Here is a 72,089-nt window from a genome sequence, read left to right on the forward strand (position 1 = left end):
GTATTTGATCATGCCTAATGATTCATTGAGTGTTCCTGTTTATGTGTCTACACCGGTGGGTGATTCTATTGTGGTCAATCGAGTCCATCATTCTTGTGTTGTGGTGATTAGGGGTCTTGAGACTCGTGTAGATTTGTTGCTTTTAGACATGGTCGATTTCAATGTTATATTGGGGATGGACTGGTTATCTTCTTACCACGCTATATTGGACTGTCATGCCAAGACTGTGACCTTAGCTTTATCGGGTATGCCTCGTTTAGAGTGGAGAGGGACTCCTAGTCATTCTACCCGTAGTGTTATCTCGTATGTGAATGCTCGACGTATAGTCGAGAAGGGGTGTTTGCCTATTTGGCATATGTTTGCGATTCTAGTGTTGAGATTTCATCTATTGATTCGGTTCCCGTCGTTTGTGAGTTCCCTGAGATATTCCCTTCAGACCTGCCAGGTATGCCACCTGATAGGGATATTGATTTCTGCATTGATTTGGCTTCGGGCACTCAGCCCATTTCTATCCTGCCGTATCGTATGGCCCCGCCTGAGTTGAAAGAGTTGAAGGAACAGTTGCAAGACTCGCTTGAGAAGGGTTTCATTAGACCTAGTGTTTCGCCTTGGGGTGCGCCGGTGTTGTTTGTTAAGAAGAAGGATGGGTCGATGAGGATGTATATTGATTACCGGCAGTTGAACAAGGTTACGATCAAGAATACGTATCCATTGACGAGGATCGATGATTTGTTTGATCAGCTTTAAGGTGCCAAGGTATTTTCAAAGATTGACTTGAGATCTGGCTACCATCAGTTGAGGATTAGGGCATTCGATGTCCCTAAGACAGCTTTCCGCTTTCGGTACGGGCATTATGAGTTCTTGGTTATGTCATTTGGGTTGACAAATGTCCCAGCAACTTTTATGGATTTGATGAACCGAGTGTTCAGGCCTTATTTGGATTCGTTCGTGATAGTCTTCATTGATGATATTTTGATATATTCCCGCAGCCGGGAGGAACACGAGCAGCATCCTAGAGTGGTTCTTCAGAATTTGAGGGATAGTCAGTTATATGCTAAGTTCTCGAAGTGTGAGTTTTGGTTGAGTTCAGTTGCATTTCTGGGTCATGTTGTATTAGCAGAGGGTATTCAGGTTGATCTGAAGAAGATTGAGGCAGTTAAGAACTGGCCTAAACCAGCATCAGCTACAGAGATTCGGAGTTTGTTGGGATTGGCAGGCTACTATCGTCGGTTTGTAGAGGGGTTTTCATCTATCGCAACCCCGATGACCAGGTTGACCCAAAAGGGTGCCCAGTTCAGATGGTCGGACGAGTGTGAGGCGAGCTTTCAGAAGCTCAAGACAGCTCTGACTACGGCACCGGTGTTGGTTTTGCCCACAGGTTCAGGGCCTTATACAGTCTATTGTGATGCATCTCGTATTGGACTCGGTGTAGTGTTGATGCAGGATGGTAAGGTCATTACCTATGCTTCGCGGCAGTTGAAGATTTACGAGAAGAACTATCCGGTTCATGATTTGGAGTTGGCACCCATTGTTCACGCATTCATGAGGTGTTCATGGATCACAAGAGTCTTCAGTATTTGTTCAAGCAAAAGGAGTTGAATTTGAGGCAGAGGAGGTGGTTGGAGTTGTTGAAGGATTATGATATCACTATATTATATCACCCGGGAAAGGCCAATGTGGTGGCCGATGCCTTGAGTAGGAAGTCAGCCAGCATGGGAAGTCTTGCTTATATTCCGGTCGGTGAGAGACCACTTGCATTGGATGTTTAGACTTTGGCCAATCAGTTCGTGACGTTGGATGTTTCTGAGCCCAGTCGGGTGTTAGCTTGCACGATTACTCGTTCTTCTTTATTGGAGTGTATCCGTGATCGGCAGTACGATGATCCCCATTTGGGTATCCTTAGAGACACGGTGCAATACGGAGGTGCCAAGCAGGTTACCTTAGGTGATGATGGAGTTTTGAGATTGTAGGGTCGAGTGTGTGCCTAATGTAGATGGGCTCCGAGAGTTGATTTTAGAGAAGGCCCATAGCTCCCGGTACTCTATTCATTCGGGCGCCGCAAAGATGTATCAGGATTTGCGACAGCATTATTGGTGGTGTAGAATGAAAAAGGATATCGTTGCATATGTGGCTCGGTGTATGAATTGTCAGCAGGTTAAGTATGAACATCAGAGGCCTAGTGGATTATTTCAGAGGATTGAGCTTCCTGAGTGGAAGTGGGAGCGGATCACTATGGATTTCGTTGTTGGACTCCCGCGGACTCGGAGGAAGTTCGACGTTGTATGGGTCATTGTTGATAGGCTGACCAAGTCAGCGCATTTTATTCCTGTGGCAGTCTCCTATTCATCTGAGAGGCTAGCTGAGATCTATATCCGGGAGATTGTTCGTCTTCATGGTGTGCATGTGTCTATTATTTCGGTCCGAGGTACGCAATTTACCTCATGTTTCTAGAGAGCAGTTCAGCGAGAGTTAGGCACGCGGGTTGAGTTGAGCACAGCATTTCATCCTCAGACGGATGGGCAGTCCGAGCGGACTATTCAGATTTTGGAGGATATGCTCCGAGCTTGTGTCATTGACTTTGGAGGCTCGTGGGATCAGTTCTTGCCTTTAGCAGAGTTTGCCTACAACAACAGCTACCAGTCGAGTATCCAAATGGCTCCTTATGAGGCTTTATATGGTAGGCGGTGCCGATCTCCGGTTGGATGGTTTGAGCCTGGAGAGGCTCAGTTGTTCGGTACGGATCTGGTTCAGGAGGCCTTGAACAAGGTCAGGATTATTCAGGATAGGCTTCATACAGCTCAGTCCAGGAAATAGAGTTATGCAGACCGCAAGGTTCGAGATTTGGCATTCATGGTAGGTGAGTGGGTATTGCTTCGAGTGTCGCCTATCAAGGGCGTGATGAGATTTGGGAAGAAGGGCAAGCTTAGCCCTAGGTTCATTGGCCCGTTTGAGATTCTTGATCTAGTGGGAGAGGTGGCTTATAGACTTGCTTTGCCGACGAGCTTATCAGTCGTGCATCCAGTATTTCATATGTCCATGCTTTGGAAGTATCACGGCGATCCATCCCACGTGTTAGATTTCAGCACTGTCCAGTTGGACAAGGACTTATCTTATGAGGAGGAGTCGGTGGCTATTCTAGACCGGCAGGTTCGTCAATTAAGATCGAAGAGTTTTCCTTTTGTTCGTGTTCAGTGGAGAGGTCAACCTCCTAAGACATTGACCTGGGAGTCCGAGTCCGATATGCGGAGCCGTTATCCCCATCTTTTCCCCGACTCAGGTACTTTCATCTTCTGTCCGTTCGAGGACGAACAGTTGTTTTAGAAGTAGAGAATGTGATGATCCAAAAGGTCATCACTTGTGTTGCAATAAAATTCTACGTTCCGAGGCCTTAAAAACCTCCTTTAGCACCACCTCAATTTGCGTGCGCAGTCCGGCGCGTAGCCGGAAAGCTTAAATGTGAAAATCTGTGAAAAATGATAAGTATTGACTAAAATGAATAAATTTGACTTCGGTCAACGTTTTGGGTAAACGGACCCGGACCTATAGGAAAGTATGGGACTTGGGCGTATGCCCAGAATCGAATTCCGAGGTCCCCATGCCCGAGAAATAAATTTTTAAAGGAAATTATTTTCTGAAATTGTTTAAAGAAATTTGAAATAAAATTTGCTTAGAACATGATGGTATCGGGCCCGTATTTTTAGTTCCATCGCCCGGTACAGGCCTTATATATGATTTAAGATGTTTCTGTGGAATTTGGTGAAAAACGGATGTCATTTGACGTGATTCGGACTTAAATTGCAAAATTAATGTTTAAAGAAGTTTTGAGAAATTTCATTGATCTGGAGGGTTAATTTGATGTTCATGATATTATTTTGGTGATTTGATTACACGAATAAGTCTGAAGGATTTATATCCACAGTATTTATTACCCATTTCAAATCATTTTATCAAATCAAATAAAATATGCATCAATTAATATGAGTAATAGTAAATTATGCACTTCATTTATTATTTTTTAAGGGGCGTGAAAAGTCGAAACGTGCCAAATAAAAATAAACGGAGGGAGTAATATATTTTATCTATATTTGATCTTCTCATGCTTTGTATAAAAGATAGTGGAAATAACTTCCTTGCGAAACAAAGGAACCAAAAAAAAAGTACGCAAAAGCACTTTTCTCTTTGCAAAAAAAAAAAAAAAAAAACCCTTTTTATTCTTCTATAAAAGCTTTTTTTTAAAAAAAAAACTAACAAAACAAAGAAGCCATACACTATGCAAAGTTTGTCGAGACCTATTTTAAAAACCCATTTAAGAGAAAATACTTGACTCGAAGACACATTGATCGGGTTTTCTAGTCCAAGTAGGACCAACCCAATTGAACTTAGCTTTTTTCTCTCGGCGCGCATTAGGTGACCTAGCTAACCTGCGCCCTCGCCGGTAATGGGAGGAAGAGGAAGAGGAAGAGCGAAGGAAAACACCAGCAAAACACTAGTGGTAGAAAGGAAATTTACAGACATTATCATGCGAGAACAAGGAAAACAAAATTGTAAAAGCTAAAGAGAAAATGCAAGAGTAAGATCACGATTCAGAAAGTGACAGTGACCTAAATTTCCAGATCTGGGTAGTGCTCGAGCTAAATTGGCAACACCGGTGAGCTCAGGCACTCTTCTGACACCTGTGGCGAGTTCTGGAGCTAAAGGACTAGCTGTACCGCCGATCACAAATAGTGATGCGAGTACGAGCAGGTCAAAGAGCAATAGAACAGTACATGCAAGCTTGCCAAAGGAACAGAGAAATGCTGAGATCGACAATGAAAAGAACATTCACGAGAAAAAAGTAGAGCAAACTGGAGATGGCGGATGATCATGGGCATGTTTTGTGATGACCCAAAAGGTCATCACTTGTGTTGCAATGAAATTTTACGTTTCGAGGCCTTAAAAACCTCCCTTAGCACCACCTTAATTTGCGTGCCCAGTCCAGGCGCGTAGCTGGAAAGCTTAAATGTGAAAATCTGTGAAAAATGATAAGTTTTGACTGTAAAATGAATAAATTTGACTTCGGTCAACATTTCATGTAAACGGACCCGGACCCGTGATTTGATGGTCCCGGAGGGTCCGTAGGAAAATATGGGACTTGAGTGTATGCCCAAAATCGAATTCCGAGGTCCCAAGCCCGAGAAATGAATTTTTAAAGGAAATTGTTTTCTGAAATTGTATAAAGAAATTTGAAATGAAATTTGCTTAGAACATGATGGTATCGGGCCCGTATTTTTAGTTCTGGCGCACGGTACAGGTCTTATATATGATTTAAGACGTTTTTATGGAATTTGGTGAAAAACGGATGTCATTTGACGTGATTCGGACTTAAATTGCAAAATTGATGTTTAAAAAAGTTTTTAGAAATTTCATTGATCTCGAGGTTTAATTTGATGTTCATGATGTTATTTTGGTGATTTGAGTACACGAATAAGTCTGAAGGATGTTCTTGAGGTTTTGTGTGCACTTGGTTTGGAGTTCCGAGGGCTCGGGTGAGTTTCGGGTAGGTTCGGGATGTTTTAGACTTAAAACCAGAAGTTGCAGGTCTCTGAACCCGCCAGTGCGGTCTGCACAAAAATGTGTGTGACCGCGGAAGGGGGCCAGTGCAGTCCGCGGTCGGTTTCGTGCGGTGCACGGTGGAGGCCTGTGTGGCCGCAGTCCATTTCGTGCGGTCCGCACAGGGCACTGGACCTACCCTCAAGAAGGCCTGTGCGGCCGCAGTCCATTTTGTGCGGTCCGCACAGGGTGTCTGAGAGGGGTATAAATAGATAAGATTTTCAGTTATTTTGCATTTTTCAAAAACTCCAAAAACATAAGAGGCAATTTTTCAAACAACCTTTCTTCTCCAAATCAATTGTAAATCATTTTTTAACTAGTTTTCTTCAATCATTAATATCTTTTAACATGATTTCAACTTCAAATCAATGATTTTCATGGGGAAAATTGGGTGTTTTGGGTAGAACTTAGGTTTTTCAAAAATTGGGGATTTGGACCTCGATTTGACGTCCGATTTCAAAATAAATTACATATTTGAGCTCATAGGGGAATGGGTAATCGGGTTTTGGTTCGAACCTCGGGTTTTGACCACGTGACTCGGGGGCGATTTTGACTTTTTTGGTAAAACTTTGGAAAACTCATTTTCATGCATTCAAATTGATTCATTTAGCGTTTATTGATGTAATTAAGTAACTTGTGGCTAGAGACGAGCGAATTGGCAGAGGAATCAAGGGGTAAAGCTATAATTGAAACTTGAGTTGCATTCGAGGCATCGAGGTAAGTGTTTGGTCTAACCTTAGCTTGAGGTATTAGGAGTTGTGTCTTATTTGCTACATGTTAATTATGGAGTACGACGTATAGGCATGGTGACGAGTATCTATACGTTGGTGTCAAGCATGCCCGTGAGTCTTGTATTATAATTCTTATGACTCTGTTGTGGTTTATTGCGCTTCATATGTTATTATCACCATTGTTCCCTTGCCGGGATGTTTGTTTGATATTAATGATCCCTTGCCGGGATGTTTGTTTTGATAGTATTGTTCCCTTGCCGGGATGTTGTTGAAATATCATTGTTCTCTTGCCGGGAAGTTGTTATATTGCTCTTGTACCCTTGTCGGTATTCCTTGTGATTATTGTTGGCTTGTAATGGGAGCGGGTGGTAAGCCTACCACAAGATATAATAAAATGGGAGCGGATGGTACGCCTACCGCAAGATATAATGAAATGGGAGCGGGTGGTACGCCTACCACAAGATATAATAAAATGGGAGCGGGTGGTACGCCTACCACGAGATAAATGAAATGGAAGCAGGTGGCACGCCTGCCACGAGATACAGGACATGAGATCGGGTTGCACTTGTTATATTCCATTTCAACACGGGTCAAACTAGAGTATAACATATTGGTAATTCTGAAGGTTTAATTCATAAAAAGAGTCGCCACCTGATTATTTTAACGGTGAATTAGGACACCAATTTTAGCTAAATAATGCTTAAAATTAACTTTGTTTTATGGCCTACTTAACCTTTAAGACTATGAGTAAGGGTTCTAATTAATCTTATAGAGAAAGTATTAAGCACTCTATATGATCCATTAAATATGGTTAACCGGCCAAACTTAGGTTAATTAATACCAAGTATGAAATATAGCAAATTAATTATGTTATGTATATACTTAAAATAAACATATCCCTTAGCTAATATATGTGCAAATTTATTAAGGTAATCGTAAAAAATTACTTTAGTTATAGTGTAGACTTAAAAATTGATTCTCACTTTTTGAATTACTAAACTATTAGATGGGCAGGATAATAAAAGTTGAATAACTAGTATCAGTTTAAAAAGTATCTTTTGTAAATAAATATTTTCTTGGTTAAAAAATAGGTCTAGACTTGGTGTCAATTTGTCTTGGCAAAATGCGGCTTGAAAGACACAAATAAATTTGAAGGCTTACTTGCAAAGATGAATAAAAGAGATTCCGAAAAACTCACTGCATTCTACCCATACGCATTCCCAGTAACAATTAACTAATTCCTTTGAAATCTGTTTGACTTTTTATATAAAAAGAAGTGTCTGAAGTATAATATTAAGCTTACTAAAAATTGAATACACTAGTGGCAAATAAAAAAAGTTATTAGATTACCGATTTTAGACCTTATTCTAATTACCATATCCTCTGTGATATAGCAAAAAGCCTAAATAATTAAATTTAAACTTGAGATAAACCCCAAATGCACAGGCAAATTAACAATCACAAAAGTTAGATAAAACGAATGGGAAAAGAATTAAAAGAAGAAGAACGCCATAGGCGCCCCCAAGCGTTTCGCTTGTTTTCTTGCTATTTGGTGCATCTAAGGAATATGGTATGTGATGACTCCGTGCTCGGATAGTGGCGTCAAGTCTCATTTTGAGACTCCATTGCAAGGGTCTCGAATTAAGACTCCATGTGCTCCAAAGTGTACATATAAAGAAAGAGAAAAATAAACCGTTAGCAAAATAACTTAAGAGTTTAATTAATATATGCAAGGATAAGAAGGATTACTAAGTGGAACTTGATTTTTAACAATGTATCAAGATCAAGATATGAAAAGAGGTCATAGTGTCATATTATTTTATGAAATTTCAGCCATATTTGTTTCCTAAAGAAAAGAATTTTGGATAACTAATAGCAATAAGTTCATAACTTTGGCTAAAGCATATCAAGTCCTAGCTTAACAGTATGCATTTAGATAAATCTATTCTTAAACAAGTTGTTCGGAATCCTAAGCATGATGTTTAGGCGCAAAGGTGCTAAATCACAATAGCAAATTAATCTTTTGCAAGGCGACTAGCTCATGGAAAAAATCCTTCTTAAAATCATGGCATCTAATAGAAAAGTATTCAAAAGGAGATAGGTATTTTCATGTGAGCATTTCATCAAATATCAGTCAAGCATACTTCTAACACTACATACCAGAACATGATCTCCTTAAAGGATTATTGCTAACAACTTTAGTCATAGATCATTACCTTAAACAAACATTTATTAGAGCTATTTTTATAGCACCAAATATAAAAGCTTAATAGAAACTAACAGTCCTCCAGCAAATACACACCAGGCATCAAACGTACCCTAATCAAAATCAAAATGAGAGCGAGAGGGGAAGATACAAACCTTTTGCAGGGCAGCGAACTGAGGCGGGTCTTAGATGTGCTATCGAACTTCGATCTCGACCTTACTCCTTCCTCTCGGACAAAAGAAGACTCAACTAAAATAAATAAAGGATAACCAAAATTTCTGCTATGTAAATACCAAATAGAAATAGTAGAGGTGTTAAAGTTAAAGCTTTTACTTAAGGAGATAGCTAATAGGAAAGAGTGAATTTTAGTGAGGAGAAGATAGCATCCAGAAGTCCCCCCAATATTTCCCTATTGCAAGTATTTATAAAAGAAACATATGGCTCTTTGGGCGGGATTTTACCTCTAACCCTTTTGAAATTTGAACGTTGGTAGAGGCAAAAGAAAAGAGGAAGAATCAGAGAGGCAAGATTCAAAAAAGATTTGCCTTGTATTCTTCCCGAAAACAGCGAGATCTTTGCCTAATTTTGTGAGAGTCATTGTGCCATTATGCTCGGAAGAGGAAAGATGGCAGGGAAGCCATGTGAACTGTAACAGATACGAAGAGAGAGAGGGGTGGGGTAAGAGGCGTTAGATTTGAGGAGAAAATTCATTAACAATTAAATGGAATTTTTGAAATCCAAAAGAGAGATATTTTTGTGGAAGAATCTAGAAAAGAATTGAGACATGGGCTAATATTTGTAGGCTGATTTAAAGATTTACTTGGGCTGTCCTGTTTGGAATGATTTGGGCAGCTAGAATTAGTAGAAAAATATTGGGCTAGTAACTAGGCCACATTTCCTTTCTTCTTACCAAATTCTTAGGGCTTCTAATAATAACAATATTAATGCTAAAAAAAGGCAAGTAACTAACCTATTTATTATACATAATCATAATTGCTAATATTTAAATAAAATACTAATCGTAAAATACCGCAAGATTTATTGAATATAATTTCGTAATATTTAAAAGTGATTGCAAAAAATATTCTCGCTTAGTGAGATAAAAGAAATAAAATATAATTTTCGTGAAAGGTAAGAATAAATACGATTAAGGTATGAATGATAAATACGATAGCTATAGAATTATTATTATTATTAATAATAATAATAATAATAATAATAATAATAGATTTAATAATAATAACAAATAGGCATAGTTTGTGTAAATAATATAGTAGAATAACTACCTCATATTATTAGTGATATTAGAAACTTAAAGAAATAGTTTGGAAGAAAGGAGGGACAAAATTGGATGTCAACAGCACGCCTGCAACAAGACGTGAAAAGAAAGTGAAATCTGCCTTTGTTTTTCTTATTCTTGTTAGTGGTTGGATTTTGATTACTTTATAGTTTTCTTGATACTTTGTTTTACCTGCTATTCCCCGAAGCATGTTTCCCTCTGTCACGACCCAATCTCCAAACCCGGTCGTGATGGCGCCTCTCGTGAAGACAAGGTCAGCCAGACCAAAACGGAACACCTCTTTTAAACAGTTAATCATCATAAACAGTAATAACATATAATATAATACTCATAAATTGCGGAATTTTAACGTTAACAACAGTAGGGACCATCCCGATACATCCCAAACCGAGGTGTCACCATTCATGAGCTACTACAGAATCTGCTATAGGTCTACAAAGTACAGAATCCGATACAACAGTCTGAAGAAAACATAAATGATGGAGGATAAGAGAGACAAGGGGTTGCAGACGTCAACAGCTACCTCGTAACTCCAAATCACTACCTAGCCTGGACGGAATCAGCGCTCAGGTGCGGACTCTGCTATGCCTGAATCTGCACACATGGTGCAGGGAGTAATGTGAGTACTCCGACTCAGTGAGTAACAATTATAAATAATGGCTGAAAGTATGAAAATACGTAAAGACACAAATCAATTCCACATTAAGCAGTAAAATCACTTAAAGCAGTAAATCAGTGAAGAATCAAATGATATTCCTTTTTAAAACAAGTAAAACAGGTAATTTAATAGGTAAATAACAAGTAGAAATCCGCCCCTCGGGCACAGTATCAATCGCTCAGCATAGTATCAGCCCCTCGGGCTCATTCTCAGTACAGTATCAGCCCTTCGGGCTCAGTATCAATCACTCAGAACAGTATCAGCCCCTCAGGCTCACTCTCAGAATAGTATCAGCCCCTTGGGCTACCTCACAATCACTCATATCAGCCCCTCGAGCATAGTATCGATCACTCAGAACAATGGGTACCCGCGCTCACTGTGGGTGTGCAGACGTCGGAGGGCCCCCTTACGGCCCAAGCGTTATATCAAGCCACCTCGTGGCATCATCACTCGGCACTCGGCCTCACTTCACCCAAGCCACCTCGTGGCATATAAAGTATCTCAGGCCCTCGGCCTCATATCACTCAGCATATCCTCACATATGGCCCTCGACCTCACTCAGTCCAAAATCATCACAAGCCCCTTGGGCATTAGTAAAACAGTAGTTCTCAACCCAAAACATGATGTAGAAATATCATTTAAGTTTCAAATCTGAGTAAAAGTGGTTGAGTTTGTAAAACAGTAGATATCAATAGGACTGAGTTCAAATAATAAGTCAAGCAGTGAGGAAACAATGATAAAAATCCCTGAAGGGTTCAAATAGTTGGCACGAAGCCCAAATATGGCAATCAGCCCAAATCATGCTGATAACAAATGAATTTCAGTCAAATATTCGGTAAAATCATCAATCGGGATGGACCAAGTCACAATCCCCAGTAGTGAAAGACCTCACGCTCATCATCCAGCGCGTATCTTGCCTCAATATAGCACTACGATGTGCAATCCAGGGTTTCAAACACTCAGGACATCATTTACAATCATTACTCACCTCGAATTGGCTAATTCTTTAGCTCGCGACGCCTTTGCCCCTCGAATTGGCCTCCACGAGCGTCGAATCTATCTAAAATCAGAACGAATACGTCACAATATGCTAAGGGAACAAATCCCAAGCGAAAACATTCAAAAAATATCAAAAAATCTCGAAATTAGCAAAACCCGAGCCCCGGGCCCACGTCTCGAAATCAGGTAAAATTTATATTTTCAGAATCCTCATACCCTCACGAGTCTAACCATGCCAAAATTATCCAATTCCGATACCATTTGGTCCTTCAAATCATCATTTTACATTTTTGAAAGGTTTCACAATTTTCTTCCCAAATTCCATCTCAAATCACGAATTAAATGATGAATTCAGTGATAGATTCATGTATTCTAGCCACATCTGATTTAAAATCCCTTACCCCGATGAATTTCTTGAAAAACCTTTGAAAATTTGCCAAAATCCGAGCTCTCTAGGTTAAAATATTAAATAAAACCCAAGACCTCGTATTTATAGGTACCCCTCAGGTTTCAGCTACCACGGGCCGCAACAAAACGACTACGGCCACGCCCACTTTTAGGCGGTCCGTGCGACGCCTACCGCGGCCGCGCCCACTTTTGTGCGGTCCGCGCGACGCCTACTGCGGCCGCGCCCGCTTTTGTGCGGTCCGCACAGCACTCAACGCGGGCACACTTATTTTTGTGCGAACCGCGTGAGTGAGTTCCGGGGCCTGCAACCCCTGTAGACCTGCTACAACTATGATTTTTGCACTAAAACATCCCGGAACTCCGAGAACTTCAAAGCAATTGCACCAACACATCCCATGACATCGTTCAAACTTGCTCAAAACTTCGGAACGCTCACAACAACATCAAATCCCCAATTTAACATAGGAATCAAGCCTAAGAACTCCAAGAACTCTTAAATTATGCTTTCGATCAAAAGGTCTATCAAATCTCGTCCGAATGGCCTGAAATTTTGCACACACATCCCAAATGACACAATGAAGCTACTGCAACTCTCGGAATTCTATTCTGACCCCTATATCAAAATCTCGCCTATCAACCGGAATTTACCGAAATATCAATTTCGCCAATTCAAGCCTAAATCTTCTCTATAACTCCAAAACCCATTCCGATCGTGCTCCTAGGTCACAAATCACCTCCCGAAGCTAACCGAACCATCGGAACTCACTTCCGAGCCTTCTAACACATAAGTAAAAACCCGGTTGACTTTTCCAACTTAAGCCTTCTTAAAAGAGACTAAGTGTCTCATTTCTTACCAAATCCTCTCCGAACTCGAACTAATCAACTCGATCACATAAAACACGGATAACGAAGCATAAAGAAGCTGAAATGGAGGAAACGGAGCGGTAACTCATGAGACGACTGGCCGGGTTGTCACACCCCCTCTCATCCTTACTTGTTTATTCCTGCTTTACTTTCTGTTGTATATCATATAACTGCATAGGTTTAATTGGACTCTGGTCCTAGCCTTGTCACTACCTCGACGGGGTTAGGCCAGGCACTTACCAGCACATGGGGTCGGTTGTGCTGATGTTACACTCTGCACTTATGTGCAGATACCGAAGTAGTATTGGGTCAGCAGCAGTAGCTTGGGAGCCAGCCTTCAGTCCATCGAGATTCCGAGGTAGTCCTGCAGGCGTTCGCATGCCCGACGTCTCTTCTATCAGTTATTTTGTTCTGTTATCATTGTATCCGAGACAGACATCGTTCCTTCTTTCAAACGTTTGTATGTAGTAATCATATATAGTCCGTGAATGTTGTGACACCAGTTTCTGGGTAGAGGCATATGTTGATTTCCGTATTATTTTGGTTTATTTTGTTTAAGTCTTCCGCTTAATCTCATATTCCGCTATTATTTACATGTTTATCACCTGGTAATGCAAGTTGTTAAAAGGATTAAAACAAAGGAGTAAAGAATTTTCTAAATTTCATGGCTTGCCTAGCTTCTATGAGTAGGCATCATCACGACTCCCGAGGGTGGAAAATCCGGGTCGTGACATGTTTGTTCCAGGAGGACAAATTTGCAGCTAAGGGTATGAATTTAACCTACATCCCTCCAGTAATGCAGGATGGGGAAGTTGTAGTGCAACTTTTGGAAGAGGATATTGTTAGAAGAAAACCAGAAGTAGAGTTGAGCAACAATCTTGTATGTGGTGGGAAATACTCCAACTATTGGGGCAATTGAACGCTTCATAGCTAGTCAGTGGAGTAATGTCAAAAAAACCTAAGGTACTCTTCCATAACAATTGTTATTTCATAATTTTGATGAATAGTAGTGAAGAGAGGGATGAAGTGTTGTTGAATGGTCCGTATACTAAGAATAGCAGGCTAATCATAATTAGACCATGGACGGAAAGCTTTGATTCCAATGAGGAAGTGCTTAAAATCATTCCTCTATGGATCAAGTTCCTAAACTACCACTTAACTATTGGAGCAAATAGGCCCTAAGCAAAATTGGGAGTGGTTTGGGTAAGCCCTTGTATACTGATGCATGTACCACAGTGGCTGATAGAGTCTCATATGCTAGGGTGTTGATTGATAAGCAAAAAGAACAAAAAAATTGTAGGAAGAATAAAGTGGTACTTATGGCTGTTATAGAGAATATAGTTAAGGCAACCAATGCTGGTTCAATAATAAACCAGGTGGTAGAATATGGATAGTATGGGATCAAACACAGGTGGATTTTAATGTGATCCGAGTACATGAACAATATTTAATAGGGCATGTGACCATGAATCAGCACAGTATCAATTTCAACTTTTGTGTAGTCTATGGAATGCACACTGTACAAGACAAGAAGAGCCTATGGAAGAACCTAAAGATAACTATGAATGGAGTCAGTGGCCCTAGCTTAATAATGAGTGATTTTAATACTATACTATCTAGTGAAGATAGAGTGCAGGGAAATCCAGTACATGAGATAGAGGTGAGGGACTTCAAAAACTTCATACTGAACATATGACTAGATAAACTCAAAATAGTGGGGAGGAAATTCACCTGGACAAACAACCATATCCATAGTAGAATTGATAGAATACTGGTAACGCAGAATGGATGCAGAAATGGCCTTCCATGGAGGGGGTCATTATGAATCCTGATTTCTCAGATTACTGCCCTTTGAGTGTAGCTATTGATGGTACTAATCAAGACCTTTCAAGTTTCTCAACTGTTTGGCAAGTCACCATGACTTTGATGAAACAGTTAAGCAATGCTGGAAGAACAGACACAGGGGAACTGCAATGTTAAATGTGTGAAATAGCTCAAAGTGCTAAAAGGAGCTCTAAAACAGCTAAACTACCAAGAGTTCGGTGGTATTGGGTACAAGATTCAAGTAGAAAGGAACAAATTAGAATGTATTATAGCTGTCTAATGGGAGGGGACGGACCGTCCCGTCCCGCGTCCCGTCCCGGTCCAGTCCAGTCCCATCCCTTCCTGCCCCAAGTTAAACGAGATGGGCCAATGTTAAACGAGACACGGGATGGGACGGGACGACCATTTTATCCCGTTTGTCCCGTCCCATTTCGTCCCGTTTGGTCTCGTCCCGTCCCGTCCCGCTTGTCCCGCATATCCCGTCCCATCATGTCCCGGCCCGGCTGTCCCACGAGTTTTTATGGTATATTTGTAAAAGTTCTGTTGTATTTGGTTAGTATAAAATAAATCCAACTTATGCACCGGCCATTAATGAAATGATTGCAAAATTTAAAAAGTATTTTTTCTCTATTCCCCAAGTTTATTTAATTTCTACAATACTTAACCCATATTTAAAATTAAGAGGTGCAAAGGGACTTGTTTTTAAAATTTATCAAAATTTAGCAATTCAAGAATATGAACATCTCCCGAAGACTTCCAAGCTAACATAATTCTTATGCTAGAATCTAGATCAATGTTTGATAAATATAAATCTATAGAAACAATAAGTGGTGAAACTGCTCCTTCTACTTCTAAGTTTAGAGTAGAAATTCTTATGGGAAGATATGGATGATATAACATATTTTGATTCCTCTATTGATGATGAACTTGATTCTTAGCACCAGAGAATGCTTTTAGCGCAACAATATTTCAAATCGGAGATCATAGACATTCATTAGCAGAGGACAACCTAGAGATTTCCGTATTATTCAGAATTGGATTAATGCAGAAAGAAGAAATCTTGGTTTTGAAAAATTAAACACTAGTGAAGAAGAAAAATACAATGAGATACTTAACACTGGGACCGATGACGGCATGGAACTCATAGAACATCAATCAACACTGCCAATTCCAGAATAATGTCCGAGAGATATTATTGATAAGTTACAAAGAAACTATATAGGAGCTACAAATATTAGTATGATAATTTATAATTGGCTACGAAGAGGCCTAGTTCAAACAGAACCCTTCCTAGAAGGTGGCTGCGTAGATTAGGTGCTCTTCAAAAGAATTATATTTGTATTTGAGATTTGAAAGTTCCATTAATAAAATAAAAGGATCTAAGCATTGAATTTTTTTTATGAATTGTCTTAGTTACTTAATAGTTAATACTTTGAAATTATATTAAATAAATTATAACTCTATTATAAATTTACAATTACTAGAATATTTCATTACAAGTCTTTTGTTTTAATATTTTATAATTCTTTACTTAATTTTCTAATTTTCGTTTTAACATAATAACATTTAAGTTTATTAAATAAGTCAAAAATCTAGCCGTTGCAAACTTTAAAAACATAGTAATTTTCCAAAAAACTAGACGTTTTTTTAAAAAAAATACACTTAAGGCCCACGAACCCATCCCGTCCCGTCCCGTGCCATCCCATTCTGTCCCGTCCCGTCCCGTTTGTTAGCGGGACGGGATGGGACGACCGTTTCGTCCCGTCCCGCCACCGTCCCGCTTAAATGCCGTCCCGTCCTGTCTCGTCCCGTTAATTTCGTCCCGTCCCGTCCGGTTGGACAGTCATAGAAGGTCTCCAAACTCAGATGCCCCTCCTAGGAAATGACACTGAGGCAATACTACAAGAAAAGGCTGCAAAACTAGAACTGAAAAAGTGGTTGGAGGTTGAAAAGAGTGTGTTGAAGCAGAAGTCAAGAATTCAGTGGCTCAAACTAGGTGATTCTAACACAACATACTTCCATGCTTGTATGAAAAACAGGCCAGCAAATCATTTAGCAAACTAATAGCCTATTTGGCCAAGTTGGAGAAATCAGCTTATTTTGATAAGTGCTTTTAAAAAAAAGTACTTTTGGAGAGAATCAGTTTGTGTTTGGCTAATCAGTCTAAAAAGCACTTTTGAGAAATAATTTGTGTTTGGCCAAACTTTTTAGAAAGTGCTTTTAAGTGTCAAATTACGAATAAGAACATGAATAGATTTACTTAATAATTAATATTATAAGTAAATAAATAATATCAAAATTTTGTTATTACATGCAATAATTAAAAAAATCATTTTATTTAAGTAAAATATGAAAATAAAATTAAAAAGTACTTAATTCTTTTAATATAAGTTAAATATATTAAAATTCTTTCAACAAATATAAAAGCATTCACCCCTAAAGACACTATATATTAGAAAGTTTCCTAAAAATAAGAAGAAATATTTATAAATTAATATCCTAAGTATTAGGTTTAAGGGTTATTTTGGTATATACTATATTTTGTTAAGGGTATTTTAGGTAAGAAGAAAAGCCAAAACTGCTTCTGCTTCTGCTTTTGGGAAAGAAGCTACTTTTTTCTGCTTCTTTAAAACTGCTTCTGCTTCTTCCCAAAAGCACTTTTTTCCCCAAATAACCTTGGCCAAACACCTAAAATTAGGAAGAAAAAAAAGTGCTTTGGGGAAAAAAAGCACCTTTTTTTTCTTGAGAAGCTTGGCCAAACAGGCTATAACTAACAGTTCAGGACAAATCCTTCAAAGTGCTACTGAAGTAGAAGAGGAAATATTGACCTTCTACAAAAGACTACTTGGTACAACAGCTTCACAATTGCAAGTAGTTATCCCAGAGATCATGTAGAAAGGTTATACTCTAACTAGACATTAACAACTACAGCTAATCAAGACAATTACTAGAGAGCTATACTAGATATTGATGATAATAAAGCACTTGGATGTGATGGTTATAACTCTTACTTCTTTAGGTGATGAAGTTACTGCACCAGTAATGAAATTTTTTTAAAATGCTGATATGTACATGGCCATCAACTGCACCACTATTACCTTGATCCCTAAAGTCAAGAACCCAACTAACATCAAGGAATTCAGGTCTATATCCTGTTGCACAGTGCTATATAAGATCATATCAAAAGTTCTAACAGCAAGACTACATAAAGTTATGGCAGATTTAATAGATAACTGCCAAACAACCTTTGTACCAGGTAGAATGATCACTGAAAACATCATCATGAGCCATGAACTGTTAAAAGGCTATGGGAGGAAGAACATATCCCCAAGATGCATGCTGAAAATAGATATGCAGAAGCATATGATTATGTGAAATGGGTGTATATTGACCAAGTAATGAAGCTGTTGGGATTCCTTGAACTATTTGTGAAGTGGATAATGACATGTATCAGTACAATATCCTACTCCGTAATAATCAGTGGTAAGCCAGCTATACATTTTAAGGCAAGAAAAGGGTTGAGGCAGGGTGATCCCTAATTTCCATTCTTATTTGTGATGGCCATGAAGTATCTCAGCAGACTACTGAAGCCACTAAAGGATAACAAGAAGTTTAATTTCACTCAAAATGTGCCAAAGTCAACTTAGTTCAATTGGGATATACTGATGATTTACTTCTTTTCTGTAGAGGGGACCTGCAATCAGTCAAGATACTCCATCAACAATTTCAAGTATTTTCTGCAGCCTCATGACTAATTGCAAATCCTAAAAAAAACTATATTTACTTTGGTGGAGTCAACAACATATTATGGACATGCTAGGGTACATTAAAGGTGAAATACCCTTTGGATACCTGGGTGTCCCACTGAGCACCAAGAGGTTATTAGCTATCCAATATGAACCTCTAATTGACAGAATGTTAAGCAGGATCCAAAGCAGGACAACAAAATTTATGTCATATGCTGGAAGAGCAATGCTAGTTAAGAGTGTTCTAGTTGCAATTGAAACATTCTGGGCTCAGATATTCATTTTGCCAAAGAAAATCATTCAATTCATAGAAACAATCTGCAGGTATTCGTATGGATATGAGCTGCTGAACCTACCAAAAAGGTATTGATTGCCTAGAACAAAATGTGTGCTCCAAAGGTAGCAGGTGATCTTAACTTTACTAATGTGGAGTTGTGGAATAAGCAGCTATTTTCAAGCTCCTATGAAATATTTATACAAAGAAGGAAAAGTTGTGGTCCAATTGATTCATTCATACTACATAAAGAGGAACACCACATGTATTTCAGAGCCTAAGAGTGCATCATGGATCATCCAAAAGATATTCAAGGTAAGAAACTACTTTGAGGTTGTTGGATATACAGAAGAGGATGTACATCTGATGGAGAGATTCTCTATAAGACACATATACAAAGCTATGCAAGGGGAATTTCAGAAGGTGCCATGGAGGAAACTATTGCGTAACAACCAAGGACTACCAAACTGGATGTTCATACTACGACTAGCAATACAAGACAGGTTAGCTACAAAAGAAAGGCTAACAAGATGGAGGATTATTGCAGACCAAACATGCTCACTCTGTCAAAGGGAGAATGAAACACTACAATGTTTATTCTTTGACTGTGAAGTCTCAGCAACTATATGGCAGCAGCTTGTAAATTGGCAAAGCATACAGAGAACAAAGGGAGCTTGGCAGGAGGAGCTGTAGTGGATAGAAAAGGTGGCCAAAGATAATAGTGGAGGGGCAGCAATATGCATAATGATATTAGCAGCAGTTTATCATATTTGGCAAGAGAGGAACAATGTTATCTTCCAGAAGAAGAAGAGATCAGCTAATTCTAATCGTCCAAGAACTACACGTCAGGGCCAAGTTATTTCCTATGTTAGATAGAATCATGAAAATACTGAACTGGTAACCTGATGTAGTTTAGAATACAAAAGAAGCAGGAGATGGATTGTAGCAAAGTTAGGTAACTCCCAGCTGGAGTTTCATGTCCAGCAGGAGCTATGATAAAAAGCTAGTTTCAGTCTTGTTAGGATTGTAAATAATTATACTTGGTAAATAAAATCTTTTATTTATCAAACAAAAAATTGAACGACAAACCAACGGAACTACTTTTCACAATGTAATCGTCCGCATCTATACCAGGGGCGGATCTAGCGTGTAGTATACGGGTTTCCGGGAACCCAGTAACTTTTGTGTAGACTCTGTATTTTTGTTAAAAAATTTATTAAATATCTATAAATATCTATTTGTGAACCCAGTTATTATTGTATATTAATTTGAAATTGCGACAGGAACCCATAAACTTAGAATCCTGGATCCGCCTCTAATCTATACCTCCTTTATTTGACGAATTCAGGATTTAAATCTTATGGGTTCAATTGTTAAAGTTTCAAGCATTAAATCCATTATATTTTTTAAGTAATGAGTTCATATCTGCTATTTTTGCAATTATAAATTTTTACTCTGCATCGAACGTTATGGATTCAATTGAACCCGTCGATAATACACTACATCTGCCCTGGTCACCAGGTACATGCTATCTTCCGCCAACTTTGCGCACAAAAACTTGGACATATAGGAAAGAAGTCACATAACATTTTTTGTCCATCCGATATGAAAAAGTTAGTTGAATAAGAGCAACTGTTAGACGGTCTATCTTAGCATGAACTATAGCAGCTACTCCTGCTTATACTTGTTTTTATTCCTCCAACCATTTCGACATGTCAGTAGAAGTAGGAACATGTCATATATAATAGAAAAACCCATTCTACAATGTTGATTGAAGGACCACTTGCACATTGGTAATAGACATGCAGTTCTGCTGGATTCAAGCAAACACAAATTTTACAAGATTAAGGGATGGAAAACTCTGCAGAAAATAGTTTTTCTATTGACAAATTGACAATATTCATTTAACGAACATCAATATCACTCTTAGATACATAAAACAAGAAGAGAGAAGAAGAATCAGTTCTTTGAAGCAGACTAGTTCTTTGAAGCAGACTGGAAGATGAAGACGGCGGTCAGAATGCCCACCAATGCAGTGACGGCCAATGCAACTGTAGGCAAGGGCCCTGTAACCCCAAAATTCTGAAAAACCAGAAAAAGTTTAACTACTAAATCATGTAGTTGCTCAAACAGTTATATGATGGTTAAACTCTGATATATAGACAATATACAAACTGCAGAACATTCAACGTCACAACCCAAAAGCAGAACCTCAAATATATATGGTATCTGCTGAACTCAGTTACTACCATGGTGTTTGCCTATACGCTAAATTGTTTCAAATTTTTGCAGCATGACAGTCTAATGCCTATAGATGCACGAGGGAGATTCTTTTTTCCATTTTCAGCTTGGAAGAACAAAATTAGAAACTATTTAAGAGGTATATCAAACATCATGTCAGGTGCTTCCAATCTACATATATCTGACATTATGACAAATTGTAATTTGGTAAGAGCTAATATATCAAAGTTTATGTACAATTTAACATGTTCCACCGCAAGAAATGTTAATATCCAATATGTGATACAATATACACAATAATAGAAAGATCTGAGAACAAGTGGCCTACCTCTAGAAGTCCTTTGCCTGTGGCTATTTCCACACTAATAGCAACAGCAAAGCCAACCATGGCGGATCGACCAAGCCATACGTCTAAATTACTTTCTTCCTTGGTACTCTGCCCGCATCGTATGGAAACTGATGTCGCCCTACTTGGAACAGCCTTTACTCGGTAGAAACTATTCCTAATCACTGCAAATGCAGAGGAACAGATATCACACATCCTAGCTACTAGCTTCTTGAACTACAGTTATAAAGGTATAGAAAAAGTATACTAGCAAATCTACAATGTAATGTAAATGGCTCGACATGTTTACAGTATACCTCTTCCACTTAACCAACCCCAACCCCCAACCACCACCCAAAAAACAGAAAGAAAAGAGAACATACAAGCATTAGGGTCGAATACCAAGAAGGAAGATAACCCGCATTGTTCCTAGTGTGACCCACGTGATAGCCTGCACTTATTTATCTGGTTATTAAGTGGTAATTAATTTAAATAAATATTGAGTCCAAAATCTAATTGACCAAAAATATAGAGTGGTCTCTCTAATTAAATGGTTAAGTAACTTCACATATGATGTAACGCGATACAAAATAACTTCCATTGAAACTGGTCCTCTCTCTACCTTAAGAAAGAACAATGTTCTCTATAGACGTCAACTGAAAGAAAAAGGGAAGGAAGGGAGAAAGATGAGGGCTTCCTCTCAAATCATCTAATGTAAAGATATCAGAGTTGATCACCCACAGAAGAATATAATAGATTTACTGATTACTTGTTCTTTTGCACATATTTGTGAGAGTCACTAGTTCCACGATCTTAAAGTCATGAAACGATTTGTGTTAGATTTGTTTAATAATATATGGTTAATGAGAATTCTTTTGAGCGCACAGGAAACTCATAAATAGTCATGACAGCAGGGATAGCTACGCAAGCCATGGACAAAATATACAAATAAACAAAGACCGAAAGCAAATGAGGAAATGACAAAAGATGATCTTAGTCTTCATCTATTCATTTCAAAAGTTGGCATCCGATACTTCACTCCAGCTTTTTTACGAAAACAAAGTACTTCACTTAAGCTTTATTACTCACAAATAATTTAGTAAAGGATAAAGTCATCTTCAAAACTTTTATTAATTCCCTGGTGTGAGCTTGGTCTGCTTATCAGACGGATAATTATGCTTAACGGTTTGGCTTATTGATTATCGGCTTTAAACTGTACTAATCCGTTCGCCAACCGATAAGATATCGGTCGGTTCGGTATCGGATTAGCAATTATCGGGCGGTGAATAGGCTAAATCAAAGACTAAGAGACAATGAAATTAAACGCACATGTAGTCCAACTTCTACCGACGAAATTAAAATAACAACTTACGGTTCTTTGCACAACTGCTTTTGCAAAGATTTGTGGTTAATCAGCTTAGGTTTGTTTATTCATGTTTTTGGATTACCAGAAAAGTGAAGCGCATGAAGCACATCCAAAAAGCACAACATAGGCGAAAGCAGTTGTGCACTATCAAGTATGCAAAAGGAAATCAAGTGATTCAAAGTTTAAAAAAACAAATACTAAGACTAAGAGATACGAACAAAATAGTCCAAGTTGCTTTTAATTTTTTATGCACCAGTAACTTTGGTGCAACAGTCTAATCTAACTACTACTGGATTCCAAAAAGATATTTAGATACTTTATATACATAGGGGTAAAAATGTAATTATAAAAATTCCTAACGGATTAACGGTTTATCTGATAAGGAAATTGATTAATCCACCCCCAAACCGATAAGTTGTTAATTATAAAAGTTTAATCCGCTCACCAACCGCTACACTGATAACCGATACCAAGAAGCCAATTTTGTGGTTCAGTTAACGGTTAAAGTTCGGTTTTGAGCAACCTTAGTGTGAGCCTAGCTATGAAGATAAGAAATCTATGATCGAACTAAGACCTGAGTAATACGTGGGCATAAAATGGCCTAGCAATGACAAAAAGCCTATTACTAACAAATTAAAGTGTAGAACGCGATTGAAAAACATAATCAAATTTGAACTGAAGTAACCACTTCTTAAAACTCAGAGCAGATTTGGAACCCATTTTATCCAGTAATATAGAATAATTACAACGCACAAATTGATTTAAAAAAAAAAATTAAAAGGGAACAGACAACGAAAGTGGACTTACAGAGGGGAGAACCAGTTGCAAAAACAGTCCCAAATTGTGTACGAGTTGAGCCCCTAACAGAAGGAACACTTACTGGGTTTGACATAACAACATCTGCAAAAACCACATAGTATTTGTTATTTCTTTCAGTTTTTTAAGAAAAGGAAAAAAGAAAAAAAAAAAAAAAGAGGAAGAAATTGCTAATAGAATTACCGCGAATGGAAGTGCAGAGAGAGCTGGAAATTTGAACGACAGCCATGTCTGGTGGGAGATTTGAGGTACACCTCTCAATTTCTATCTTTACTACACTTTGTAGAAACAATAGTTTAGTAGTACTATCTGTTTCTTTATTCGGAACTACGTAAGCACGGGCAATAGCATGACACGTGTCATCTTCTGAGATATTTTGCATCTTATTGCTTTGAACCTTTGGTTAAGAGCAGTGTATTTTGGGCCTTCAGGGAGTGTATTGGGCTTTTCAAAATCCGTTCAATAGTTAGAGTAAAAATACCATAGGCTAGCCAGTTTCCAAACTTGCAATTGGAAAATAGCTGACGCTTGCAAAGTCACTAAAAATAGCCACTATTTTATATAGAGATAAAATTTGAATAAAAATACCCTAGTTAAAATACGAAAAGTTCCAGCATAATATACTGGATTATGAAGCTCTTGCGTATAAATTTTCAGCATATTATGTTTGGAACTCCAGCACATTATGCTGGATTCTCATAGGTAGGGGTAAGGCTGTGTACACACTACCCTTTCCAGAACCCGCTATGTCGGAATATACTGGGTTTGTTGTTGTTGTTGTATATGCTGGATTCTCATATATAAAAAATTAAAACTCTAGCATATTATGCTGGAATTTTTCCGATTTTTAGTTCGGTAAATCAGGCTATTCTTGATTTTTCCCAATAGTTGATGTGTTCGGGAGTGCGAGAAAACAAATAATAATTCAATATATCTAACTAATGTGATTAATATTTTGCGTTAAAATTTTGTCATGTTTTTAGAAGGTAAATGGTGATTATTATTCAAATCTGTTTAGAGAATACCAAAGACAGCATAATTGTAGTTCAACGACCTGTCCGATATGGCACAAAACATTTTGTCATCATAAACATCTACCACAGTCTATCAGCTAAATTCGCGTCAATGTTTAGTATAACAACGACTCTGCATGTTAATACTTACTTACCTAGTTATTCCAGTCCACTTGTATATATACCATAAGTGATGTATTTGCCTTGATTTGGAGCAAACATTTCTTAATGCATTTGTTGATACGCAATCTAGTTGGGTTTTTAAATAATGACAACCTGCTTAGGTACTAACGTCCATTCAATTAAACAAATATTTTACACCGTAGAATTCGCTGGAAATGACATAACATAGATACCTTTCTGCTCCTGAGTCCTAACTACAAGAATATTCACAGCAACAATTATCCAATATTTATGTAATATTCAACAAAATGACCAATGAAATTTAAGTTAATTTTACCTGTTAAATAAAATTAGTAGCTGATCAGCTTGACTTTTATGTGGGATATCACTACTAGAGTTTAACTTCTACCTAATAAATTTAAAAGAATTTTTACACTATAATCTCACCTAAAAGATAATTACTTGTAATTGTGCAAAATTAGTGAGATAAAAAATCTAAAAAATGAGACAAGTAAAGCGGTTTGATTTGCCTTGGGATTGATTGGTATTATAGTTAAATTTAAAAGTTTTGTGTGCGAGTTTGAAGTTAGTGGGAAAGTTAACTTTTTAGAAAATTTGAACTTTTCTAATGGGAAAGTGAGCCAAATGATACCTTTTGTCACAGTCAGTTTTATTAAAGTATTCATTACATGATGAATTTCAAAAATTGGACATAATTTTGAAGCAACAAAAGAGAGATTACAAGACAATTAGCTAGAGTTTGACCATAGATTCTCAAATTTATTTTGAAAAATTTAATTTGGGTGAAATTTGATATGAAGATAAAAATATATTTGGACATACATTTTCAAAACATATTTCCCAACTTTATTTTGAAAAAATATGTATAAAATTCCCAAGTTTTGAGATTTTAGCCTAAAATCAACAATTGGAGTGATTTTGGGATTTGGAATTTTACAAAAATGTGGGCAAAATTTATGGTCATATATGAGTTTGCCAAATAAATCCCAAATTTATTTTGACAAAACTCATGACCAAACGGGTCCTTAATTTTAGAATTGAAAAAATAAAAGATAAGTTGATGAAAAGGAGAAAAAGAAGTACAGTATACGTGCTTTAACAAAGTCAAGAACTTGCTAAAACTTGCTAAATGCTGTTAATAATATAAATTAAAAAGAAAAAATAATTGAGATTCCTTCACAAAAAAGTGTTACATAGAGATAGACATAATTTCGAAGCAACTGAAACAGAAAATAAGACCACTAATTTTAAAATTGAAAAACCTTTAAGATAACTTGATAAACAGGAGAAAGGGAGTAGAACTTGCTAAATGCTCTAAATAAACTCTCACCTTTACCCTATTTTTGATCCTCAAAATGGGAATTTTTCCTTTGTGGACAACTTACTCCAATCATTTTCATATTTTTTTTCCAAACTTTTTTATATTCTTCTCTTTCTTCTATATTATATTATTATCTTTCATTTCAATTTTATTTTTTAATTATCATTAAACAAATTCCATCTTTTATTTTTATTAATTCGTAATTTCCATTAAAACAATTCCATAAAATTTTAAATAATATAATTTATAAGCAATTATTATAGATTAACTAATAATTCAAATAAAAGTGAAATCATTGCAACATCTAATATTTTATATTCACGCCTTTCAATTTTAGCAACATCTAATATTTTATATTTGCATCATTCATTTTTTGAGATTATATATTTTTTGTACAATTATAACTTATAATAAAATTAACTTACAATTTTACATAAAAATAATAAATGCACAAAAATTAATTTATCAAAATTATACATCAAAGTTAAGATGTAAAATTAATATTATAAAGACATTACATAAACATAATTAGGTATATATAAAGAGATAAATTAAAAGATTAAATAATAAAATAACAATAAAATAATGATGAATAGTAATGGGGGAGATGAATAGTGTACCCATATTTGAGGGAACATTATTCATCTCCCATTTTGGGGACAAAAATAAGGGAGGATTGGAGCTAAATTACCCCTAAAATTGCCCTCATTATGGAGAATGGGGTAATGTTGGAAATGACCTTATAACTTAGAAATATATATGAGTAAAAAAGAAAAGATAATTGAAAAACCCTTTACAAAAAGTAGTAAATTAAGTTAGCTTTTGAAGATAGATTTGGTTAAACTTGAAAAAAGAATTTTTGAAGTTGTGTTAAAAAATAATTTGTAGAAGTTAAAGTTGTATTTTGAGATGCATTTTATTTGAATTTTTTCTTTTTAGAATTTTGTGAGTGGAAGAAAAACTCACTTAAAACTGCCCTAAATTATTTTTGAAAAATAAATTTTTTTCAAAAACTAATTATTCTATGAACAAACAATATTCTAATATTTTTTTTAAGTAATCAAAATCTATGAGTTCTAAAAATTATCACTGATATCCATCCTTTTTATCACAAATTTCGAAATCGAATCAAAATTTGCGTCAAATTGTTCAAATATACTCTCTCTATGTATCTGACATCGTTTCTTTTTCTTTATGTACTTAATATTTTTTGTTCATGCTCTCCGACAATTTGGCCCAAGACTAATAAGAAGTGCACATATTCATAATTTCAGACATTAATTTGGGATTATTATACTAAGATATCCATAATTTTCTGATATAACTAAGTACTATTACTATATACAGATGGCATAATTCAGATGAACAGATTATATTAGACATTTCTCTTATCCAAAGAATAAAATACTCCTATTACAATATGAAAACCAAGACAAAAATCTCAGAAACATTGACTGACACACAACTAAGACTTTGGTTTCCCACCGTAAGCTTGTTGGCAAATTGACGTAGGTTTCTGTGATTTCAAGCAAAGTTGCGAAGAAGTCGGACATTTTTGTAAACAATTGTCCCCTAAACTGCCGGTGACTCCCGTTTGCCGGCCAAAAAATCCTGCCGGCGGCGACCCATTCAAGAAATTACCGTCCAAATACAACCTTTTCAATGTCACCTTTTTACTGTACTGCCACGGGATTGGTCCACGAAACCTGTTATAACTCAGGGAAAGTGAAGACAACCGAGGAAAAACCGCGAAATTTACGGGCAAATAGCCTTCGATTTTGTTGAAACTCAAGTCGACGGCGATGAGGTCGCTGTTGAAATTTCCAGTCCTTGAGATCTCGACACGTGTAAAGCCGTTATTCGCCATGTCGACTTGTTGCAGTGAAGGTAATTGAAAAAACCAAGCTTCAATGGTACCAGATAACGAATTTTCACTGAGCTCAACTACTTCCAGCTGATTTAACCCATCAAAAGACAATTTCAAAAGAGACCCAGATAAAGAATTAGCCTTAGCTGCAAGTTCTATAAGATTCGGTGGTAATTTTGGGAGTGACCCAGTAAGCTTATTATAACTAAGATCCATTCTTCTCAAGCTAGTGAGTTGGTTCATCGAATTTGGTAACCCAGAAATCGAGTTATGAGAAAGATCAAGAGAAAGTAGAGATTTAAGAGAAGTGAGCGATGGGGGGACTGATCCAGAAAATGAGTTAAGTCTCAAAACGAGGTTTTTGAGATTCGGAAGAGACGAGAGAGAAGCAGGAATTGGGCCATAGAAGTTGTTATTTTGAAGATCAAGAGTGACGAGTTGAGTGAGTTTAGAAATTAATGGAGTAAGAGTACCTGAGTAACCAGCTGGGTCAAGGGTGAGTTCAGTAACTCTATTACCAGAACTACAAGAAAGTCCGCAAGTGAAATGAGTCACACGAGGAACAGAGCAAGGGTCAGAAGTGAAATTCCAAGAACCTAAACAAGAATATGAAGGAATACTAGAAGGTTTAATGGCGGCTTTAAAAGCTTGAAGAGCGATGATGTCTGAAGATGGAGGCAGAGATTGAACTGAACTTAAGCAAAGAAAGAGAAAGAAGAAGAAGAAAACAGAGGTTATTGATTTTGACATGGTTGAAAATGGCTTAGAATGTGATCAAAGTTTTTCAAGTTTGGTTTTGTAATGGAGGGTTATGATTTAGGTGTGAAACGTGGTTAGGTCTGTGGGACCTATTTGAAGTCCACTGATATCTTTGTACCATTAGCTGGAGAGCAGTATAAGTATAGGATTAAAGTTACCTAGGATTGGGTTGGGAACAAGTTATCTCATGATTAATTATTCCGGAATTAGTTATTTTATTTTTTTACGGGGATTAAAAAATATTATAATCTCAGGATAATTAATTTCGAAATTTATTATACCACTATTTCGTTCTAACCAAATGCAGGATAAAATCATCTCATATTTAATCCCGAGATTAACTATCTCTTGTACCAAACTAGGCCTAAGTAAGGTTTAAACTATAGGGTATTTCATCAACTCGTGATTAAAATAAACAGTGTACTTATATTTGATTTGCTGTCATTTGGTTTATTTTAGGAATAGAGTCTATACATTATAGGGTTGGTGAGCAGGTGCTTCTTAAACAAATAGGAATGATAAAATTATACGGAATCCGCATATGATTATGAGATATTGATAATTATGCAGAAACTAAAGCTTATCTTAAAAGTTTTTAAATATTATTTGATTAAGAAGAGAGCTTAAAATGCTGGCACAAAAATTATACGAGGCTTATTTCAAAATTGAAATTTTAATTTATTAATGTCATGACATAATTCTGTGGATAGTTCTCTCTTTTATTTATTTATTTTTTATTATTGTGGTGTCTAGGCTATTTAGTGCCACCTCGAATATTTCATGAATAACTTACTATCTTTTACAAGCACGAGATAATTCTGCTCAGTAAGATGAGATGATTGTAACAAATTAACGTTTTATGTTTTACATTAACAGCCTCCTCACTTGGAAGCTTATTGCACCAGGCTTGTCTATTGCGGTTTATATATAATTTGTGGTTTGCGAGCTATTGCACAATGAGCTGATTATTCAGTGCGTATCCAAAGGATAGCGAGTGCCGGTTTTTTTTAGGGCAGTTCGGTGCACTAAGCTCCCGTGCTATGCGCGGAGTCCGAAAAAGAGCCGGACCACAAGAATCTATTGTACGCAGTTTTACCCTGCATTTCTACAAGAGATTATTTTTACGGCTCGAACCCGTAATCTCCTGGTCACATGGCAATAATTTTACCAGTTACACTAAAGCTGCCCTTCATGAGAATTTTCCAAAAAAAAATAAAAAAAAAATTGAAGATTGAACTTGGGGGAGAGGGAAGTGGGGAGGCTTGAGAATCTGATGGTCTGGCGAATGGCCCATTAAACGGTGCATTATTATTTCCAAAAAGTTTAACAACACAAAGGAAAAAGCTTTTCTTTTATCACTGCAATTCTTCTATTCATCAAAGCCTAAGGGGTTCCTTTTTCGAACATGGGCGTTTGGTCAGATTTATTGAAATTTTATTCGGAGAAACTTTTGAATTTTTTTTAATAAATATTTTCTGGAAATTAGTTTGTGTTCTATTTTTTTTTTTTGAAAAATGCATGATTAATTTTCACATTAAACCGTTTCATGTTTACACGAATACTTAAACTTCGGATTTGAAGAGAAAAACATTTTTGCCTTTTCTTTTAGTGTTTTTGAAAAATACATGGTAAATTTTTACCATTAAACTGTTTTCAAATTACATTTGGGATTTGGAAAAAAAATATACTCCATATTTTTGTTTTGTTTTTGCCGAAAAAGCAAGATTAATTTCTCGAGAATCTATCAGACAATTCAACTAGTAAAGTGAAAGTTGTCATAGATAGCGACAAGATAAGATGACGCACTACATTTATGCTGTTTCAAGTTGGGATGTGATGATCCCTTTGATTATTTTTGAAGCCCCTTTCTTTTTCCGAAATTGTTTTGGGTGGAACTTGCTTGGTTTGATTGTTAAAATTGTTTGGTTTTCTGAATTTTACCTTGTCAGTGAAAATTTTAGCCATATAAACTAGAAAAAATAAATGCTGAATATGGTCGATTATTTGTGTAAAAATTTCAAAAATATTCTCTCTTTTTTTACTTTTTTCGAAAAAAAAATCTCAAAATTTTAAATACCATTTTCAATTTGAATAATTTTTTTTGGAATTTCATAATTCTTATGTCCAAACGCCCACTGATATCCTACCTTATCATCGCCTCGCTTATTTTTTTTCCACTCCCTCTATATAATAAAATAAAAAAAGAACTTCCAAAACTAATCCCAAGAACAATTAGATTGAATTAGAAACCGAATAACCAAAAAGATGGTTTCCCTTTTTATGTTTGAAAAAGCTTTAAGATGAAACACCCCCTTTTAATGACCTTTTCCTTTTTGTAAAAGTACTATTTTAGAGTTAACATGTTAGAATCGCACTAATGGTTCTAAACTAAGTTTAAATATTTAAATATAGTTTTGTAGCATTGTCAATTTCCCTTGTAAATGCAAAAACAAAAGAAGAAGAAAAGAGAAGATTTTTTACGACAAGGAATCTAGTTGAAGCCGGACGGTGATATTTTTCACAGTTTGCTGATGCTTACAACCACAAAGTCAAAAGGAAAACGGGGGGGGGGGGGTGATGTGGTCTTCATTTACGGAACTACCGACGAAGTAACATCATCAGCATGTGGTCTCAGTCCTCAGATACTACAATTAGTAAAACTCTGTCCGGGCACCATTGTCCACCACCTAAACTCGGGCTTCGTACTATCAACTGGACATATTTGGCCCCATTGTCCTAGGTGACAAATGACAATACATTCGTCGAAAGCCACAATAATAAAATGAAGTGTTAGTGTTTGATCTTGTCACAATATGTTAAGTTTATGCCAGCAGATAAGGACTTGAGAAGAAAAAATATTATTATGCTTAATAAGAGATTTCAAAAATTGAGCTATGCAAGAAGAAATTGACAGTGAAAACCCTAGAATTTAGGAGGAAAAAAATCGGACTCTTTATTATTCTCAGAAGTTACTTTTTCAAAAAATGAATTTCCCTTGTTCTAGAGAGTTCCGTTCATTTATATACAAATCAATTAATTAAGTAATACATGGGCTAAAGTTTAAAATTATGAAACTTTGTGTTGGGTCATGAAGTGGGTGGTGTCACGCCCCGAACTTGAGGGCGAGACCGGCACCTAGTGCATCACATATCCTTGCGTACCAACTTGCGACTAAGAGATTCTGAACATATTATGTCATATTTTGGTCATTGGCCGCATTGCAAGACAACTATGAATGCTGACTAAAAGGCCGTCATAATTATTGAAGCTGACAAATTAACCAAATATACATACAATGCCTGCAAGCGCAACATACTGCACTAACTGACAGGATATGTCTACAAGCCTCTACTGATGGATATGTTGTGATCAGAATAGCTCCCGACCTACTCATAACATATATACATATATACACAAGATGTACATAAAGCTCTGGACCCGGCAACTCCGAAAGACATGGAGCTTACCGATCAAGCTGAATAAGGGCAACACTTAATAAGGAGGTCTACCCGCTTGGCTGTCTAAACCTGCACGCATGAAATGCAACACTCTCAGAAAAGGGACGTCAGTACAAAATAACGTACCGAGTATGTAAGGCAATATGCTGAAAGCTGAAATTAAACTGACAATATAATAATTGCAAGTAACTAGAAGTCAAAGATAATCTGAAGATATGCTTACCTGCTGATACTGACTCAACTCTCTCAATATAGCAAGTAAAATAGTTGTCCGACCCTAAAAGGCTCGGTATATATATATATAACTGTTTTGCGTAGTAGGCTCGCTCATAGGCGCTCGACCATACTAGGCTTTGTATCTCGACCAAATGAGCTTGCTCATAGGCGCTCGACCACAGTAGGCTCGGTATATATTAAATAATTTACCATCTGATTAGAGGTTGCCCAATAGGGGCCTGCCCATTGATTATAGCTCGATGGTAATGAAAATATTGTATTACCGTATATATAGATTCTCTACTCTCTTGACTGGAAGAAGGAAATACTCAATTGAATGAAGTCCCTATAAGGAGAATATTGTAACTTACAAAACTAAGAAAATATACGTAAATCCCGGGATATAAATTTTTCTCTATGCCTCGTTGTCAAACTCATGTAATTACGAGATCATGCAAAATGAAGAAAGAGCTTAGCCTTAACATACTTGGAATAGAGAAAAATCCGTATAATATTCTTGGAAAAAGTTATACCGTACTCCTTTAGAATAGTAAAATTTTACGTTGTTACGGTTCTAACAATTCTCATCGTAATTGTTTGATTGCAAGAAGTTTGATTGAAATCTTGAAGGAATTGCTTGAAAATCACGTTCCAAGGTTGTGTATTAGAATCTGATCGCAGAGTTTTGGTAAGGAATTTTGTAGGAATTTGATGTAGTGTTTTGTGTTCAAGATATTAGAAAGGAAATGTTATGTGATTAACACATCACTTTGCCACCTAGCCAAAATGACTCTTACTAAGAGTCATTTGGTTAAAAAGTGGTTTGCTGCCACGTTCTTATTTTGGTCTTTATCCAAAGTTTTACATTAATGCATTATTAATTATTAATTAGCTAGATAATATTTCATTATCCAATAATTAACCAATTACCCATATAATTAAAAATTATTTTCACTTACTTAAAATACTACTTACTTTTTACATACCTTACTATCATGGTCATGTGGTACCTTGTATGGTATTATGAATGTTTAACGGGTGGGCTGGGCCGGGCTGGGTAAGGGAATTTAGTACCCGTACGAGTTATGGTCTGGGCCGATTACGGGTTGGGACATACCGGATTTAACGGGTTCGGTTCATCCAGGTAAAAATTGAACCGTAAGAGTTACGGGTTCATGGGGCTGGGTCGGGCCGGGTTATTGTTTTTTATTTGTATTTTATATTTTTGTATAACTATTGTAAGTTATATTAATAAAAAGTAAGAATATAAAGAATACAATGAAGATGGAAAAAAATTACACTTATAAATTGCAAGTGCTATAGTTATTTCAAAATTACAAAATTGAAGTTTGCATTTAACAAGTAAATTAACAAAAAAATAGTAAAACTAAATTTTCATGCATGATAATCTAACAAACTAAAACATTAAGCATAAATACGTATAATAATTTTAAAATAACACAAATTGTCTCAAATCAACTTAAATACGAATTTCCAGAGGATGCTCAAGACAATTCTTTATATGCCTCCTTAAACTGCATGTGTCACACTTTGGACGAAGATTTAAGACTAGACCAAAGTTCTTGCACTTTACTTTCTGAACTTCTTCATTTTCTTCTGCCACCTCAATGTGTTCCCAAACATATAAGCGCACTCTAGAAATTGAGGAACGATTTAGTAAAAAATTTATTCATTTTGAAGCATTGAGGTTAACGTTGAAATCTTATTTAGTGAGTACTACTTTTTATTTGATTTGTTGTTTTCTCTCGAGTTCATCTTTCTTTTCTTTCTCTTCATTTTAGATTTTCTCAGCATCTTTGTTTGCAATTTTTCAGAACTCCTGCAGCTCATAGCATATTGTGAAACTGCATTCTTTTACAACAATTACATTTTTTATTTTTCAGTTTATATAAGTATCTCCTTTTGCTAGGCAGTGTATTTCCGAGCTGGTTCTGAAAACCTTTGCACCAGAAAACATGAGAGTCTAAATATCATTGTGATGCTTCTAATTAAAAAAAATGTGTCTTCCTTTGACTACATTCAGATAAATTATGTTTGAAACTATTAACATACTCATGGCTTGGTTAGTCTTAATTAAAACAACTTATGTTCTTCGTTCGTTTGGATTCAACATATATTAGTATTCTCCCACTGATGCCTTTTATCTTGCATGTTCTTAATTCTTTCCAGGCAACCAATATATGGCTATGTTAGGCACCCAAAGAAATTAAAATTGACAACATAGGTTAGTATAATTAATAATTCTAGCACTTCAAGATTCTCTATAGTGTAGGTTAATAAAATTAATTTCTTTATATCCACACGATTCGCCTACTATACCTTTTAACAATACTGTTCAGTAGACCAAATTCTATTTGCCAGAATTTCTGTCATGCCTGTAGTAATCTCTTGCATATTTGATAGCATCACTTTTCTGTTTACTGGCACATTTTGTTTGGAACTGAAACGTTTGAAATATTTGGTGTTTCTAATCCATAGCACGACAGCTTAAATTGTCATACCTGGCTCTTTTCACCAAAATTTACTATGTGAATCTAAGTTTTCCCAGTATGCAGGGATTGAGTCATATTATCCAACAATATAGAGATGTTGCAGCAGCTCCTTGATAGTGTTGACTAATTGGCGATGAATTTCAGAATCCTTCAAGAAACTTCTATGCATAAGTACGTGAATTTCCTCTACTTTGTTCTCAGTATCCCACGAACTGAAGAAACTTGTGAAACAACAACATTAGCTTTTCTTTGTATAAAAGAAATTCATATTCTGTTTCGCCATTTATCATCTTTAAATAATTTTGTCTTTAGGAATACTATTTCTTTTTAACCATTACTTTAGCTTCTCAAAGTAAAAGTTCTTGACAAATGGATCACTCTGTTTTAAATTCTTGGTTACTCGTGAATAAAAGAGTTTCTATGCTACTGTTTGGAATATTTTCTTAACTTAACTATTGATGATGTTTCTTTAGGAATGCTGTTTCTTTTTATCCATTGTTTTAGCTTCTCAAAGTAATAGTTCTTGACAAATGGATCATTCTATTTTAAATTCTTGGTTACTCGTGAATAAAAGAGTTTCTATGCTATTGTTTGGAATATTTTCTTAACTTAACTATTGATGTTGTTTCTTTTTATCCATTGTTTTAGCTTCTCAAAGTAAAAGTTCTTGACAAATGGATCATTCTGTTTTAAAGTATAAGTTACTCGCGAATAAAAGAGTTTCTACGCTACAGTTTGGAAATTTTCTTAACTTAACTATTGATGGAACTAGGAGCATGTCGCTTGGTTTTAGCATTAAGATAAAAGCCTTCATCTTCTTGGGTCTCATCATTAAAAATTATTCGCTAGCTTCGTGGTATAAAAATATAAATTTCTTTTATGTTGGGAAACAAGGTATTTACATATCCTAGAACTTTCTTAATTATTTTTTCCTATTGATAACCACATCTACATCTTACTCTATATATACATAGTCGATTTTTCTCCTAATTTGCAATTTGGTAAATTCATTTTATGTTTAGTTTGGTTGATAGGGCATGCTTTAAACGTCTTTGCAGATGACGACGTGTTATGCTCTTAAATTCTCTTGATGTAGTATCTTGGGTCCGTAGGTCTTTCCAATGAAACAAGAGATACAGTTGAAGCTATACCTATGCCTAAATTTGTCGAAACAAGATGGTTAGGATCAAGCATCTGTTATAAATTTCCACATCGTTCTTATTCTACATATAAACCTCTTAAAATCACTTGCATTTGGATCTTTTTCAGTGGCGGGGAAAACATCATGTGTTAACTTCCATAGAAATAAGTGCCTTGACAACAAGGCCTGCAACAGAAGACAGACAAGAGTAATGGAACCATAATTAAGTTTTACTCTGTTGTTGAAAATGTGAAGCGTCAATCTTGCAATAGACATTCAATACTACATCATCTAGAGTAGAGCCGTCAAAAAAGATTTAGCCCGTGAGGCCAGCCCAACCCAGCCCGCTATTTGGGTAGGGTTGGGTTGTGATTTTTTAGCTTATTTAAAACTGAGGCTTATAAACCTGGCCCAACTCAGCCTATTGGCCCTTGAGGCTTGACAGAGGCTGGGCTTGGGCCGGCCAGTGGGCCAAAAATTAATTAAATTCAAATTTAAATATTTTAAAAAGGTTAAAACTAAAAAAATATTAACTATAATCCCCATTTTCCAACATTAAATTGCTCATTTACCCTTCCATATCAACTAGAATTTATATTTTTGACATGTATGTAGTATGACAAGATTAGTTTTTCTTTTGCTTAATTAACAACGAATTAGGAAAGTTTTAAATGACCAATAATAATTTTTTTCAAAAGAAAATATTACTCTAAGTGGCCAACGATCAGTTTGTTTACTTTAATAGATTATTAATTATTAAATTTCTCTTCAGTATAGAAAAAGGTCAAGTTTTAATATCCAAAGAAAATTGACAACACTAGCAAATTTCATGAATTTTAAAAATTTATGGACTATAATGATGAAATCAACAAATAATGTTAAACCTAAATTAAAAAACCTTAACATATAAACTTATTGAAGCAATTCCTGAACCTAAGGAAAGTGAAAAAAAAGTACTAAAAAATATTCATTTAACGTTTAAAAAATAAAAGAGCTAGAGATATAGAGAATTTGCATTTCAATTACGAGATTGCTTGTTAAATATCAAGATTTTTGTATACTCTAAATAAACAGAAGTCGTTCATATGATTAAGAGATTATGCCACGAAAAAATATCTAAAGATTTTAAAAAATATTTTTTCTAAAAAAATTGAAGGGCCGACTCGCTCTAGCCCGTGACTCTCTTAGGTTGGGCTGGCTTGGCCATTTTAAGGCCCATATAGACGAAGGGCCGGTCCGCTTTAGTCCACCAAATTTAAAAGCCCACGAAGTTTGGATTGGGCTAGCCCGTTTTGACAGCTCTAATCTGGAGTATGCTTTTTGCCTCTCAAGTATTTATCGGCAGGAAGCACAAGGTAGTACACCAGTACAAGATAGATGAAGGACTGGGATAGTCATACAATTTATTAGTATTTTGTTGGATTTACGGAAATATAAAGAGGTCTCCAAATGAAAAAGCAATTGTTACTGTAGTAAAATGTTATATGTTTACATTTTTTGGTATAATGAATTGTTGAGCTCTTTGAAAATTATAGCTTCATATACAACACTTGCTTAGTGCCTTCTTGGAATAAAATAATTATCCCTCTTTCATAGGAATTCTCCTTTTGTTATCAATTGTTGATGCCCCTTAGATGCTAGATAGTTGTAAATCTGATTTGGTATATTTCTTGTCATCATATCTTTGTTTGTTCCATCATATCTTTATTTGTTGTTAGTTTGAACATATGCATACTGTAATTTTTATGCAATAACGGTTGGGCCCGTGCTAAAGCACGAGCTTTTATTCGTCTAGTAGATAATATATTGCAAAGTGTAAATGAAGTCGAACATGGAACAATTCAGGAAGTTACACCCAATGATATTGAAAATGGATGATTTTGAGTTTTTGATCCCACTTGTCCCACGCAAAATAAGAATAAAAGTCAAAAGTGTTGCCCGGGCGAGCGAGAGCAACACGTGTTACATTTGAATTTCTGTCCACGGCGCAAGTGGGGTATAAAAATCAAGTTCACCTACTTCCAAATCTATTCTTGTAAATCAACCGAGAATGCTTTGTACAGTCCAATAGTAAAAATTGCACGGGGCGTCTTATTTGGTCGCCTCCATTTAACCTATACCTGTTTTAAAAAAAAAATTAACTTGTACCCACTTTTTAAATAACTTCAGCCCCTTTCTCTTCTTCCTTCTCCTCCTTCATTTTCTTCTTCTTTTTCTTCTTTCTTCTGCTGTTGTTGGTGCTGCTTGTGAGCACGTGATTTTTGCCTCACAAGAACTACTACAAAAGAAATCACAAATAATTTTTTTCTTTGTATGCAATTTTTGAATTTTCGTGGCATTTCGTTTGTGCATGTTTATTTTATTCTAATTAAGGAAAAATACAAAAAAATGGTAATGCAGATGCATATGCATTTAAGAATTAATATCGCATTTTTAGAATTAATTAATCATGGGTTTATATAAAATGAAAAATACAAACAAAAAATATATACATTTAGGATTTGATTATATAATTTATTCGGCATAAATGGAAAATCATAAAAAAATATGCTTGTTGGGTATTTTTAAGTTTGACCGTGTGATTTTGTACTTAATCTAATTTTGTTTAATCTAATTTTGGAATTCAATTTAGGATTTTTAGGTTTTTAATTTTGAAAAAATTAGTTTAAAAAAAAAAGGAAAAAGAAAATGAGTCATAAATGTGAAGGAAAATCGGACCTGGACCGAAATCCAGGCCCAAATCAAATTAACCCCCCCCCCAGCCCAATCCAAACACCCTTTTGCCCGGTCCAAATCTCATAAGACATCTGAACGACGTCGTTTCAGCAGGTGATCAATCACAGCCATTGATCTTGCATGATCCAACGGCTCAAAGGCCGTCTCCTTTACCCGTTCCTTGGCCCGACCCGTTGCCCGGTTCAAACCGACCCCCAATTAAAACCAAACGACACCGTTCCCCTCAAAGGAATTGATCTAAGCTGTTGATCTCGCTTGATCGAACGACCAGGATTCATTTTTCCCCCTAGTATATATGATTAAACTCCTCACCCACCCCCAACCCAACCCCCCCCATCTCTTCATCGTCTCTATGCTTTAGAGACCAGACGACCCTCCGCCCCTTCACCACCATGCACCGCCCATCGAAAATCGCCTCACGGCGGTTCCGGTGGTCCAAACGACCCCATCTTAACACCCTCGACTCCTCTTAACCCATATCCCTCGAATCAGGCCCAACGTCTCGAATCTTCGATCGAAAGTTGGCCTGAAAACCCAACCGTCTCCGATGGTCACCCCTTTAACACCATAGCACCTCCTTCACACCCTGAACCCAAATCCCTTACCCCCTTGGTTCGAATCTAGCTAGAAACACTCGAACCCCCAAATCGAAACAAACAGAACCCTAGAAAACCCAAAACTGGTTTCTGTCCAAATTTTAAGAGATTTTGGGTGTTTAACTGACATTAGTCGAAGTGTTTTCAGTTGAGAACACTTCGATTAAAGTTTGTTCGACCTCAAAGTGCTTAGGTCTGAGTTCGAACCTGGGTCCGAAGGCATTTGATATTCTGAGGTAATTTTGTTTTTTCCTTTGATCTATATTCATGTTTTTTTATCTATGTATATGTTTAGTTTAATTTTATTAATTTCCCCTACTTTTCAATTCATCTGCTCATCTCCAGTGGACCTATTTGTTTGATCCAATTCCGACATTGTTTTTGTTTGCTTGTTGTTATTATGAGTTACAATGTGTGTAATTTTAGTCGATTAGTTAAGTTTTATTACAAACCTTTGTTTTTGTCAATGCTGTTTGAATTGCCTAATTGTCCATTTCTGATTGATTGTTGTAAGTGTTGTAGGCAATTGTATAAATAGTTATCATCGATTAATTCAAGTATTATTAGTAGTTTCGTCAAATGGTTTAAGGTCGAGTGTTGTATGTGTTGATCTTTAGACAATTAGCTTCAAAGCTTGTCAATATGCTGACAATGATCCTGCCTGATGTTGATTTTGATTTCAATTTCCAGTATCAGTTTTTAATGGTTGGTTCTATTAAGTCCAGTGTGGTGTTAATACGGTTTGGATTCAAGTTGAGTCTGTTGTTTCCAGTTAGAATTCAGCTTTAGTCATTTAGTTATTAAAATTTGGTAGGATGGATTGATTATAGCTGTTATAGTTTGCTGTTTGGTCTAATCTATGAGGTTTGAATTGCTGTTTTGATTTGACTAAGGAAATTGGTTATAGCTGATAAAGTACAGATTATTAGGCTAGGACAGTAATATTAAGGGTTTTCATGGGCAATTTGGGAATGAAACAGTAGGAATAATATGTTAGTATTAGTGTGTTATTAGTGGAATGTTAATGGCTTTAATTTAATGTGATAATGGGGAACAAAAGGAAATGGGGGCTGAAAATCAGGGAAAAGGCTTCCTTAATGAGATTTAAAGTAATAAGAGCATATTTTGAGTGGGGAATTCTGATTTTTTTTTTAAAAGAAGAAGGGTCGGGCAGATTGTATAAAAAGGGGGATGATCTGAAAAGAAAGGGGACTGGAAAAAAAAACCAGAAAAAGATTTCAGAAGAAAAGGCAGACTAAAAAAAAAGAAGAAGAGAAAAAATTCTGGAACAAAAGAACTCTAATATTCAGAAAAATAAAAACTTTTGGCATTAAGAGTTAGAGTTAGAGTGTCAAGGCTGAATTTCTGCATTAAGAATTTCAGGCTGCTTTCTTTGAGTGTTTGAAAAACAGAAAACTACTGTTTCCTTGCATCTGTCTGTGTTTAGTTTTGGACCTCTGTTATCATTTCATTGCTTCACTAGATTTCTGGACTGTTTGGTTACTGGGATTGTTTGTTTTGGTTGTCACTCTGTATCTGTGCTGGTTGTTGCTGTTGTCTGCTACTGATCTACTGATTTTCACCTTCTTCTTCTGTTCTATTATCAGGTACACTTTCGAACCCCTGTGATGTAGCTGTTAAAGTGAAAAAAAATACTCAAGTGGTCGAGTACTCAAGTTGTATATGCAGTTTAATAGTCAAATGATAGGAAGTTGTATAATATATCTTTGTAACTTCATGAAGAATATGGACGATATACTTGACTATAACTGCTTTCTTTTGTTCGTAAACTGCAATCTGTAAATTATTAGTAGTATGTTAGTTAGAATTTTGTTTCGTTGTGAAATAAGTATTGAGTGGTTGGATTTGAACAAGTTTAAGTAATCATAGCTGAAAACGGTATTCATCTGAAATCGTAGGTAACATAATTTGATACCTGATAAGTGACATTAAATTGTGGAACTGAATTCTTTGAAAAGGTATGAGCATCAATTAGTATAATATGTGTGTTACTTATATGTCTCGCGTGAGTTTCATAGTTAAATAATGTAAATTTTGTTAATGTTGTGTTATCAAATACCTTAGTTCGAAATCACTTTAGTAAATAATCCATGTAGGATATCAATGTAGTATTGGTCGGTTAACAAAAATCTAGCTTTGAACTCGCAAACATTGGATTAGAAGTAATTCCCAATTTTGTAGTTGTTAAATTTTTAAGCAACAAAGATCCGCAAATTTTAGGCAAACATGGGGATCCTTAACTAGTAGAATTAGCAAGTTTAGCATATTTGAAGAGTAAATATAGCAAGGCTAAGAACATTATTTCAATAGGCATGAGTCGAGTAAAAAATGAGTTAATATTGAAGTTCAATATTTTATTCGAAAAAGTATTAGTAATTAAGGTTAATTCTATTTGCCAATATTTGTAAGTAATTAATACCCATGGTTTGTTCATTTAACAAAATAGGCTTAGGATAGTTACAAGATGTTTAGTTTCTTTAAAAAAAAAAATATACTACTTGTCAATTTTGTACTTTATTTACAATTTCAATTTTGATGATGTTTATTTCTCGTCAACAATGGTCGTAAATTGGTAAATAATAAACAACGGCCCGTTTAAGCATGTAAATAAATTAAGACATTTTCTCTTTCATTTTGTGGAGACATCTTTAATAGAAAAGATGTAGGTATTTTAGGATTATCCTTTTAAAATAAATGAGATGAGCCTCGCCTAATAAAACGCACAAATTGCGGGGCCCTCAATGAATGTACATTTAATCACTTAGATTGCAGGAGGAGCCGTTTAGCAAACTTCACGGCTGTCCCCAAATAATAAATACGCTAATCGCTTTAGGCGCGATTTAATTAATCTTACCTTCATAAATTCGGGTGCGCATTTCATGCGACCCAAATCCAAATCCCAAAACATTGAATAAAACTGTGTTTCGGATTGCGAGTGTATTTCATGTGACGCAATCCAAAGACATTTTTTTTAAACGATGTTCACATTTTTTTTACAATAATAAAAGCGGTAAAGAGTTAAAACCTGCACATAAGTTCATATTTGTATAAAAATCAGATAATCAAGCCGAATACGACAGTTGAGCGACCGTGCTAGAACCACAGAATTCGGGAATGCCTAACACCTTCTCCCGGGTTAACAGAATTTCTTATCCGGATTTCTGGTACGCAAACTGTAATATGGAGTCATTCTTTTCCTCGATTCGGGATTAAAATTGGTGACTTGGGATACCCTAAATCTCCCAAGTGGCGACTCTGAAATAAATAAACAAATCCCGTTTCGATTGTCCTTTAATTGAAAAAAAAACTCCCTTATACCCTCGCGAGATGTAGGTAAAAAGGAGGTGTAACACTGCTGTTAGGACCGATTGGTAAAAGTTTGAGTGAATTTGATCAAAATTTCAGCTGCAGCTTAAAGGAAGAAGGCAAACAAACTGAAGCTGCCATATTTTGCCAAGTTCATGCATATACGGTTGGACATTAGCCTAGCTTCAGCCATATCATATGTACAAAAAGACTTCGACTTTTAGCCATATATGCTTGACCCTTATGCAAAAGATATTTGAACTTTAGTCATATATGCTTGACCTTTATGCAGAAATAGAGTTAATTTTATTCAAGCTTCGTCAGTTACAAAACAAAACTTCAGCTCTAAAGCTGAAGTTCGCCAGTTACAAAAACAAAAACTTGAAGTTCGCTAGTTACAAAACAAAAACTTCGCCAGTTACAAACAAAAACTTCAGCAAATAGAGAACAAAACTTCAGCTACTATGCTTAAGTTCAGCAATTACAACAAAAACTTCAGCATATGTGGTTCAGCACATTTGCTACTTCAGTCCCGTCTACTAGAATGATAAAGTTTTACGTGATTGTCTTTGCTACTTCAGCCGCGTATGCTGAAGTTACGCGAAAAAGTGAGTACGCTTGTAATTATTTTTGCAAAGCGGACACAAATAACCCAAAAAGCGGGTATAGATGCAAATTCCCAGTCCAATAGTGGAACTTCACGTAGGTGAAAGAATAGACTTTCTTGGGCTGGACTTGTCGTTGATTGTGGATGGGCCTGGCCCAAAGTTGGAATTTATCCACCACAGGTCTCACGTTCTTTTTCCAACTGTAATGTGCATTATGTGCAATTTCTTTGTCAGTGTTATCTCTGTCACAATGTGTTAATTTTACAAACCAATAGGAAGCGATGAACTTTTATTATCCGTAACGATTTTTCATAAGCTTTTGTCCTAATGCAAATAAAACTCTTACCTGATTGAAAAATCCAATCACAGTGTTTACTTCCCACTGAAACATTATCCGCTTAATACTTCAGTTTGAGTATAAAGTACTATCCATTCCTTTAGACAATAGAATTTGATTCAAATTAAACCCCCCAAAATTCGGATCTTTTATCCAATTGAAAATTGTTATATAATCATCTTCTTTTTACCCAATTTGTTTTTCACGTCGACTTGCTACAAATAATTAGCTGACACTGTCACAAACAGAGTCTTTTTCCTCCGTCCAAAATTTCAAACTTCCGGCGACCATTCATTGATCCGCCGACGAGATGGTGGTCCCTACCTTCCTGCTTCTACTAATCACTCTTTCACAAGTAATTCTCAATCCCATTGTTTCACTCGCCGATTCAGCGTATCCCTCACCCTATGGCATTGATAGCGCAACCTCCTGTCAATCTACTGGTTCCGATGACCTAATTCCAGTCCGCCGTGAAGTTTACGGAGACGGCCGTATTTTCGATATTACTCACCGATTAAGCCCTGATATGCCGTCGTGGGGATTAGAAAACGGGCTTGGCCAATTCCTGTGGCTGCCAAATAGCATGAAGAATGGTTCTCTTGCTAATAACTCCGAGATGAAACTTCCGACTCACACCGGCACGCATATTGATGCTCCTGGTCATGTCTACGATCATTATTTCGATGCCGGCTTTGATATCGACACTCTCGACCTCGAAGTTCTCAACGGTAACTATCAATCTCCGTCCCTTTAATTTTTCTCCTCTAATACTTGCATATTACACATAATTAGTACACACTAGTATTAGATTAGGATTTAAGTTATAAATACTAACAACGTAAAGAAGTTTTTGCTCCGTTATTTGCAATTATCTTTTTAGTAACTCTATGAGGTTAATTTTTATATTGCTGCATAGAACTTTTAACTCGAGTAGGGTTGAAAGGTGCACTGGTATTTCATGCACGAAATTTTGAGTTTATGTTTTTGGAGTCTCGTAACGGTCTATTTGAGGTACATTTATATTGATGGGTTGAAAAAAAAATTGATGGGTTACGTGTTTGATGAATTTGGAAAGCGACATTGGGCATGTTACTCTTGGCCACTGTTTATTTGCAGAGGGCTGTAACGTTTGAAAACTTTGTTTTGTCGTGAGCTCCTTCTGGAGATTGATGTGATGGGTGCAACTTGTACTTATTATATACTTGTAGGGACTCAATTTTCAGAGTATCTTTTGAGGCCTCCAAAGTAGTGTTTTAATATTGGCCACGATTTACTTACAAGAATAAAATACTCGTCTTGAATAGAACTTAATGCTTACTTATCAAAATCTCACAACTGCTATGTCTACCATATTGGTGGAGTCATAACTTTGAGATTTCTAATTTCCGTTGCCAAAGTTCATGCCTTTTTCGGAAAGTAAGATGAGGGCTGTGTGTAAGTTGCTAGTATTAGCTGAGTTGTTGGCTGTAAGTACAGTATCTGTTGCCTTTTCATCATCTAATGATGCATACCCAACTGGATACGGTGATGAACCGGGTTCTTGTGTTGGATCTAATGATGATTTGAGACCTTTAAGGAGGGAGGTGTATGAAGATGGGCAAATTTTTGATATCACACACCAGTTCAATCCGAATACTCCTGTGGGGGATTCTGATGAAGGAGTTGGACAGTTTCTCACTCTTTTGTCGAGCATGAAGAATGGCTCTGATTACAATTTTTCGGAATTGAGATTAGGCGTTCATGCTGGCACTCATGTTGATGCACCAGGACATATGTATGCTGAATATTATGATGCAGGATTTGATGTTGATTCCCTTGACCTTAGAGTTCTCAACGGTATTAACCAAGGAAATTCTACCTTCAGATGGCATTAAGAACATCTAGTTATATGATTACTCTTGTGCTCCTACTTTTGATAACTGATGGCTCTGACTAACTCAACACAGCTGTTTGAAACACGATAATGACCGTGAATTTTTACTCTCTTTCGAATTGATGGGCTATTGGAGAGATTTAGGTCTTAAAATATCAATCACTGAAAACAGCTGAAACCTGGTCTAAGAATTAGAATTTTTTTGAACCAATTCTTTTTAAATCTATTTTCAGTCTTAACTATGTTTTATCCTTGCTCGATAAGGATTTTATGACTGTGATTCTAGAGTCTAAGATATTGATATACTCCCAGATGTCCAAGAGCAGCAGTATACGCCCATTTTGTATCTGGAAAACATTTTGTTACTTATCAAATTAAAAAAAGAAAAAGCTAGTAAACATTTTAACCTCACAGGAAGTCCTGAAACATCACAAGTCATTATTGAAAAAAGGGAAAAAGAGAAGGAAAAGGAGTTTAGTATTACTGCTACATATATTAGCTCTTTATGGATGTCAATACATGTAGATCGTTTTGGTTCTTCATCTGCTACAGTTATTACTTTAGTGTTTCTTGAACAATGCATATGCATTCAAATTTGATGCATTTTCTCTGGTAATATTTAAGTTGATCCAGTCATCAGAGGTACATCGACATGATATCGTTTTTTAATGTTTTTCATAGAATTCCTCTGTTATTGTCTTCTTCATTGGAAGGATACCTCCTACAAAGATCCTTAATGTTTTGGTTTTGCTGTGACTGGTTGTGGTTCTTTTAATGGTTGATCATTGATCTAGATTCTCTTTCCTTTTCAGGGTACAGCTTCCTATCTTTTTTTTTAAATTTTTTTTGAATCATCACCTTTTACATGCCAATTTTTTTTTTCTTCTTAACAGGCATGTTTAGTGTTTTATCTTTGTCCAGGCAATGTTACCCATTTTCATGAACTAATGATGACGTCCTTCACTTGCTTTAACAGGTCCTGCATTGGTAGTTGATGTTCCAAGAGACAAGAACTTAACTGGTAAATCTCCCCTCCCCTGTCATGCTAAATGTCTCTAGGATGATAAACTCTCCTATTAAGTTTTGGATCAATTTCCAGCTTATTGTCTTACATCATTTGTTTCTCAATTTTCCAGTATATTAATATAATCAGTTGACTAGATATCGCTGAGCTAGAAGTCCTCCTCTGTCTTTACCTTGCATAAAATATGAGATGTGCAACAACTATGAGGAAGAAATACTCACTGAAAATCGGGTGGCACAAAAGAGCTGTTTGCAAATGTATATTAGCTAACTGTGATAATACTCACTGAAAGTCGGGTGGCACAAAAGAGCTGCAAATGTTTATTAGCTAACTGTGATAATTTTTTGTTTCTTTTATTCAGCGGATGTTATGCAGTCCTTACATATCCCCAAGGGAGTGAAACGAGTACTTTTCAGAACACTGAACACTGACAGGTAACTTGTAGCAGTATCTTAAAATTGTGCTTAAGTTGCATGGTTGCTGTAGCTCTCACTGAAATTATGTATTTCTCAGACTTTAGATGTCATAAAAAGCCCACTTCTAATAAAAGTAAAAGTTGGAAATGGAAGTTCAAAACCAACAAAATTGTAGCAGAATCTGCTCTTAGACTTCGGAGAATGTGCCTCTACAAGGGTGTAGATCTTGAGATTACTCTTCCAATACATAAAAAAGGTAGATGAATTGCAAAACATAATGAAACTTGGAGCACATTCTCAATATGTTCACTTGACCCAGGAGAGTGGGACACTATCATGATCAAATAAAGGCTAAGCATTTCAAGTAGTATCAATCAAGTATCACTCCAGGCTAAGCATTTGTATGGTACCCAATTGTTGTTTCACACGTTTTATTTGAGTATTAGAAGCCTAACATAATGTAGATGGATTGTACAAAATATATGTCTCTAATTCCTGTAACCTTTTCCCTTGTTCTTTTTTTTGGGTAAAACTCTTGCTCTATAAATTTCTTGAAAACCCTGTAAAAGGATAAGCAATTAAGGTTTGTCATTTAGTGGGAAGAATGAGATCTTCCTTCAGAAGTTTAGTATTTGTCATGGATTCTTTTCTCCTTTACCTGGATAGGCTAGGATTCTGTTTCTTTTCCTCCATCCCCTTCTTGGGGTGCATATGTATGCTGTTTGAGAGCTCTATTTTGGCGCAGTCATTGTTTATGTAGTTATTGGTCATATTTCAACTAATTGCCAAAGAAAGAAGGCGAATAACGTCACACTTTGCATGGAAATTAAATGACTTGTCTTGGATGAACAGTTACAACGTACAGTGTTTCTTGATTAAGCATACTCCACTTTCAGGCGTCTTATGTGGAAAAAGGCATTTGACACAAGCTATGTCGGATTCATGAAGGATGGAGCGCAGTGGCTAGTGGATAACACTGACATCAAACTTGTTGGTAAGATAGGCTGTAGCACATTCATATCTTAAGAATCTTATTGAAGGAAGCAAATGCATTTAGACCTTCTTTTTGGAATTGGTGAATGATGTTGTGTTGTACTGGGTGTTTATGTTAACAGCAGTGGTCAACTATAAACAGCACTTTGTGTGCTATTGCACCTCTATGGCCAAAGGGTTCCTCTTTTTTGTTTGTCGCGTCTAAGCTTGATTGACATGGTTACTATCTCCAATTTCTACTTCTTTGCTTAGTCCTGACTGGTGTACACATTTGGTTTCTGCATATAATCCCAGCTACTCATTATTGCCATCTCTATTATGGCATCTAGAATAAATAGTTAAAATTCTTTCCTCAGATTGTACTTCCTTGCACGCTCCGTGCTGGAGTAACTTACCCTTGCTATAAATATTTTTTGAGTTTACCATGATTAATGATGCATAAATCTCATCAATATTTTATTCTCCGTATATTGTGACTAAGTGGAACATCATGCGGCAATTCATTTAAATGCTTGAACTAGTATCTAATTAATACACATGCATATACATTTGTATTATCTGATTTCTGACTAATGCGACCTATTTGTCTATTATTGGTGGTTAAGTAACTTAGTTATCTTCATCTATGTTTTCTGTTACTGCCTTCTGCTGACAAATCTCATTGGCCATACTCCAAGCATTGTTTGGAACCTGGGTATTGTTTTTCAATTTCTGTGCTATTGGATTTGTCCTTAGAGGCTTCCGTGTTTTACAGCTGAAGTTCAACTAGAGTAAATGAGTGATAATTTACTTCCCAATTTCCTTCAAGATTATCGACTGATTGAAGAATTCGTAACTGACATTTGTTTCCTTTTTTTCTTTTTCAGGAATTGATTACTTGTCGGTTGCTGCATTTGATGATTTGATACCTTCCCATCTTGTCTTCCTGAAAAGCAGGGTAAGTAGTCTTATTCGGATTGAACCTTCATGTTACCTATGATTAGAGTCTGATGTTCATCACGAAATAGGGGGGTCGGTTGGGGGGGGGGGGTTAAAAATGTATATAATGAAGATTCTGAGCTTTACTCAAAATAGTGAATTGCGTAATTCTTTGGCTCGAGTTTATTGTTCCATAGTTCCATGAGGTGCTGCATAGTCAAGTTGCTCTCAGCATTAAGGGGACAACTGTCAAAAAGTGAAAAATGAACAGCATAAAGTGATTGCATATTTTGGTTTAAAAGCTCGGCTCTTCTAGAAGAGCGATCAGGTTTTCAATGCTAAGATCAGCTTTTCAACTTTTTGTTTATTAGGAAACTTGTTGGCCTTACTTACCTTTGGTCGAACTGACAATATGGTGAAGGGCCTAACAACATTATTCAATCTTATTTGCTACTTGATCAGAATTTTGAGATTGCCATTGATTTGGGTTAGATGCTAGTTGGAGCAAGCATGGTCTTCTATACTAGATGAATGAGCTAGATGCCATCTGCAGAGCATCTAGATTATGGTTTTTATTCATTTTCAGTTTAAAGTTTTTAAAGGGTTCTGGAAGTCATGTAATAATGATGAATAACAGTCTTAGCTTCTTCTACCGTGGAACTACAGAATATTTGCATCTTACTCTTCTAGAAATTATAGAGGGTTGTCGACTATCTGAGTCCATTTCTTAGACTTAAGTGCATTGGCCTTCTCTTCTTTAGCTAAAGTTTTCCTTATGAAGAAAAAATATAGAACCGGAGGCAGCGAAACTGAATTTTATGTCATTCATGTTTAATCTTTTTCTATATGGGAGCTTCGCGTGATGAAACTGAAAAGATGAAATCTGAATTGGAAAGCTAAAGTGGAGGTTAGTTGAACATATATTTAGAAAAATATGTCAATGTCTGATGGTTGACCCATGACATGATCTTTGTTTTCTAGATAGTGACAGCAAGTTGGACTAATTTTCTTCAGAAAACAAAAAAAAGATAACTATTGTTGAGCATTATCTCTGTTCCCTTTTGTTGAAGCGACTATATAATATTCAGAATTAGTGAATTTATTGACCATTTACTTGTTCTGATGCCAGTAATTATCCTTCCATTCTTATGATGTTTGAAATGCTCCAGGAAATTATTCTTGTTGAAGGGCTGAAGCTGGATGACATAGAAACTGGCATATACAATGTACACTGTCTGCCCTTAAGGTTGCTTGGTGCTGAGGGATCACCTATTAGATGCATATTGATCAAGTAATAATCTCCTTTGTCTCCTATTCAAACGGTAAGGTGCTTCAGCAACATGCTACCTTATATGCAGTATCTTTTCTACGAATTACTTGTTGCCTTGCATCCCAGTCTTGTTGAATGGGAAATACGTTCTATATGATATTGGTATTCGATTGTTGAATCCATTAGCTAGGTCAACTGCCACATATTCACAGCCGAAATTTTGTTAGCATTTTTTTCTGGTTATTTGTGTGCTGCACCAGTACACCCTCTTCTCATTGTTTGCTTGGATAAATTGCTGCAGGAAGCACTGGAGATGGCACGGAGTAAAATAAATTGCTGTAAAGGGAGACTCGATTTCCAGTGTAGGGTGGGTGCAACTTTTCACTTTTGACTGTAATGTTATTAGCTTAGTCCAAATAATATTTTCACAGTATGTTTTTGTTGAATGGATTCACGAGAACGATTAACATATTTACATCAAGTTAGTTTTGTGTTGATTCATCTCGTGCCTATGAAGCTGGTTAATGGTAATTTCTTGGGTGCTGAAAATGACCTGGATGGACCTTTTTGAAACCACTATTTATATTATGGCCATGTTAAGAAACGTTTTGGAAAATAGCCTCGTGCTAGATTTTTAAAGCACGCTCGGCCAAATTTTAAAGCCCACAACAATTATAATGATCGTCAGGATCTGCCACATTCTGACCATCACTAGAATTTCAGCAATAATGCTGAAGAATTCTGGTGATTTGTCAAAAATTTGTGGCAAACTCCGGTTGATTATCATAACTGTTGTGTGCTTTAAAATTTTGCTTAGCATGCCTTAAATTCTTGCACTTAAGGGAAATCTTGTCCAACGTGCTTTAAAGATTTAGCATGAGGCTTTTTTCCTAAAATTGTGTTACCTGAGTCAAAAATTAATAGTGGCACACAAGTATCTTATTTGTCTCATCCTGCCAAAATAAGTAAGGGTCGACTGTAACGGGCCATTTGGTGGGCTCAATTTTGGGTTTCATCAAAGTCAGATGTTGTAAAACTAAATGTGCAGAATCTATGACCTCAACAGAAATTAGCACGGTGTGATCCCCAAGGGGGTGGTCTGGGCAGAATGTCCTCATTTTTTACTTGAATACCATTGTTCTTTAATGTTTAGAGCTTGAAATTCTTGTTTGGTGGTGAAATATAAAAGTTAATAATCGATTACTGTTAAAATCGTTTGAATATTGATAATTTGTGCTTAACTTTTAGTCAAACACAGATTTTGGCCTCTCACAAACTAGTTTGCCATATATCAGTGTTTAACATAATATACAAGTTAATAACTGCCAAACAAGAGAACTTTTGATTTTAGAGAAATTTTAATATGCATAATAAACAAAAAGTCTTCCACTGAATTGGATTTTGTAAAGCTTAGATATACCTCCTAGGGCAGGATTGAATAAGGACTTTTCTCAAGAGGAGGTTAATTAGTTTGAGATTGAGGCACAATTTGTTGATTGAAAATCCTGAAATTGCTTATGAAAGCAAGCACATAACCAATTCATGGAACCAAACTATGTGTTTTCCTTTCATTTTATACAATTTAAGTATATCATCGTGAATATGCGTAGTAAAGCCCCAAACCATTCCATACGTGCTAATTAATTCAAAACATAAAGGAAGCTATTTTGGCATGCATTTGAAAATCCACTCAAATCTTTATCGCCTACTATTTTGATTTTGATTTATAATTGCGCAATGCAACATGAAATTGTTAACTGAATTCAAAACATAAAGCAAACTCTGTAATATAAACCGACCACTGACGGAGTTTATGTTAAGCAAGTTAAATGTATGTCTGACTTAATACAATAACCATCACATGAGAAGTAACGTCTCAAACCGTTTCAAATGTGAAGGGAGGATAAATTAACGTAACGTAGCTATGAAATGTCAACTTTAAGCTTGATAGACTATACCATTGTATTTATTTTCATGCTCCTATCAATTTATCATAATCGTCATAGAAAATAGTTTCCACACAATAAGCAGGAATAATAATAATAATAATAATAATAATAATAATAATAATAATAATAATTGTCGTTACTACAGGTGTTATTGTTAACTATAGCTAGAATCTAGATATACAAATAGAAAGATGCTTGCGTGAAGGAATAAAACAAGAGTTTAAGTTTTATGCAACGACAATGTAAGAAATATTAAAAGATAATTGTATATAACTCTAATTAATAACTTTAATATAATGTATATAACTTAAACCCATAAAATTTAGGGAGAATCACACTCTTTATCACTTGGCTCAATAGCCCATAAAAAATGGTCCATGTCCTTACACATTATGACCCAGGTTGTATATAATATGAAAATTACTTTTCACCTATTATCCCACTCCTTTTATTTTTTTTTCTTCTTTTCTCTGTTCTTCTTCTCCTCGTGTCCCAACTTTGCATCCTAAACTTTCTCCATCATTGTTATACTCCATCAACGCTCCTCCAGATTCAAAGCCGATAATCACTATTTGAATAAAGAAGAAAAAATAATACATAAAAGAATTAGCTTTTTGGAGTCATACGAATATCACTTCCTTCAATGGAGTGGAAAGAACTGTACTGTTTGCACTAAAGAGGTTCACTTGGTAGGTTGTTGGATCACCAAACTAGAAAGAAGGTATTGGCATGGTCTAGGTCTTATCCTCATTCCACGTGTAATTCTAATTCCAGTGGTTGATTAAAAACTTGGAAAATAGAAGTCACCATTAAAGGTGTTTCAAAGCTTCGATTTCAGAAATTGCATTTTTTGATTTGTTAGTTGTTTGGATTGAATGTTGTCCCAATTGATTGGACTCATCAAGAGAAGTTCAAAACTTAAATTTGAAATGATTTGGAGTAGATTTAAGCTAGATTTGAGTTAAATTTCAGAAAATCCCCAAGAAAGAAGTGTCACACCTCCTTTTTGCGCGCTCGCCCCGAGGGGTTAAATGCGCGGGTGGAGTTTTTCCAATTTAAGTGACAATATTCGAAATGAGATTATTTACTTAATTCAGAGTCGCCACTTGGGAAAGGTTTGGCTTTTGGTGTCCCAAGTCACCGGTTTATCTTGAATCCCAAATCGAGGAAATTTTCGACTTTTCCAAATGAAGTCTGCGAACCAGAAATTCTAAGTAAGGAATTCTGTTGACCCGAGGGAAGGTGTTAGGCACCCTCGAATCCCGTGGTTCTAGCACGGTCGCTTAAATTGTTATAATGGCTAAATATCTGATTTAAATACAGGTTGTGACTTATGTGCTTTTATTAAGTTTAAACCGCTTTTATTATTATCATTTATTTTATAGAATTGCAACGTCGTGAAAATGCATCTCGAACCACGTCACAATCAATGCACCCGTAGTTGTTAACACATTTTGACTCCGTTGAGACTTGGATTTGGGTCACATCAATGTGCACCCGATTTTAAGAATATAATTTACTTAAAGTCGCGCCTAAAGAATCTAAACGCGTTATTATCTTTGGGGAAGGCAGTGGAATTCACTAAACAGTCCGTCCCAAATTCTAAGTATTTATCATGATCAATTATTGAGGGCCCCGCAATTTGCATTTTTATTCGGCGAGGCTCGTCTCATTATTTTAGAAGGGTACCCTACAGTGGCTACATTTCTACTACGTTTATCTTTAAAGAGAAGGATGATGCCGAACTTTGCTTGTTTGAACAAATACAGACTGAATCCTTATTATGTTTGCCGAACCTAAACTTGTTTGATTACCTGATTGATTGTTCATGAGGTGAGGGTTACCTCATGCTTTGTCTTCATCGAGTGAATACGCTTATTAATTTGCTAAGTGAGATTGCAAACAAACTAACAACATATATTGAGTTATGTTTAACGACCTCCAAGTTCTATTTTAACACTCTAACCTATTTGAAATTGATAAACGAAATCGGCTGTTTATTAGGAAAATTACTACTAATTGAACTCAAAATGACTATTAGTTTCTCTCAACAATCATCACATTATTTCGAAACAAAGAATCTATACCGAAAACCCGATATCGAACCTGCATTGGAACAAATAAACTGACAGGAGAACTGGCATTCATAGCCAGACTCTTAATGTGACTGCATGAGAGTTTGTTTGGGATACATTTATCCCAGACCTAATACCACAGATTTGTCAATTCAGTGGTCTAGGCAAAAATACATACAAGTGCTTGCCATGACTCTATGTTATACAGTCATAACTAAGCCAAACAGAGCGTTATACTGAACTGAATGTATACTAAATCAAACATGCTGTCTATGTCATACTGTCATTACTATTGAACAGTGCTATCTAACAGTCCATCTCAAACAGAATGTATGCTAGTTTATACCAAGTATTTGCAGTTTGCAGTAAAAATACAATCCCAACTAACATTCGACCTATTTTTAACACCAATGTTATAACATGAACAGCTGTTCGTTTCTTTATTTCTGCTTCAACTTCAAACTTTCAACAATACAAGGTTTCAGAAGTTGTGTACCTGGAAATATTTGAACAATTGAAGAAAAGGGCAGTCAGCAGAGTACAATGACAACAAAATGCAGCAGCAATCACAGCACTATCAGTAGCAGCAGGGCAGAATAGCAGCAGGCAAAGCAATACAACAAGAAACATGCTCGAGTGCAGAAATGCAACTATGGCCAATAGAAAGCAATAGCCAAATAACAGCAACACCCAGTGGAGTAGAATCAGAACTCCAGACAGACCAAACAAGTAGTAAACCAATGAAAACACTCGACTAATAGACACAACTGGAATTTCAAAGAATCAGAATTCATTTGAACAAGTTGAACAACTGAAACCCAAATAATAATAGGAGGAAACAGTTTCTGATTGTTGGTTGTATACCTTCTATCTCTTAACCTCTCTCTATCTATGTGTATCTATTTGTATGTATTTCAGCTCTCTTTTTCAAAAAATTCCTCACAGTCTGTCTATTTTCTTTTTTTTTTCTCTCCAATTCTGTATATTCTATTCCTTCTCACCTCTCCTGTATATCCCAATTCTGTCCCTCTAATTCTCAGATGTCCTCCCCTTTTATAAGCCCTCCTTACCCCTTTTTAACAGCCTGATATAATCTCACAGTACCCCTCTCATGTGCCCTTTTTTCATTTTTAGATTCCAATTAGTTATTTAAGTATATAACCCCATCAAGATTCCCTGGCAGATTTAACTTTTAAAAGGTTTAATACTTCTTTAAACTAAAGCAAAAATGGGCAGTGGGATGTATCAGACAACATATGCTGTCAAACCATTTTAAAATTAAAAGCCCTTTTATGCAGGAAAACAGGCTGTGCACAATGCACATGCTGTGCACAAGTGCACATGCCACCAACTCAGATTTCAGTTACAAACCAAGCCTTAGGTTTCTGAAATCATATTAACGACTATAAGTAACAGGACTTGGTTCTTAATTGATTCAGGCAAATGTTCAATAGAAGTAAGTCGATTTGTTATTGTTCGGACAGTTGAAACTAATTGACGACACATGTCGACTCGACTATATTAGCATTAACATACACAATCGTAGCCAAAAATCAGACATTTAAACAGTATCGATACATGGTTTGAATTATACTGACTAAACAGAAGTGCACTCGAGGAGTCAACTAGTCAGTCCAAACTCGAAATACAACCAATACACATGCCTTATCAGAATAGGAGGGGGGAATTCAGACAGACACAGAGGTTTAAGTAAAGTGGACAAACAAAAGTTGATAAAATTAAAACAAATATGAACAGACTTTTAAAACAAATCACACGGACTAAAGCAAATAAAGGAAAGAAAGCAGACTCACCTTAAAACTTGAAAAGTTAAAAGTTTGAACTCGGATTTGGACAGACCTTTCTTAAGGCTGAACGGACTTTAATCGAAGTGTTTATCAGATGAGAAACACTTCGATTAAGGTCCATTAGACCTTAATCTCTTTGGCTCGGACGGACATGGGCCAGTGATGAAGAACTGCAAAGTTCCAAAATTCAGATCTGGGATTCATGCTTCCCTGATCAGATTCGGACCAAACCAAGCATGGTTTGGTCACGAGGAGGGTCTGGGGAGTGTCTGGTGTGAAGCTGGGGTTGGTTGGTGTAAACCGAGTTTTGACTCGAATCTTCAAATGAAGATTCGAGGACCTAAGGGATGATTCGAACTAAGCGGTCAACAGGTCTATGTTCAGGATGGTGAGGGGGTTCTATGGTGTTAAGGGGAAGGTCACCGACGTCCATGCCGCCGGCTTTCATGGCGAAAGTATACAGGGGCGGCTAGGGTTTAGGGCTGTTTGTTTGGGGAGACGAAGGCTGGGGTTCGGATAGGGGGGCAGGGTAGGATTATGGGCTTATATAGTTAGTGGGTGGATTGATCTCAACCGTTAGATCAATCTAGATCTACTGTCTGGATCTGATGGCTTAAGTGAAACGGTGTCGTTTCAAGGGTAAAGGGTTGGGGTCGGTCCGGGTGTGAACGGGTCGGGTTCCTCAGTGGGTTGTGGGGAAGTGATCTTGGCCGTTGATCAATCTGAGATCAACGGCCCAGATCACACTGGACTAAAACGTCGTCGTTTGGACGTCCTGGGCATCAGGTGGCCTGGACCGGGCAGGCCTGGGTCTTGGGCTGTTTGTTTGGGCCAATTTTGTTAAAATTGGCCCAAGTCCGGAAGGGAAGGGGTCCTTTCTTTATTTTTATTTTTTTATTTATTTATTTCTTTTTTCTTATTTATTTTAAAACAAAACTAAGCCAAAAAATCAAATTAAAATTAAATACACACTCAATACAATTATTTGCACACACACTAAAATATTTCAAAACAGGTAAAGTCAAACAAAATAAAATCACGGACGAAGATGCCTATTCATGATTTTCTATTTAACGACCGGATTACGGTTCGAATTATGCAGGACACATATATTTTTTTGAATTTTGTTTTAATAAAGTAAATAAATAAAAATGGGCTGAAGTCACAAATAAATCAACAAAGTGCCACACAGAAATCCAAAAATTGTACAGCAGGGCCAATTATTATTTTTTATTTCTTTTTGGAGCGATTGTCGTGCGAAACAAAAATCACGTGCTCACAACTGCCCCTCTTTGTTCGGAAACACGAAGGGTTTTCGTGCAAAGATAAAGTAAGCGTGTATGAGCGATTTTTTGCCTATAGACCACTCCGTATGAAGCATGTTTTTTTGAAAGATCTGACCGAATCTTGCTTCAAAGATTTCCTACATATCCTGGCCTAAACAGGAATCAGGTCAATGTAGTTCGAGAAGTTTTGGTAGCTGGGACTACCATGGGATTGCAATGCTTGCTGCTACTGTTGTTGCTGTTGTCACTGCCGCGTCACTGACCGCCTTATTACAACCAAACGAAAATTAGAAACTGAACTAACTACTTATATGTATGTCAACTGCTAGTTACAAGATTCCTATCTATGATTCTTTTACGACTTGATCTTGGGTCTTAGCTGATTCTGCTTGTAGACTCCGATCTGAATCTTGATGCTTGCGAGTTGCGGCGACTTGTTTAATCTCTGGGATACTGAGTGAGACGCGATTGGCAGGGTTCAGGACCTTAGTCAAATGTTGGAGTCAATCCGCCTTCCATTTACTCCGATATCTCGGGACATCTTTTTTTTCTTTTTTTCTTCTTTGATTCCGAACTGGGACTCATCTCGTGGGTCATTTCGATCCATGTGGCTCGAGGTCAGACCTGCGGGAGAAAACAAACGAACGAAATTTTCTGCCCCAGTTTCACTAGGAAAATTTCGTTAATTATTCGCCAGGAAATTCATAAAATTGATGGAAGAGGATATGCATGCTCAGTTCAGGGTTGGAGCCCTAATACCGACTAGCTGGGGAAAGGTTCAGTTCAGGGTTTAAAACCCTAACGCCGAACGAAGGAAAAAATTCAGTTTAGGGTTTAAAACCCTAATGCTGACTAAAGGAAAAATTCAGTTTAGGGTTTAAAACCCTAATGCTGATTGCATGGAAAAGCTCAGTTTAGAGTTTAAAACTCTAATGCTGGCTGAAAGGAAAAAGTTCAGTTTAGGGTTTAAAACCCTAATGCTGACTAAAAGGAAAATTCAGTTTAGGGTTTAAAACCCTAATGCTGATTGCATGAAAAAGCTCAGTTTAGAGTTTAAAACTCTAATGCTGGCTGAAAGGAAAAAGTTCAGTTTAGGGTTTAAAACCCTAATGCTGACTAAAAGGAAAATTCAGTTTAGGGTTTAAAACCCTAATGCTGATTGCATGGAAAAGCTCAGTTTAGAGTTTAAAACTCTAATGCTGGCTGAAAGGAAAAAGTTCAGTTTAGGGTTTAAAACCCTAATGCTGACTAAAAGGAAAATTCAGTTTAGGGTTTAAAACCCTAATGCTGATTGCATGAAAAAGCTCAGTTTAGAGTTTAAAACTCTAATGCTGGCTGAAAGGAAAAAGTTCAGTTTAGGGTTTAAAACCCTAATGCTGACTAAAAGGAAAATTCAGTTTAGGGTTTAAAACCCTAATGCTGATTGCATGAAAAAACTCAGTTTAGAGTTTAAAACTCTAATGCTGGCTGAAAGGAAAAAGTTTAGTTTAGGGTTTAAAACCCTAATGCTGACTAAAAGAAAAATTCAGTTTAGGGTTTAAAACCCTAATGCTGATTGCATGAAAAAGCTCAGTTTAGAGTTTAAAACTCTAATGCTGGCTGAAAGGAAAAAGTTCAGTTTAGGGTTTAAAACCCTAATGGTGACTAAAAGGAAAATTCAGTTTAGGGTTTAAAACCCTAATGCTGATTGCATGAAAAAGCTCAGTTTAGAGTTTAAAACTCTAATGCTGGCTGAAAGGAAAAAGTTCAGTTTAGGGTTTAAAACCCTAATGCTGACTAAAAGGAAAATTCAGTTTAGGGTTTAAAACCCTAATGCTGATTGCATGAAAAAGCTCAGTTTAGAGTTTAAAACTCTAATGCTGGCTGAAAGGAAAAAGTTCAGTTTAGGGTTTAAAACCCTAATGCTGACTAAAAGGAAAATTCAGTTTAGGGTTTAAAACCCTAATGCTGATTGCATGAAAAAGCTCAGTTTAGAGTTTAAAACTCTAATGCTGGCTGAAAGGAAAAAGTTCAGTTTAGGGTTTAAAACCCTAATGCTGACTAAAAGGAAAATTCAGTTTAGGGTTTAAAACCCTAATGCTGATTGCATGGAAAAGCTCAGTTTAGAGTTTAAAACTCTAATGCTGGCTGAAAGGAAAAAGTTCAGTTTAGGGTTTAAAACCCTAATGCTGACTAAAAGGAAAATTCAGTTTAGGGTTTAAAACCCTAATGCTGATTGCATGGAAAAGCTCAGTTTAGAGTTTAAAACTCTAATGCTGGCTGAAAGGAAAAAGTTCAGTTTAGGGTTTAAAACCCTAATGCTGACTAAAAGGAAAATTCAGTTTAGGGTTTAAAACCCTAATGCTGATTGCATGGAAGAGCTCAGTTTAGAGTTTAATTCCAGATTCTGTGATGATTTGCCTCGTAGGGCCTCTTTTTTTTTGTCCCATTTTGATTGAAGGTTCTCAACGGGGATTTTATTGGAGGTGTTCTGTGGGAATTTGTACAAAAGGAAGCTCTGTGGGGAACTATTTACAAAGTGGATTCTTTGTGCGAATTCTGTACAATGGGGTATGCTGGGTTTTTTGTTTCAAAACGAGTTTCCTAGGGTTTGTTGGGGTAAGCTTGTTGGGGAATATTTACAACAGGACTCGCTGGGGGTGTGCTGAGAGAATTCCAACGGTTTTTTTTTTATTATTTTTTTTTATATTGGGGGGGACTCTGCGGGAGATTTTTTTTTTAAAAGGAGAGATTCTGTGGGGGTGGGGATTTGTCCGAAGGTGGACTTGCTGGGGAAGATTTCAAGATTTCTCTCTTTTCCTTTACTCCGGAACACCATCAAACGTCATGATTCATCATGCTTGGGTAATCATATCAACGAGATGAGGTGCTTTCCTTCATGAGACGGGATTCCGTGCAAACAAACCATGCCACCTACTCTTTCCGGTGTGTCCTGAACTCGGGGTTAAAATGCAAAAGGGATTCGAAAAGAAACAAAGCAGGGGAAAACAAATCAGAAAAGGAATACCCTTTTCGGGACGAGAAAGACTTATCTGAGGAAGATAACGCTGGCTTTAAATGACATGACATGCCTTTTGGACTGGACGTCTGACCTTCTAAGAGCTTGCGTTTTCCTGAACCAGAACGGACCTGTGATTCCAAACTGGTGGCACTCTGCCGAGACTTTCTTGGGGTGGCGTCATTCTTTTCGGCCAACAGCGCCCTTTGCGGGTTTTCGCTGGCTGACCTCTCTCATTTCTCTTCCTGTCGTCGCTTGATAGCACTCTTTGCGAGTTTTTACTAAACAAGCTCTCTCATTTTGGTTTCTCTTCTCCCGTCGCCTCGTGGTGCCCGAAGGTTTTCACCGCCGAGACTCTCTCATTTTATCTCTCTCAATTCAGAGTGTGATGGTCTTCGTTTGTGACGCTTATTGATTCCCCACCATATTTGGTAATTGATTTGAAGGCTTGTGCTTGGTAAAGAGAGGTAGTGATACTAACTTCTCAACTGCTCGACGTGCCCCGGTTTTCAATTTCAGGGTGAATGGGATTTTATTGTTGGTGTGACTGAACCTCAGGGAGAGGCTGCCTACGTATCCTTTCGGAATCAAGTCAAACGTAGTTCAGGCCTCAATCAATGTTTTGTTTTGTTTTCTTTTCTCTTTTTTTTTTGTTTATTTTTTTGTTTTGTAAACGGCTTGAAAGTTGGCAGAGAGAATTGGGTAGTGTTTGGGAAGTAGTGGGGAATAAAACCTTCGCCATTTTCAAACGTGTCAGGACCACTGGAGTATGATTTAGACGTAGTACCTCTTGACTGCATCTGCATTTACTGCTGTGTCGGGGTCATTTCCTTCGATATCACCTAGATACAATGCTCCTCTTGGCAATATTTTCCTTACGATGTATGGGCCTTTCCAATTTGGGGCAAACTTTCCTTTTGCTTCTTCATGATGCGGCAGAATACGCCTCAGTACCAGCTGACCTACTTCGAAATTCCGGGGTCGGACTTTCTTGTTGTAAGCACGGGCCATCCTTCGTTGGTATAACTGTCCGTGACAAACTGCAGCCATCCGCTTTTCATCAATCAACGTCAATTGCTCTAACCGAGTCTTAACCCACTCGCTGTCCTCGATTTCTGCTTCGACAATGATTCGAAGTGAAGGAATCTCTACCTCTGCCGGTATTACGGCCTCGGTCCCATAAACCAAAAGATAAGGAGTTGCTCCTACTGACGTGCGTACCGTAGTGCGGTACCCCAATAATGCAAAAGGTAACTGCTCATGCCACTGTCGGGAACTTTGGATCGTTTTCCTCAGAATCTTCTTGATGTTTTTGTTTGCCGCTTCCACGGCACCATTGGCTTTTGGCCGATAAGGAGTGGAATTCCTGTGTGTTATCTTGAATTGCTCGCACACATCTCCCATCAAGTGACTGTTCAAGTTTGCTGCATTATCTGTAATGATAGTCGCAGGAATACCGAAGCGACAGATAAGATTTGAGTGTACAAAATCCACCACAGCTTTCTTGGTGACCGACTTGAGAGTGACAGCTTCTACCCATTTTGTGAAGTAATCGATGGCTACCAGTATAAACCTGTGTCCATTCGAAGCCTTTGGTTCAATCGGTCCAATGACGTCCATGCCCCAAGCGACAAATGGCCAAGGCGCGGACATGGGATGCAGTTCCGTGGGAGGTGCGTGAATCAAATCACCGTGCACCTGACACTGATGACACTTCCGGACAAAGCTAAAGCAATCCTTTTCCATGGTCATCCAATAATAACCTGCTCGGAGGATTTTCTTCGCTAAGACATACCCGTTCATGTGAGGTCCGCACACACCTGCGTGTACTTCGTGCATGATCTTTCTCGATTCCTCGATATCGACACATCTTAGGAGATTGAGGTCCGGGGTCCTCTTATATAACAATTCACCGCTTAGAAAGAAACCACTTGCATGTCGCCTAATGGTCCTCTTCTGATCTCCAGTAGCATGCTCTGGGTATTCTTGCGTCTTCAGGAATTTCCTGATGTCATGGTACCAAGGCTGCGTACTTGATCCTGCCTCGATTACACTGCAGTAACCGTGTCTTTCCTTGATTTGGATTTCCAAAGGATCGACGTGGGCGTTGCCCGGGTAGGGCAGCATTGAAGCCAAAGTAGCAAGTGCATCTGCCAGTTCATTGTGACACCTCGGAATGTACCTGAATTCTATTGATGTAAAGCGCTTGCTGAGGTCCTCCACATGTTGTCGGTACGGGATAAGTTTGACATCCCGAGTTTCCCATTCGCCTTGAGCCTGCCGGATGATCAGGTCAGAATCTCCCATAATCAGCAAGTCTTCGACATCCTGATCGATTGCCATATGCATGCCCATAATGCAGGCTTCATACTCAGCTGTATTGTTTGTGCAAAAGAAACGCAGTCTAGCTGTGGCGGGATAATGCTGACCGGAAGGCGAGATCAAAATTGCCCCAATCCCTACACCCTTGGCGTTCACGGCTCCGTCAAAGAACATCTTCCAAACATGAGCTCCCTCCGAGATCACTTCTACGGTGTTTACCTCTTCATCTGGAAAGTAAGTATCCAATGGCTGGTATTCCTCATCGACCGGATTTTCGGCCAAATGATCTGCTAACGCCTGGGCTTTCATTGCCGTGCGAGTGACATAAACTATGTCGAATTCCGTAAGCAAGATTTGCCATTTAGCCAGTCTCCCAGTAGGCATTGGTTTCTGAAATATATACTTCAAGGGATCCAACCTGCTTATGAGGAATGTAGTGTGGGCTTGGAGATAATGTCTCAGCTTTTGAGCAACCCATGTGAGAGCGCAGCATGTCCTTTCCAGCAGAGTGTATTTGGCCTCGTAGCTGGTGAATTTCTTGCTCAGGTAGTAGATTGCTTGTTCCTTCTTTCCGGTTATGTCGTGTTGCCCGAGGACGCAACCGAAAGAGTTCTCCAAGACTGTCAGATACAAGAAAAGTGGCCTCCCTGGTTCTGGAGGGACCAAGACTGGGGGATTCGAAAGGTATTCTTTGACTTTATCAAAGGCTTCTTGACACTCAGTTGTCCATTTAATCGCCGCATCTTTCCTTAACAGCTTGAATATGGGCTCACACGTGCTTGTCAGCTGGGCAATAAACCGACTGATGTAGTTCAACCTGCCCAACAGACTCATCACGTCTTTCTTTGTTCTCGGGGGAGGCAGATCTCTGATGGATTTTATCTTAGTTGGATCTAGCTCGATTCCTCTCCTGCTTACGATGAAACCCAAAAGTTTGCCCGACGGAACTCCGAAGGCGCATTTGGCTGGATTTAGCTTCAGGTCATACTTCCTTAATCTCTCGAAAAACTTCCTCAAGTCTTGGATGTGATTATCCTGCGTCCTGGACTTGACTATCACATCATCCACGTACACCTCTATTTCCTGATGCATCATGTCATGGAAAATGGCAGTCATGGCCCTCATGTAAGTAGCCCCAGCATTCTTCAGACCAAATGGCATGACCCGGTAACAGTAGGTGCCCCAAGGCGTGGTGAAGGCAGTTTTCTCGGCGTCCTCTTCATCCATCAGTACCTGATGATACCTAGCATAACAATCTACAAAAGACTGTATCTCATGTTTGGCGCAATTATCAACGAGGATGTGGATGTTGGGTAGCGAGAAATTATCTTTAGGACTTGCTCTGTTCAGATCTCGGTAATCTACACATACCCGAGTTTTCCCGTCCTTTTTTGGTACTGGAACCACATTTGCCAACCATGTTGTATATTGGACTACCCGGATCACTCCTGTTTTCAGTTGCTTGGTGATCTCCTCTTTAATTTTGTCACTGACCTCGGTTTTGAACTTTCGTTGCTTTTGTTGAACCGGAGGACAATCAGGATGAATCGGCAATTTGTGAACCACTAGATCGACACCTAGTCCCGGCATGTCATCATATGACCAAGCAAACACGTCTTTAAATTCAAGAAGAAGTTGAATTATCGCCTCTCGCGTTTTCTTGTCCGTGTGAATGCTTATCTTGGTCTCCCGGATTTCTTCCGGGGTTCCTAAATTTACCGGTTCAGTGTCATTCAGATTTGGCTTAGGTTTATTCTCGAAATATTCCAACTCTCGGTTTATCTCCCTAAAAGCCTCTTCCGCATCATATTCTGGTTCTGGGTTCATTAATTCGCAGTTAAATAACTCATTGTGATCTGGGCGTGAAGTCCGCAAGCATGTCATATTTAAAGCCGCATTATTAGGACTGAAAAGGAAGATAAAAGGAAAAATGATAAAAATCAGAACAAAAGAAAGAATAGGAAAGCAATGATGATTTTTTTTATTTTTCTTTGGAAAGTTGGAAGACAACAATGTTTACAACTAGGAATTCAAAGCAACAATTGAAAAGAAGAAAACGTTCAAGTTATGTCCTGGAGATAACTTGTGACACAGGAAAGGTGGCAGGACAGGTCTACCCGGACTTCCGTCTAGTCGGGAATGGCGTGGCCTCCCAGTTTTGAAGTTGGGCGCTCGGCCCCATGTACAGCATCTCAGCAGTGCTTGTGCCTTCACCTGGTTGAACCATGTGGACCTCGTAGAGCATCTCTCTCATTGCCCCACATATCTCCTCGATTTCCTCAGTGTGAAGACCTCATCATCTTCTTCAACGTACCTTGGCCTGATGAAAGTTGCATATAAATCCGGCAGTGGTTGAGGTAACTTCCAACCCTCATTTCTCCTTTTCTTTGCCCACTCTTCGTCTGCTGGAGTAGGTTTGAAACCTAGTCCAAAAGGTTTCTTGATGATTGGCAAAGTAATAGGTTCTGTTATTCCCTGAAGGGTTCGTCCAAGCCCCTTCCCTGGCCTAAATCCGTGCCGGATCATCTCTTTGGCCACCATAAACGAGGCGTTAGACAAGAAAGGCTGGGGGCAGGGTATTCCCTCTTCGTGCTGTTCTGCCAGTACAACCTCGAAAGCTTGATAGACCGTATGTTCGCTTCCTTCTCTTGGTTTAAGGTACGGGATGGATGGGTCCCGATAAATGGCATGCTCGTCTTCCCCATGGACCACGATCTCTCGGTCTTTGAACTCGAACTTCACCATTTGGTGAAGAGTGGAAGGAACGGCTCCTGCCGCATGGATCCAAGGTCTGCCAAGGAGAAAATTGTAGGATGTGTCCATGTCGATCACCTGGAAGGTGACTCGAAATTCGACTGGTCCTATGACCAACAACAGGTCTATTTCTCCCATGGTATCTCTCTTGATGCCGTCGAAAGCTCTTACGCAGACATTGTTGGGTCGGATTCTTCCTGTCCCAATTTCCATTCTTTGTAGCGTGGAGAGCGGGCAAATGTCAACACCTGATCCCCCGTCCAACATTACCCGCTTGAAATAGTAGTCCTCGCATTTAACTGTTAAATGCAAGGCCTTGTTGTGTGCTGCTCCTTCCGGGGGTAAATCATTCTTGCTGAAAGAGATTTGGTTGACGGCGAAGAATCTTTCTGTCATCCGCTCTAGTTGCTCCACCGAGGTTTCAACTGGTACATATGCTTCATTCAGGGTTTTCAGCAGGATCTTTTGATGCTCGGTTGACCTCATCAATAATGACAGCATGGATACTTGCTCAGGGTACTTGCGCAGCTGATCTATCACTTCGTAATCCGGCATTTTCATTTGTTGGAAGAACACTTCCGCTTCCTCAACACTCACGGGCTTCTTTGGCGGGAAGCGCCTTTGTGTGGCGTTGTTCAGTTCTTGGGTATTTGAATACCTTCCAATGAAAGTATTTTCTGGAAGTTCTCCCATGACCTCTTTACCTTTGTACATTACCAAAGTCTTTTGATAATTCCACGGCACTGTGGACGGGTTGGTCATTGGCTTTTGTGGCACGCGTCCGATAACCACTGGCTCATTCAGCCGAGGTGGTTGAATCGTCCCCCGGACCACATAGGCCCCTTTTGGCACATACATAGGTTTTGTCTTTTTGATCCCGAAGTTCTGCGTCTTCTTGGCTTGACCTCGCGGTATGTAAAGAACTCCACCCTTTGCCGGTACCACTTTCTTCTCCACCTTCTTTTCAGGCTTGCTTTCTGCAGCCTTGGCCTCCTCCCCCCTTTCTGATTTCTGGTCTGTTTCAGGCCTCCTCGCTGTGTCGACAATGGCAATTATGGCTTTCAAGGCAGGGTCGAACTCTTTGTCTTCACAAATCATGCCGATCAGCGGCCCATTATTGTGAGCGGGCAATGGATTGTTAGTTACATTTGGGATCTCTTCGTCCCTTAGCACTATCTTCCCCTGCTCTATCAAATTTTCGACCACTCTTTTCAATGACCAGCAGTCGTTTGTATCATGTCCTTCGGCCCCTGAATGATAGGCGCATCTGACTCCGGCTTTGTAAGAAGGAGATGTCGGGTTTTGCCTCGTTTGGGGAATTGGTTGCAAGAAACCCAACTGGACTAGCTTAGGGAACAATGTGGAGTATTGTTCACCGATGGGCGTAAAAGTCCGCCGTCGAGGTGGCTCCTGGGGGCGGTAGTTATTCTGCGGGGGTTGTGGGTTATAGTGGTTGCGGTAAGGAAGCTGATTTCTGGGAGGTGGAACTGGGCCTCGGTTGGCTTGTTGTGGTGAATGGTTATAAGGCTGGGCATTCATGACCATATAAGGTTGATGAGCATATGCCACATTTGAGTGGGGGTAGTAGTGTTGTGGGGCCCTTTCCGGAAAATGGGGCCTGGGATGACGATACTCCCTTGCTTCAGAGGCTACCATAGTCGTTTCTTCTTTCTTCTTCCCCCTTGTCGTTCCTCCGGACCCGCTTTGGACGGCCTGGGAGGTTGCCCTTATGGCTGCTTGACTCAGAATCCTACCCGTTTTCAACCCATTTTCCACCATCTCTCCAATCTTGATCGCTTCCGCGAATGGCTTACCCATGGCTGACATCATGTTTTGGAAATAGTCAGACTCTTGAGCCTGGAGAAAGGTAGTGACCATTTCTACTTCATCCATGGGAGGCTTCACTCTCGACGCCTGTTCACGCCACTTAATAACATACTCTCTAAAGCTTTCAGAAGGTTTCTTCTTCAAATTTGACAGAGAGTTTCGGTCTGGCGCAATGTCGATGTTATACTGGAATTGTTTTACAAAATCTCTGGCGAGATCATCCCATATATGCCATCGGGACATTTCCTGATCCATATACCATTCCGAAGCTATCCCTACTAGGCTTTCCCCAAAATATGCCATTAGCAGTTCTTCTTTTCCGCCGGCTCCCCGCAATTGGTTGCAGTATTTCTTAAGATGTGCAATGGGGTCACCGTGCCCATCGTATTTCTCAAACTTGGGGGTCTTGAAACCCGTTGGCAGGTGCACGTGAGGGAACATGCACAGGTCGGCGTAAGAGACGCTCTTTTGTCCGCTCAATCCTTGCATATTCTTCAAACTTTGTTCAAGGCTTCTCATTCTCTTGGCAATCTCATTTTGTTCTGCAATTCTGGGGTTCTGATCCTGCCCGGGTGCAAGCTCGCACTGAGGCGGTAGAGGATTAGTACTGGTAGCGAACCTAGTTGGTTCCATTGAGAACGATGGGGCTTGGAATGTAAAAGAGGATGAGTCAAAGCTTGGCTTGTACGTGGTAGGCTGTGCCGTAACCGGACAAGGCGATGCAGTAAAGATGTTCATGCTTGCATCAGTGGATGACATTCGGGGATGAGGCTCAGAAGGCGATCCAGCAGAGAAGGCTGAGGTGGCTGGGTACCCAAATGGGGTAGCAGGATAATTTATGGGGACATTAGACGTTCCACTTGACCTGGAGAATAATTCCGGGAATCCGGGGACGACACTTGGCGGCTCTTTCCCATTATTCCAATCGTCCAGCATTTCCAGCATGCGGAGCCGTAGGATTCTATTTTCCTCCGCAGTTGCGGATTCAGGTGTGAGGACGGCTGAGATCGAGCTTTCCTCGGAAACAGGGATCGTTTGCAGTGGAATTTCTGAAGACATTTCCACACTTCCTTTTGACCTGGTGAAGTAAGTGTGAGTACTGCTTCTGGCCCTAACAACAGGTAGTTGAGCACTTCTCCTTGACCTCGTGAAATATGAGTGCGAGGACAGACTTTCACCAAACCAACCGTCCTTTCAAAAACCCTGGAATACTCAATGACAAACGCACGGTTAATTTTGTAGCAAGTAACAGATAGTTAATCTCACGTTGGGCATGATGCACCTATACAGTTAAGTGGATTACTATATGTTTGCTACGAGAGCATGCGTCATTCCGGCATTTTTTTTTATTAGTTTTCTTTTTTTTTCTTTCTTTTCTTTTTCTTTTTCTCTTTTGTTTTTCTTTTATGTTTTTTTATCTTGCAGTAAAAGAAATGCGACCGGATCCGATGAGGATTGCCTACGTATCACGATGCCTACGTGAATCAGATCATTACGTAGTTCAAATAACACAAATGAGCGTAAAAGAAACAACCTCTTTATTGTTGAAACGTTCTATTACAAGCTACATTTTGCAAAAGAAAAAGCGAACTTTGAAAACAAAACTAGATTCAAAATAGACTAAAAATCACCCTGATGGGAAAAACAAACAGAAGATGCTAAGATACAGATTTGACCTATGAACGCATTATGGTTTTGAAAATTGGTGCCCCCGGAGCATCGTTCGGCCTCACCGCGGTCCTAGGCGTGAGATCCCTCTCAAGTTGCTCCAGCTCGTGCATAGTCTGCTTGACATAACCCATTACTGCCGAGAGGACGGTAACGCTGGACATGTTCTCACATCGTAGGCATCGTCTGATGATGGCATGGGCAATGGCCTTGATCCTATCTCCGGTTTGCTTCTTCTCTACGAGCAAGCGTTTTATCTGATCGCTGCATATCTTGAAAACTTGAGCATCTTGTACATGCTGATGCTTCAGTCGCCGTACTTCCAACTTCATCTGGACTATTGAGTCATACCAGTATCTGCTCTCAATTTGGAAATCCTTGGCCTGATTAGCTGCTTTGATCTCAAGTGCAGCCATCTCTCTCTTTATTTTAGCAACAGTTTTCTCGTGGTCGTCTTCCAATTGATTCAGGTATCGACGATGCTTATCTGCTTTTGTATCCCACTGTGCTTTGAGCTCTGCTATGACGTTTTCAGATTTCTCCAAACCATCTTGCCATTCTCTGATCTCGCTTTTTAGCCTTTTTATCAGGTGCTCGTCTGATCGACGCCTTGGCTGTTTATCTGCATCCAACCTTATCTGTTTGATCTGGGCTCTGAGCATTTCATTTTCTTGAATTAACCTGTTCCGCTCTCCCAGATCGGTAGCAATTTGCACGTTGTGCTCATATTTCATGCCTTTTACTTGCTGCCTTAACCTGCTGATTTCGGCACAATAGCCTCTTTCTTTTGCTAACCAATCCCAATGCCTTTGTGATGACTCGGCGAAATTCCGGATGTGGGGTCTCTTAGCTGGCCTTTCATGCTCAAGTTCCCTTCTGTACCATGCAAGGTAACCTGGCGCCGTTTCTCCTTTGGCTCGATCCCGTACGCAAGTATCTGATTTCAAATATTGACCCTCATTCCAGATTTGGCGAATCTTTGCTTCTGGGAACTGTCCGTTAGGACTTATCTCAACTGCTTGAACGCTAAGATCTTCCTCATGAGGTACTGTCTGACATCTTCCGAACTGTCTCAAGACTCGGCAGGGTGCGTAAGGTTGAATGCTCTTAAGCCCCATCAATAAGAAATGAGTTTTAGCTGCAGACATATATAGGATCTCATCAACAGGCAACCACCCCAACGTCCATTGTATTTGGCTGGCGGTAAGAGCTTGAAAGAACGAGGTCCATGCCAGGACTCCCTTGGGCCAACTGATCTCTTTGGTTCTCGTGTAAGATTCTTCTATGCATGCCTTTTCCGAGGAACCATGGCTAAAAATCTCGGAATGATGGCAGAGGTGCTCGGTCATCCATATCTGTAGGAGCAAGTTACAACCTTCGAAGAAATTTCCTCCAGCTTTACAAGCTGTGAGAGCTCGAAAGATGTCGGATACCACCATTGGCGCGAGAGTACTGTCACTTTGCGTGAGTAAAGTGCTGACGACCCCAGATATCTTTAAATCAACGTTTCCATCTTTCCTTGGAAATACCAGAAGACCCAGGAACATTATCATGAACGCTACCCGTCTGTGCTCGTCCCACTTCTGACGAACTCCTTTGCTGCACAGTTTGTTGATTGGATTATTGAATCCCCCCTCATAACCGTACCTATCATATATGAAGCATGGAGTACAAAATCCGGCTGCCAGGTCCGGGTTGTGGACTGTTCTAGGTATCTTCAATGAATCTAGGAATCGATGTACCGTGACGACCCTTGGGGCGACCAAGTATTTTTTCCTCAAAGGAAGTTCAGCATTCCCGATGTATCCGGCCATTTCTTCCAAAGTCGGGGTGAGTTCAAAATCAGAGAAATGGAAAACATTGTGCGCCGGGTCCCAATAGGTAATCAAAGCTCTTATGATATCTCCCCGGGGCTGGACTTCCAACAGACCCACAAGACCTTTCAGATATTTCTTAACCTCATTTTGTCCTTCAACACCTAGATCATTCCACCATAGCCGTAACTTGACAGGGATTTTGGTCATTATTGAAAAATGTTCATTTTGCATCGTGCTCATCCTGCACATTTATTAAGGTGATTTTAACAAAACGACTTGACTCAAAATATTTTAAACAGAGGGGATCAAGTTTTGAACACGGCCTTTAAACACTTCGGGGATGAAGAGTTTAAGGCTGTGTGGGTCAACTGGACAAAAATGCTAAACAAGACCCAAAGGTGGCTGTTTATGCGAAGTCAGCCTTCCGGCGTCCCTTTCGGGAACATTCGGCTATTTATGACAAAACAACGTCACCCGACTTATTTATGACCCTTTTAAAATTTTGACACATTTTTTTTTATATTTATTTATTGATTTTGGCTATTTCAGCAAAAATGGGGTTGGACCCGATGAGGGTTGCCTACGTATCTCACATCCGGTGAGAATCAAACCGGCGTAGTTTGGGCGCATCGTAAAATAGGAAAAAAATCGAATAAACCTAGAAATCAGGAATACGTATTTTTTAATATTTTTTTTTGAAAAGAGATAAAGATTAAAGAAACTATTTTTTTTTATTTTTTTTTAAAAAGTAAATACTCTTTATTTGATTTTGAAAGTGATAAAAAAAGAAAATTTTTATATTATTGTTTTTTTTTAATAATTCTCAATAAAAGGACAACTTTGTTTTCATTTTTTTTAGAAGAATTCCGGCGAGGTTTTGACACTACTTGGACATTGGGTTTTATTTTTTCAACATAAGTAATTATCTCCCCTACGCTGCTATTTTCCCTTTTTAGGAACCGGTCGACATGCGGGACTGAAGCAAATAAATGCACACATAGATAGGAATGCAGCATGATGGTCCCTTCAATTCAGGTTGCCTGTCCTAGACGGACCCAACCCCTGTGTTGAGTCCCCTAAGTCAAATGCAACATGATGCAAATAAACGTTCCTACTAGGGATCCGGCATGAAGTTTCGTTATACTAGGTTTATACCCTGGTATTTGTTCTAGACTGTGTACCCGAGCGGACAACTCGAGTCGAGGAGGGGGCTACGTACCGGGGACCCGCGAGATCGTCCGGCTTTGTAACTTGTCCGGCCTCTTTCTTATTTCAGGTATTGACACTAACAGAATAGGGAGTCTCGACCAGCGAGCTTCTCCCCGGAGGTAAGAAGAGAAGGGTTTCGGCACAGTTTATATACAGTTCAGATAATATCAAAGCGGTAAAAGACAACATTTAGCATGTTATGCAAAAACATGTAATAAAGATCAGATAATAAAGCCAAATATAACAATTATTCTAAGCTCGAATTCTTGAACCCTGAACCAGTGGTTCTGGGTTCGATCCCCAGCGGAGTCGCCAGAGCTGTCACACCTCCTTTTTGCGCGCCCGCCCCGAGGGGTTAAATGCGCGGGTGGAGTTTTTCCAATTTAAGTGACAATATTCGAAATGGGATTATTTATTTAATTCAGAGTCGCCACTTGGGAAAGGTTTGGCTTTTGGTGTCCCAAGTCACCGGTTTATCTTGAATCCCAAATCGAGGAAA

The 72,089-nt window shown here is 37.9% G+C and overlaps 3 protein-coding genes across 4 annotated transcripts; 1 reads left to right on the forward strand and 2 right to left on the reverse strand.

Moving 5' to 3' along the window:
• Positions 1-20,461: 20,461 nt before the first annotated feature.
• LOC104220884 (stress enhanced protein 1, chloroplastic) lies at positions 20,462-23,656 on the reverse strand. The gene is made up of 4 exons (XM_009771853.2): positions 23,531-23,656; positions 23,339-23,431; positions 21,169-21,350; positions 20,462-20,681 (listed from the first exon to the last, which is right to left on the reverse strand). Exons 1-4 carry the CDS (start codon positions 23,574-23,576, stop codon positions 20,577-20,579), a joined length of 426 nt encoding a protein of 141 aa, XP_009770155.1. The 5' UTR covers positions 23,577-23,656; the 3' UTR covers positions 20,462-20,576.
• Positions 23,657-27,181: 3,525 nt separating this feature from the next.
• On the reverse strand, positions 27,182-28,472 carry LOC104220883 (polygalacturonase inhibitor 1). Its single transcript, XM_009771852.2, has one exon. The coding sequence runs from the start codon at positions 28,440-28,442 to the stop codon at positions 27,291-27,293; it is 1,152 nt and encodes a 383-aa protein (XP_009770154.1). The 5' UTR covers positions 28,443-28,472; the 3' UTR covers positions 27,182-27,290.
• Positions 28,473-43,250: 14,778 nt separating this feature from the next.
• On the forward strand, positions 43,251-50,378 carry LOC104220882 (cyclase-like protein 2). 2 transcript variants are annotated; one of them, XM_009771851.2, is made up of 7 exons: positions 43,251-44,111; positions 46,233-46,277; positions 46,642-46,714; positions 47,593-47,690; positions 48,556-48,626; positions 49,777-49,929; positions 50,179-50,378. In XM_009771851.2, the coding sequence occupies exons 1-6, from the start codon at positions 43,694-43,696 to the stop codon at positions 49,900-49,902; spliced, it is 831 nt and encodes a 276-aa protein (XP_009770153.1). In that variant the 5' UTR covers positions 43,251-43,693; the 3' UTR covers positions 49,903-49,929; positions 50,179-50,378. The 2 variants fall into 2 exon arrangements, with proteins under 2 accessions (XP_009770153.1, XP_009770152.1); XM_009771850.2 differs by lacking the exon at positions 43,251-44,111 and adding an exon at positions 44,641-45,219.
• The last annotated feature ends 21,711 nt before the right edge of the window (positions 50,379-72,089 follow it).

The sequence above is a fragment of the Nicotiana sylvestris genome, chromosome 1 (genome assembly GCF_000393655.2).
Source record: "Nicotiana sylvestris chromosome 1, ASM39365v2, whole genome shotgun sequence".
Lineage (NCBI taxonomy): Eukaryota > Viridiplantae > Streptophyta > Magnoliopsida > Solanales > Solanaceae > Nicotiana > Nicotiana sylvestris.

Bases quoted from the DNA above. Each gene is read 5' to 3' on its own strand.
- LOC104220884 (XM_009771853.2), bottom strand. From the start codon at position 23,576: ATGGCTGTCGTTCAAATTTCCAGCTCTCTCTGCACTTCCATTCGCG. The intron at 21,351-23,338 runs GTAAGTCCACTT...CTGCATTTGCAG, and splicing joins TGCAACTGGTTCTCCCCTCT to TGATTAGGAATAGTTTCTAC. The intron at 20,682-21,168 runs GTAGGCCACTTG...CTGGTTTTTCAG, and splicing joins CAGGCAAAGGACTTCTAGAG to AATTTTGGGGTTACAGGGCC.
- LOC104220883 (XM_009771852.2), bottom strand. From the start codon at position 28,442: ATGTCAAAATCAATAACCTCTGTTTTCTTCTTCTTCTTTCTCTTTCTT.
- LOC104220882 (XM_009771850.2), top strand. From the start codon at position 44,784: ATGCCTTTTTCGGAAAGTAAGATGAGGGCTGTGTGTAAGTTGCTAGTA. The intron at 47,691-48,555 runs GTAAGATAGGCT...TTTCTTTTTCAG, and splicing joins CACTGACATCAAACTTGTTG to GAATTGATTACTTGTCGGTT. The intron at 48,627-49,776 runs GTAAGTAGTCTT...GAAATGCTCCAG, and splicing joins TTGTCTTCCTGAAAAGCAGG to GAAATTATTCTTGTTGAAGG.